At 43.2% G+C, this 72089-nt stretch overlaps 2 protein-coding genes and 1 non-coding gene across 6 annotated transcripts; 1 reads left to right on the forward strand and 2 right to left on the reverse strand.

Moving 5' to 3' along the window:
- Window positions 1-1687: 1687 nt before the first annotated feature.
- On the reverse strand, window positions 1688-15372 carry LOC118395012 (uncharacterized). Of its 2 annotated transcripts, none has more exons than XM_052464173.1 (14): window positions 15021-15372; window positions 6499-6633; window positions 6272-6400; window positions 6049-6201; window positions 5781-5966; window positions 5222-5378; window positions 4401-4508; window positions 3842-4051; window positions 3539-3673; window positions 3292-3435; window positions 2592-3138; window positions 2240-2383; window positions 2002-2139; window positions 1688-1835 (listed from the first exon to the last, which is right to left on the reverse strand). In XM_052464173.1, exons 1-13 carry the CDS (start codon window positions 15231-15233, stop codon window positions 2133-2135), a joined length of 2268 nt encoding a protein of 755 aa, XP_052320133.1. In that variant the 5' UTR covers window positions 15234-15372; the 3' UTR covers window positions 1688-1835; window positions 2002-2132. The 2 variants fall into 2 exon arrangements, with proteins under 2 accessions (XP_052320133.1, XP_052320134.1); XM_052464174.1 differs by having other exon boundaries at window positions 15008-15148.
- Window positions 15373-19794: 4422 nt separating this feature from the next.
- On the reverse strand, window positions 19795-22627 carry zgc:153935 (uncharacterized protein LOC777611 homolog). Of its 3 annotated transcripts, XM_035788765.2 has the most exons (7): window positions 22259-22430; window positions 21986-22050; window positions 21558-21692; window positions 21303-21425; window positions 21077-21226; window positions 20840-20992; window positions 19795-20752 (listed from the first exon to the last, which is right to left on the reverse strand). In XM_035788765.2, the coding sequence occupies exons 1-7, from the start codon at window positions 22290-22292 to the stop codon at window positions 20624-20626; spliced, it is 789 nt and encodes a 262-aa protein (XP_035644658.1). In that variant the 5' UTR covers window positions 22293-22430; the 3' UTR covers window positions 19795-20623. The 3 variants fall into 3 exon arrangements, with proteins under 3 accessions (XP_035644658.1, XP_035644657.1, XP_035644659.1); XM_035788764.2 differs by lacking the exon at window positions 21986-22050 and having other exon boundaries at window positions 22259-22627; XM_035788766.2 differs by lacking the exon at window positions 21986-22050 and having other exon boundaries at window positions 21558-21664.
- Window positions 22628-22966: 339 nt separating this feature from the next.
- On the forward strand, window positions 22967-23079 carry trnal-caa (transfer RNA leucine (anticodon CAA)). Its single transcript has 2 exons — window positions 22967-23004; window positions 23034-23079. It is a non-coding gene; the product is annotated as a tRNA-Leu (tRNA).
- The last annotated feature ends 49010 nt before the right edge of the window (window positions 23080-72089 follow it).

The following is a 72089-nucleotide window of genomic DNA, read 5'->3' on the forward strand; positions in this document are numbered from 1 at the left end:
AGAGCTGAACAGGGTCTGGTTCCGGAAGGCGTGGCGGTCTAGTCGGACCTCCACCATCCACTTACACAACTGCTCCACAGACACATCCTCACACACCACACACGGGGGCTGCAGACTCCACAGTGCCAGACACCGCCGGATTTCTGAAACACACACACACACACACGCGCTAAGTAAAAGCTACTGAGTAAAAGGTTACTGCTAATTGACTGATATTGAGGCTTAGAATCATTCAGAAAGAGGGTAGGTCCAGGGGTAGGAACCTAAGTTATTTTCCAATCGTTTCATTTTGAACGACCATTTCTTTTGTTCCGTCCCACTTTTCCGACCAGATAAATACAGCTCTGAACTGGTTCGGACCCCAAAAAAAGTACTGGCTAATATCGTTCCTTTCGGTTCCTTTTTAAATCTACATTTTTTTTTACATTTAGCTCGACATTAAATGACTTCACCAATCATGCGGATAAAGCAGCTTGCTATGGGGCGGGCAAGCTATAGTACAGCGAGTTGTTTACGTGTGTGATGGAAAGACAAGTCTAGGGCCGTGAGATGCAATTGACATTTTCCGAGTGGGGAGAGAGCGGGTGAGGGTGGAGGAGGAAGCTTGCCTTGAAGCGCCGGGCATCTTGGTATAACATGCATTATCTGAATTAGGCCCGCGGTATTACACCTACGGAGAAGTGGCTTCTATGGAGGTACTTTGAATGTCCTTTAAGTTCAGAGTTGGCTTTAACGTTGGACCGGAGATAGCTAGCTGACATGCTTGTGTGTGCAGACCGTCACCAGAATTGTAAAAAAATAAGGTATTTTTGTAGTTAATAAATACAATGTGAAATGTGATAACTGTAGTATCCCCAAGAAGTGAATCCATTCTTCTCTAATTCAAAATCTCTCTCTCCATCTTCTGAATCATGCTTGTAACGTCAGTAGGCTACAGCTATTCTTCGGAGGGGGAAGGGCAGGTAGCCTACACACACACACACACACACACACACACACACACACACACACACACACACACACACAAAGATGTTCAGCTGGCAGGCAGACACTGGAAGAAGTTTCTGAATGACAGAGGGAGTGCTTTGCGTAGGTGCTTTGTTGCTTTCTTTGTGAGACTGAACATTTTTTGGTCTGGAATATAAAAGAACGCTATTAAAATAACGGTTCTGTTCCGGAACAGTATAGACTAGTTTCGTTCCCGGTTCTGATTCTTTTCCTTGAAAATGGACATTTTCCGGTTCTTTGAGCAGAGTAACAAAGAGAGGACAGTCACCTTCCATCTCTCCCCCTGCAGATCTCTTAGACGGAGGCGGGCCGGAATCGTCAGGTGTTGTCTCCGTGGTAATTGACAACTTGTCACCCTGTAGAGTAGTGCCAACAGCAGTAGTTTCCCCGGTCATCTGACTTGCAGCTGTGGGGAGAGAGAGCATGAGATAGAAGTCAGGAGAGAGAGAGAGCGCGACAGACAGACATAGAGAAAGATACAGAGAGAAGATAATGTATTAATAATGGAATAAGTGCTGTGTTAGTTTTTAGCCTCTGACCAGAGCAGAGCCAGCAGCAGCAGTTTCCCATCACCTGACCTGCAGCTATGGGGAGATAGAAAGAGGTCCAGACTAACCGGCTCCTGTTCTGATCTTGTTAGCCTCAGTATTTTTGTACTCTGGCTTGGCTCCTCCTCCATGCTTGACCAGCAACTCCTGGAGTTTACCCTTGTAGTTTGGACCCGCTCTGCCGATGTCTCCGTCCAAAACCCCACTCAGGACCCCATTCAGACGCCTCAGGGCCTCCTTAGCTGCACAATGCTCTGCCTGCTGCTTTTTGGGGGCCGCCTCTTAGAGAGAGAGAGAGAGAGAGAGAGAGGTGAGGGGGTTACAGGTGATTGTGAGACATCGATCATTTCATGTCCTGGCAAAACTGCAATTACCCTTTATAACCAATGTTTACCTCTCATCAAATGTGCCATTGTGATGACATTTGTGTATAAAAAAAAGTTACCTGTGCTGTGGAAGGTGAGCTCGCCTACGATTCTTAGAGTGCATCTGTGCTTTCCCTCCATTGTTGTTACACAGTCCTCCACTGGGGGAACACACTTGGCCCGTCTGAAGAACTCCAGCACACTCTGCTTCTCACCACCTGCAAGGACAGCACTGAATTCAGGCTGAGTCACAACAGCACCCACTAACCAATTAAGTAGGATGAAGTTGTCCCCCCATATCTAAAGTGTGTAGTGTACCTGCTGTCGGCGGCGGACCCAGGGACAGGCCCTGGAGCAGACTGCAGTAGGCTGCCTGTAGCGCCTCCTCTCGAGAGGAGGCCTCGTGTGGGTCGAGGTCCTTCTGCACACGTACCGCCACACACATAACGAACCCCAGGCCATCTGAAAAATGGAGGACAGATAAAAGGACCTCACCTTTTTCATACGTTCTCGTTTTCATTGACTTCAATTTCACACTTCTTTTAAAGTGTGTTCTTTTAACAGTGTTGACTGTTGTCTTATTTTTTGTTCTTGTTTCTTCTAGGTACAATGTTGTCTGTTTATATGAACTGGACAATGAAGCTGTGAGTTTTAATGCGATTCTGTGTACCTGAAGTGACGCTGCTCTCCTCTGGAAGGGTGGGCGTGGCTTGGTGGGGGTCTGACTCTGAGGCCCCTCCCCTGGGTCTCCATGGTAATTGTGGTATTTATGGGGGCTGCGGTATGCATGGCAACCATGGTGACTGTGGTAGCCATGGGGTCCATAGTAACCAAGGTTTCCATGCGTGACACTGGGACCACCTGACTCTCGGGGGGCTGCACGCTATGTATCATGGGAGCTGGTGGGAGGTGAGGGCAGCCCTCACCTTCGCTTGACCCCACTCCTTTCTCCTTCTTGCCTATCCCCTCCCCACTTGTCACCCCTCCACGTTCCTCCACTCCCCCCCCCCTCTCAGTGACCTCCCCCGCTCCCCTTCCTCTGTCTGTGACATCATACGCAGGCTTGTCCAGTTGTGGGGTCTGAGCCTCCAGCAGCTCTTTCAGGGTGCTCACGTAGTTCCCTCCCACCACTTCCTTACTGCCGAGGACTCCGGACAGCCGCTGGAGGGCCACTTTAGCTGCCTGCTGACATGCATGTTTCTTTTTGCTGGAACCCTCTGGAGTGAACCAGAAAACATATTTTAAACATTATATAATACTTACAGTATATATCTATATACATTTGACATACACAAAATATATTTACATTCAATACACCATGAAACATAACATTGTAAAGTATCTATACGGCCTACTGAATGTGGTGTTACCTGGGACATAGAAGGTGATTGGTCCAGTGAATCGAAGAGTGCATTGGTAGGTCTTCTCCTCTGCATCAGATTGGACAGCCTCCTCTGGGGGTGGGACATCCCGCGTATGACAGTGCTCCAGGACCACATCCTTATAGGAGGAAGCTGAGGTACAAGAGAAGAGTTTCCATGACCACAAGCATTTTGATGGACATAAGTGAAAACAGTAAAGGTAGATGTACATTACTGTACTGTAGGGGTCTTTAACCTGATTCTGGTAGATCCAACAGGAGAGCTAGTTTCTTGTAGGCAGACTGAACAGCCTCTGTCATTCCAGAATGCCCCTCTCCAGAGGTGATGTCAGTTTTAAGGACCACAGTGACACTACCGAAGAACACGGGGCCTAAAGACAGAGTTACATGGTAGAGGTTAAGCAATCAGACACTGATACCAATTTAGGACTATTGGTCATTCGAGAAACAAAACATGGTGATATTATGTTTTAACAGATACTATTGACACAATATTTTTTACTCATACCATACATTTGATTGGCTGAGGAATACAGCACCTGTGCATGAGAGGCTTTGTGGTTGGTCCGTCTGGCTACTGGATGCCTCTCCCTCCTCTGTGTCATTGGCTAGCTCACTCAGGCTAGCACTGTCCTTGGCAAGCTGGCTCAGGGCCAGTTTAGCCACTTCCTGGTGCGCTGTCTTCGACTTTGGGCACACCTGAACACCTTCAAATGTCTGACCTCTCACCCGCACACGACCCCTGTAACCTGGACAAACCCATTTTGAGAGAAGCCAGAGGGTCAAGTCTTCACAGAGACACAGCTGCATGCATCTCCAACGTTTTCACATAATAATAAATCATTTATTTATACAGTCAACACATATTTATAGAGCTGTTTCCTGATATTATAAAGCTATTACATATAATATCATTAAACAACCCAGCACAAGCCACCATAAGACATCTTCTTTACACCACAGAATTGGATAAGGGCCAGGAGTTTTTCCTGACCATGTAACGTAGTCAGGACAGTCTGGATGACCGTTATGGGCGACATTTTGGGCATGTTAAGGAAGAACTCCAGGCCCAAAGCTAGGAATAAGGTTCTGACCTACCGAGGGCTTCCTTTATCTCTGAGAAGACAGGCTCAGGCCACCCTTGCCTCCTGGCCTCCTCATACAGATGGTTCTTATATTTGAGGATGTCAGCACTGAACTCAGGATCTGAAAAACACACAGCTGCCATAGGTCAATATTTTTCCTCTGTTCATGGTAAAGTCTGTCTGTGTGAAAGTTGTACACTAGATTAATTTGTCGTCTAAGGCACTGCATCTCAGTGCTAGAGGCGCCACTACAGACCCTGGTTCGATTCCAGGCTGTATCACAACCGGCGGCACACAATTGCCCAGCGTCGTCGGGTTAGGGTTTGGCCGGGGAAGGCCATCATTGTAAATAAAAATTTGTTGTTAACTGCCTAGTTAAATAAAGGTTAAATAAAAATTTGAATCTTTTAAGTAATTTTAACCCTCAAGTCTCTCTCTCCGAGTAGGGCTGGATTCCTCAGTAACTCCATTATCAGTCTCTCTACTATCTCTCTCGGTCTCACTCTCTACCTGGGGTGTATTCATTAGTTGTATTCTGTTGCAAAACGTTTAGTCTGTTAAAAAACTTTTTGCAATGGAAACAGTTTACTCCAAATGAAAAATGAGCGTTTCTATTGGACAAATTAAGGTAGATCCCTTCCCGTTTGGTTCCTTTTACTCTGTTTGCTTGTTTGTTTCTTAGTGTAAACGTTTAAGTTAAATCTTTTTGCAACAGACAAAACGTTTTGCAATGGAATTTGACTAATGAATACAGCTCTGCTCTCTCTCTGGAAAACAAATGCTCTGAGTGGGGTTGAATCCATCTCTCTCTCTATGTTCCTCTTCCTCACTCACCGTGTGTGCGTGTGTTCCTCTCCAGTGTGTCCACTCTGACGGTGAGTGTGTCCACTCTTTCCTGCACCTCTGTCAGTCTCTCCCACTGTGGCGCCAGGCTCTCCTGCAGGTCATTGTTCCCCTCCAGAAACACCCTCACACACTGCAACTCCTCCAGCTGGGGGTACACACACACACAAACATTTGAGGTGCCTTACAGTGAGGATGTCTGTGTGTGTGTGTGTGTGTGTGTGTGTGTGTGTGTGTGTGTGTGTGTGTGTGTGTGTGTGTGTGTGTGTGTGTGTGTTGGTTCTTCTATCCTTGTGAGGACCTAAAAGTCCTCACTAGGATAGTAAAACAATTCTCCCTCGTGGGGACATTTCCCAGGTCCCCATGAGGACACAGGCTATTTTAAGCTTAGGGTTACAATTAGAGTTAGAATTAGGTTTAGAGTTATAAGTTAGGTTTAGGGTTACGGGTTAAAGTTAGGGGGGGGGAAAGGATTTTAAATGGAAATACATTGTAGGTCCCCACGAGGATAGAATAACATGACGTGTGTGTGTGTTTGTGTGTGTCTTACAGTAAGGGCTGTCTCTCTGTCCTCTTCATAGCGTTGGGACAGACACTCCAACTTTTCCTTCAGTATCTGTTGTTCCAGACTCAGAAAGTTCTGGAGTTTCAGCATGCTCTCCGGGACCTTATCTGCCGCAAGTGCAATCTTCTTCCCAACACAGCTCATGATAAAACTGAAGTCTGTATTCTGGAGCTGGGACAAAGATACCGGTCAGGTTCCCAATGTAAAAGTGAGGTATGGACTTAATAGCACACGCACACACACACACACACACCTGTTCGATCTCCTCTGTCAGCTCACTGAATTTGGGGTAGTGTGTTTTCAGAGCCTGGCCCAGGTCTTTGATTCGCCCTAGGTAAGATTCTAACTCCCCCTTCTCCACCCGGAAGTCAGCCGAGTGCATCACCTGGTTCCTCACGTTGGTCACCTGCACACATACACACCGTCATACTTATACACAGGTAAATGTGCACATTTGTGAGTGTGAGAAAGTTTACCTGTGTGATAAGAGTTTTGGACTTCACAAACTTGGCAAAGTAGCTGCATTGGGTCATGAGATTGAGGAAGGCCGAGATGTCAAATTGGTCCACAGTGGTGTGGTCCATATTTCCACGGGGCATGTAGACCTAAACACACACACAATGACATACCAACTACCAAGGCAGGATGTAACACACTTATGATAAATACAGGAAGAGCATTAGTCCAGATGTCGGTACTTTACCTTGGCTACCTCCCATTTTTTCGTAGGCCACAGGTACGGCTTGGAGTTACTCCAGTAGACCTGTCCGCCTTTAAATGAATGGTTGGCCCAGATCTCATCTCTCCATGGCTCGCACACTTCACACACTTGAGGAACCTTACACAGGAACAACCATAGAAGTACTTTTGAATTCGAGAACAATTTTTTTTATTGCAAACAACAAATAATAATATTGAACGCAAACATTAACCCAAAAGTATTGAGAGCAATATAAATAGTATTGCAAGAAAATCATTTTGAAAAGGTAAAAACAAATAGTAAATTAATTTTAAAAAATATATATATAATCGCAATTGCGATTAAACACCTCTGACTGCATTTTTTTTACTCTATTTGGTTACATTATCCGGCCCTTTGCTTCACTGCCTTGTTTTGGGTTTGCAAAGTTTTGGCAAGTTCATTCCGGGTAGGCGGGGTTTGGGAGGGAGGAGCTATATGATGCGTCTCTACTGGTCAACTGGTTTTGGAGAGACAGTTCATCCTCATTTAAAAGAAAATTATGGCCTGTACAGCTCACTGAGGTATGTTAATGCTGGCAATGCTGAGAGGCAACAGTGTCTTCTGATAACTAGCCAGCTAGTGTATGAAAAAAGGTTGATTGATTATTTATTTAACTTTTCCATAAAAAGGCTCAGTGGCTATTATCTAGCTAGTTAGCCCAATGGGCCTGACTAGTATAACTAGATAACGTCAGCTTTACAACAAGGAAGACATAGGGAATCACCCTTTGGTAAGTGTCTTTTACATTTAGAAGATGTATTGAAACAATTAGCTAGCATGGTTATATCATTTCAATCCCAGCCAACAAGCAAGATATGGTGCACTGAAGTAACTCTGAAGTTACTCTCGTGGTAGGTGGCTAGTCAAGAACAAAGGCACTACAAGCCCTTCTCATGAACCCCAGTGCTGTATAGCCCTGGGTTCCCGAGAGCAAGGGCAGCTTTTCACTACAGTCTGATTGTACTATAGACAATTTTGTTTAGCATTTGGTTCTTTTTTTGTGTGGCCTGGCTCACTGGCTGTGTGTGTGTGTGTCTATCTGTCTGCCCAATAAGCGATGTCTCAGTGCAGAATTAGACATGTATCCAAGTTGCTCAAAAAGTCCCATTTGAAAGTGTATATTTATTTTAATTACATTTCTTTTTACACCCCGAGTTGCTCCTGCTGCTCCGTATCATTCAAATCAAATCACATTTTATTTGTAACATGCGGCGAATACAACCTTACCTTGAAATGTTTACTTACAAGCCCTTAACTCTATTTCTCGAACTGCATTGTTGGTTAAGAACATTTACTAAATAAACTAAAGTAAAACAATTGTATAAATAAGTAACACAAAACAACAATAACGGGGCTATATACAGGGGGTACTGGTACCGAGTCAATGTGCGGGGGTACAGGTTAGTCGAGGTCATTTGTACATGTAGGAAGGGGTAAAGTAACTATGTATAGATAATAAACAGTGAGTAGCAGCAGTCTATGACTTGGGTGACTGGAGTCTGACCATTTTTTGGGCCTTCCCCAAATCTTTTCAGTCTCCTGAGGGAGTTCAATCCTACCACCGTCAGCAAACTAAATGATGGTGTTGGAGTCGTGCTTGGTCATGCAGTCGTGAGTGAACAGGGAGTTCAGAAAGGGGACTAAGCATTCACCCCTGAGGGGCCCCGTGTTCAGGATCAGCGTGGTAGAGGTGTTGTCCACCCTTACCACCTGGGGGCGGTGTTTCATCCCAGGGTTCTTTGCTTAGTGATGAGCTTTGTGGGCACTATGGTGTTGAACACTGAGCTGCATTCCATTTCTCTAAACGTCAAGTTTAGAAGTTAAGGGTTAAGTTTAGCTACTGACTCTGAATGGTTAAGGTATGGGATAGGGTAAAAAAAAAAATCTAAATCAGTGTCCACCACTGGGATCAAACACGCAATCTTCTGATCCAGAGTCATGGAATTATACCCATCCACTATCCCCGTCCACAACATGTGCCCACTACTCAGTAAAGATGCGCTCCACTGTTGCCCCTAGTGCTTTCCAACTAATCCATTTTGTGTTCCAACCCTTAGGAAAGTATGAGAAGGGAGAGGTTCAGCTGGCTAAAGTCATTGCTGTGTGCAGGCAAACCCAGCAGCTCCTCCAGCAGACGGCCCCCTCCTGTCTTCCAGATGCTGCTGACCAAGCTGCCCTTCTAAGCTGCAAGGTCAGGATGCTCTCCCATGGGGAGCAAGGGCTGTAGTGGCACCGACGTGGCTGAAAAATTACTTGGTGCCCTAAACCCCCTTCTTCAAATGGTATTTACTTGTTAACTCCCTTTCATGGATTTAAGGCAATGGATTGCTACAACCATGGTTGAGTGGAGTTCCATCATATTCCTTACACCGCCAGTTCATTCCTTTAACCCCTTACACTCATGGGAATTGGCCTACATAGATAGGGCTAAATTTAAATGTTTATTACATGAGAAATAAGGTAAGCAAAAGCATTACCATGGTAGCAATTCAAAGGGAACCGTTTGGAGATCATGGGGAAATGATTAGACTAAAAGGTGAGGACATGACGCTTCACCTGACAAGACTGAATCCAAGACTTTACGTGCATTTTACACTTACTGTACTTTTTTTTTTTTGGTATCAAAATCTAAAAATACTCTAAATACATTCAGTGACGTGACAAGAATATTGTTGGAAAATGTGGGATTCTATTGCCAACATGACTTGCTAAAAAGGCCTTATAGTGTTAGGCTTTCACTAGGAAATTCAGAGAAGCAGATGGTAATTTTGGTGCGCATGGAATGAAGTCATGAGTGCACTCTGATGTGTGGTCCACTGTACATTTTCTTCACAACACAGCAAGCATAGGCTCATTGTGTTCAGGACAGCCCCAGGGTATGACGTCATGTCATCTTGTAACTGTACATCAAGCATAGGCTCATTGTGTTCAGGACAGCCCCAGGGTATGACGTCATCTTGTAACTGTACATCAAGCATAGGCTCATTGTGTTCAGGACAGCCCCAGGGTATGACGTCATGTCATCTTGTAACTGTACATCAAGCATAGTGATGATAAACACTGACACTGTATATGACATGAGGTTTATGATGTGGAAATGTGAAGTGTACATTTGGATTCACCGGTGTTTGACTTGCTCGTATGACATCAAAAAGTGGTATTTATTATAAATACTCAACGTCACATCTTTCAAAATACATAGAGTACTTGTAACTTAAGGCATTTCCCTCACTCAGACACAAAATCATTTGCAAAAGTTGGCCAATTAGCGGGAGGAATGGGGCAACTTTTTTTGGGGCTGTGCGTGCTGCTCAAGTTCCTAACGGCTGTCAGTCAAAACCCAATACAGCGCTATGAAGTGGAGGCCCTTGAGCTCTGACGTCTTGTGTAGCATGTTACTGTACAGCCACTTGCGTTCCAATTTACGTGCTTATCAATGTCCATATCTGCCATTTTCAACCCGTATACGGGTACGAGTGTAAAGGGCTTCGGCCAAGAGGGAGATTGTATGAATGCGTACTTCGGCTTAAGGGGAGAGGGTCGGCTTGTGTCCTGATTCTTCACCCTTTCTACAAAAGTGTGCACGAGTTCAAAGTTCCTCATTCCTAGCCCTGAAGGGCAGCAGTGTTTAAATAGTTCCTTTTCCACAGCTAGTTTGGCTGATGATCTGCCTCCGTAGCTGAGAGAAGCCGAAGAGGAACATCACTTCGTTCCCAACAATATACGACAAACACTTCTAACTGTACAGACGAGAATGAGTAGGGCAGACTTATCGCTGAACTGTGTTTAGTCCAGTTTACAGTACCAATTTGTGACCAGCCACATGTTCAATAAGGTATCCTGCAAATACAATTACAATGCAGAGATGTTCTTGCTCTTTAGTTAAGTTCTGACAATCATATGTTGGAAACCATTATCAAGGAAAACGAGTTGAACACTTTGTGGAAATTGTACATTTCTTGAACATTCTTCAAAGGGCAATGTGTCTGTCACAGGTCTAAATGTACAGTAAGGGGTATGTCCTTAATAAAATCATTTGTTATGGTTAATTGTGCAGACTGATTGACTGATCAACTACTGTAATTAAACTCTGTGGTAATGCCCGTGTCTTGCAGCTTTAACAGTATTGAGTCAAGTAACAGCTTTGTCAACTGTCTCGCCAAGGACTAACTCAAGGATTATGGTAACGAGTGCGCTGAGTCGGGAAGCAAGCACAGGGAGTGTGTGTTTCAATAAGTAAACAAAACAATAACCGCGAACCACAAAACGCGCCGACGTGAAAACAGAGTCGATAACACCCGAGGAGAGAACCAAGGGGAGTGACAGATATAGGGAAGCTAATCAAGGAGGTGATGGAGTCCAGGTGAGTGTCATGAGGCGCGGGTGCGCTTGACGACGGTGACAGGATAATCAGCAGCCTGATGACCTAGAGGCCGGAGAGGGAGTATACGTGACAATTATGTTTATTACTATGGCTCTTCAAATTTGATAAGTACATAAGGAGCTATCGTCACTGGCCATATACGTGTAGATTGAGGTGTTTAGAAAAAGTTGGTTTTGACTTTGGTCTTGTTGCACTGCAGCTACCTACAAATGACCACAGTCATGTGTGAATCAACTTGCTAGCTAGCTTCTTAACCTGTTAGCTACCTGACATAGTTAGGGACTGAAGATAATTTAGATGTATATTGTATCCCCTGAATTCTGGAATTAGCAATCAAGCTACTTTATAGAGTAACAAACAAGTATCTAGCAAATTATCTGGGTTGCATGGTAGCTATATCTAACATACCGAGGTCTACATAGCCTTGGATGTAAACAAACTGGATCACTGGGTGAGGCTGACCTTTTCCCTCAAGTTTTCATGTACTGAATAAAAATATAAAGTTCAGTGTGTTTCCATTGTATTTTCTACTCTACCCATAGTTCTTCACAAAAATTAAATAGCACATGTGCTCTAGCCAACAGCTGGCAGATACAGGGTGAGTAGGCTATGAGTAGGATAGGCTCAGGGTTGCCAGGTCAAGTTCAAATTTCTATCCCAATGACACCTCAACCCACTTACCAGGCCTGACAACTAGCCCAAAAATGTTTCTTTTTTTTCGCAGCAGAAGAACAGTTGCCACATTTATACAATAAATTAATTAAGAAGGAATATCTGCGGAATTTGTAACGATGTAAGCTAAGAAGCAAACTTCAGTTTTCCATCAAAATAATAACTACTGTGAGTTTAAGAATATGTCGCAAGAGAAAGGCTAATTCGCCCTTATTAAATTTGCCAGATCATTTTCCATCAATGGATGTTGATTTAACTTGTTTTGACTGCTATGATTAAGCAATAAGGCCCGAGGAGGTGAGGCACATTGCCAATATTTCTGTTCTTAGGACACAGCCCTTAGCCGTAGTATAATGGCCATTTACCACAAACTCCTGAAGTGCCTTATTGCTATTATAAACTGGTTAAACATATTTAGAACAGCATAAAAATTTTTTTGTCATACTGTGGTACACGGTCTGATATACGACAGCTTTCAACCAATCAGCATTCAGTTTATAAATTGTAATTAAATCCCTTTTGCACAAAACTTGATAAATCCGACAGGAGAGTTAGAGGGATGAAAGTTGGACAGAGGATCTCAAAATCTCTGAAAAAAGAAACACTTGAACGAACTTCAAAAAAAGAATGCTAGGCTATTTTCTGGCAATTGTGCCATTGTGTTAGATGTATAAAACAGCCTGTTTGTGAGATTGACTCGTTATTTCAATAGGTATAGGCTACTGACTCAAATCTGTGTTTATAATTGCAATTCAACTTTGCCATGGTTTGCTGAGCTAGATGCAGGTGGCCTATAGGCCCTGATAGGCCAACATCCACAATGAAACTGACATTAAATGTGGAGAATGATACATTTGCGATAGAGCTGTCACCATGATAACAATTGATAGGATAATTCAATTAGAAATTATCCTAACACGGCCATTAAGAATTGCCTAATAACACAAGGCTACAAATAAAAAATTGAAGTTATAGGCCATTTATTCAAATCTGTTTGTCAGCTCCAGGTAGACTACACAAGTGGCACAAATTGATTTGCAATGACTTCAGTGATATCGCGTTGAACATCTCATTCCAAAATCATGGGCATCAATATGGAGTTTGTGCCCCCATTGCTGCTATAACAGCCTCCACTCTTCCGGAAATACATTCCATTAGATGTTGGAACATTGCTGCGGGGACTTGCTTCCATTCAGCCACAAGAACATGTGTGAGGTCGGGCACTGATGTTGGGCGATTAGGCCTGGCTGGCATTCGGCGCTCCAATTTATCACAAAGTTGTTCCATGGGGTTGAGGTTAGAGCTCTGAAGGCCAGTCAAGTTCTTCCACACAGATCGACGAACCATTTCAGTATGGACCTCGCTTTGTGCACAGGGGCATTGTCATGCTGAAACAGGAAAGGACCTTCCCCAAACTGTTGCCACAAAGTTGGAAGTACAGAATTGTCTAGAATGTCAATTTATGCTTTAGTGTTAAGATTTCCCTTCACTGGAACTAAGAGGCTCAGCCCGAACCATGAAAACAGCCCCACAACATTATTCCTCATCCACAAAACTTTACAGTTGGCACTATGCAGTCAGACAGGTATGGTTCTCCTGGCTTACGCCAAACCCTGATTTTTATTGTGGGACTGCCAGATGGTGAAGCATGATTCATCACTCCAGAGAACACGTTTCCACTGCCCCTGAGTCCAATGGCAGCGAGCTTTACACCACTCCAGCAAAAGCTTAGCTTGCGCATGGTGATCGTAGGCTTGTGTGAGGCTGCTCAGCCATGGAAACCCACTTCATGAAGCTCCCGACTAACAGTTATTGTGCTGATGTTGTTTCCAGAGGCAGTTTGGAACTCTGTAGTAAGTGTTGCAACTGAGGACTGACCATTTTTATGTGCTACGCGCTCCCAACACCGTTGTTGCTCCTAGATGTTTCCACTTCACAATAACAGCACTTACAGTTGCCCGGGGCAGCTCTAGCAGGGCAGAAATGTGACAAACTGACTTGTTGGAAAGGTGGCATCCTATGACAGTGCCACATTGGAAGTCACTGAGCTCTTCAGTAAGGCCATTATACTGCCAATGTTTGTCTTTGGAGAATGCATGGCTGTGTGCTCGATTTTATACACCTGTCAGCAACGGGTGTGGCTGAAATAGCCAAATCCACTCATTTGAAGGGGTGTCCGCATACTATAAATACTTTTACGTGTATAGTGTATCAAACGGTAAGCTACAGTAGCCTACAATTGCATATAAATTAATAGACTACATGACAGCCAACAAATGCAAATGTATCATTCTCCAAATTTAATGTCAGGTTTATTGTGGACTTATTCCCGTAACAGAAGCATCTATAAATTCCATTTCAAGTGCTCGAGACCCAAGAACTAAGCATGCGTAAAACCCTTAAGAAAAGTCGAAAAAAAAGTCACGACGTGTGCGTGCTGCAGTCTCAATGACTCAGCAGCAGCGCTCTCAACCAGTGCTCTAAATCACACACACACACCCTTCCAGCCATCCCCACCACTCACTCAGTAACAGTCTGCTCACTGCCTGATAATCTGCAGCAACAGGTTACAACAATTTACAGAAAGCCGCAGACATGGCAACCCCGGGTAGACTAGTCTACAGGGGGTTAGGGATCAGGGGTCATGGGTTGATCAGTGAGATTATTATGGATAAACCCGAGAATATGTTTTTGTCAAAAGGCAGTCAAGCATCGATCGTCAAGTCACCAGAATCGAACCCTCAATATATATTTGAAATACGCATCACGATCACCGAGCACTTTCACCACCCTGTGAAGATCATTACATTTCCATCTGTAGCCTAATAAACTGTCGTTTCCCCGAGTCGTAGTGGAAGGACCACACGACAGATCATCACGTGACTCCACGTTTACTTCAGTAGGATGGCTATTATTTCAACATTTACGCATAAAGGAGTTTCCACCGCCATTTCTCGCATTTCATTTTACCAACAGAGATCCCACCATGTCGAACAAACACGTTCTCTGTCGTCATTTATAAAATCGTACCGAAATTTCCTGTTTCTATCACAACTGTGCGATTTATTTTATACGGTATGACTTCACTCCATACAAACTGTGGATGGAAACGTGCTTACTGAAGAAGAAAACAATACATTCATTTACAAGTCACTTGTTCTTGCCTTTAAAAAAATATTTTCTTGAAATATTATTTATTTTTCCTCTCAATACTTTTGGGTTAATGCTTTGCCCTCAATATGATTATTTTGGTTTGCAATAATAAGAATTTGATTCTCGAATTCAAACGGTTTGTTTTATATTACAATCACAAAAGTCATTCCATAAAACAGTTGTAGCCTATGACATCCGTGCATGGGCAGAACATATTAGGGACGGAAACTCAGATATCATGCGAGTTACATTTTAACTCACATATTTTAATCACCTGCTTTGCCCTGGGCATCCATTTCTTTAGGTTACATTGTGTTGTACATAGATCGCCTTTGTTTGCGTTCACTTTGTTTCGGAGGTGATCGTGGTAGGTTTCGGTTTCGTGTTCCAGGAATCCTCCTAGTCTCGTTTTAAGACAATTCAGACCCATGGTCGTTTTAATCCAGTTTTTATAGTCGTCATCCTGAAACCGTCTGAATGAGTCCATGGTGAAACAAATGCTGTATCGTTGTGCTGGATAATAATTCCTTCGGTACCGCCCGATTCGATCAGTCCCGTAACCTTTGAGCCTACATTACCTATGCGCTGGGTTTGACAGGCTGTCTGCAGCCGAACTGTCAGGCGCACAGGGTCCCGGTTCAACCAATGAGCAGCGTTCTCGCCACCGTCATAACGTGTACGTAGATCGATTCCTGTACATGTATTTTGGGGAAAGTTCTCTAACCTCTAAGATACATATTTAACCCGTTTATACCATATACTTTGTTTCCATGTATTACCACAGCAAAACAAACCTTCCAATGTACGGCATTGCATTCAAACAAATAATGATAGAAACGCAGGACATTTTAGTGATTGTGCATTTATGTATGTTTTTTTCAGTACGTGTTCTTGCTCTTACAGTTCTGGTCACTATTCAATCACAAAGTGTCTCAATGTGATCTACAGCATAGACATACCTACATCTCAATATAACGTATTTAACAAATAAAACAAAGTATGGTCATGTTGGAGAGTTGTTTTTTGGGGACAATCAATTTCCCCTTCTGGTCCTGCATGATTTTAAAACGGAACAGTTAGGGTCTGTTCAATCAAAGTGTGGCTGGATTTACAGAGTAAACATACAACTTTCTGTACATGCACACTCATTTAGTCGGTCAACAACAGCAAGTTCATATCGATAAAAACATGCTTGCAAGCAAAATCTGAAACCTTTTCAAGACTTTGAATAGTTCCCTGGGTTCTACTGTCCCGTCCTCTGGTAGATCACTGATCAACCCATTAACCTTGACCCCTCTTCTGGCATAAAGGCATGATTGGTCAGTACAGTCCATAGACTTAAATTAAATAAAGGTTCAATTTTAAAAAGTCTGTTCCCCAACTGGCTTCCCACAGGTGGTTTTATCCCCATTGTAATTCTTTTGTTGTTGCATTTTCATTGTTGGACATACATTTTTTATTTAAAAAATTAACATTGGGAAATCAACTCCACGCGATTTTAAACTAGGAAATATGTTCACACGTATTTCCACGCATAATAGCGAGACACGTGATCATAAACAAACGTAAGCAAGGTTTGAAATTATTAGGTTTGGTTAGGTGTGGACTTCTTGCGGTCAATTTGCTGTCTACAAATGATTTGGAATCATGTTCGGGCTCCCCGACCATCCACTCAATAAAAAAATAGAAAGAAATGGGCCGCGTCTGAATCTAGTTGATGATCCCTTACTTAAGACATTGCATCATTGTATCTGTCCCATTATAGACCTATGAGCGCATGGGCAATGCCATTGAGGCCATCTCCATTGTCTTCTTCGAGTTGGCAAGCAAACTGAGTGCATACGGTCACCTGTAGTCTGGCCGGTATACCGTATTTTACTATATACCAGTATTGATGCACGGACCGGTATGGGTTTTTACTTTACCTTCTATAACGGTATTTTGAAGGTTTTGCTTGTTAAATGTGATACGCATTGTGTGATGTTAATTTGTATAGTTTACTCCGATAATTGAAACATCTTTCTCCCCTCACTATGCCGCTTTCCACACAGACCTAGTCCCACCCCTTCACTCAAGGAGCGTATTTGTTGTCTCGAACATGAGACACTCGGTCAATGCAGCACATGCAACAATGAGAACGACTATGATGCCGTTTCCACTTTCCTTCCTAATTAGAAAAAAATAATATGCTTATTATTTTCCAATAAAAATTTAAAAAAACATTCAAAAAAAGACAGCAATACAAACATTGACATTCATTGTACTGTTGAATGGGATGGCCAATTTTAGAGGACAAAACAAAACTTAACTCACACATACACAACATAAAACTAAATCCTATTAGGTGGTACATGTATAAGAAGACAGCATATAGTCATTACACGCAGTGTAGTTAAGCCCAAAATAAATATTGAGTGGAGTACAGCACAGAGTAGCAGCAGATCGTCAACCCAGTTACGAAGCGGGACTTGACCATTTATCCAGTATCGGCTGCCATATTTGGTAAAACAATGGACTTCTATTGGAGGTATTGTATCGTATCTTTCCCATATGTATTACATTCCCTAAATCCCGTAACCACATTTCAAAAAGGTAGGTACAGTCTCCAATTTCCTTTTGGCTAATAGAGTACAAAGAGAGACAGCCTTCCCCTCCTGGTTATTCCCATCACCTGTAGCAAACAGAGCGATCAATGGGTCTGGGGCTAGAACTCTATCGAAGGCTTTAGATAAGTAATCAAAAATGAGAGCCCAGTAAGCATGTAACATTGGACATGTCCAGAATAAGTGGGTCAACGTCCCCTCATCCAGTTTGCACCTCTCACACAGTGGTGAGGTGTCTGGGAATAGTTTATGCAGTTTCACTACTGAGTAATGTAACCTGCGTATCACCTTAAACTGTACACGGTGTGTGAAACCCCATTCAAAAGGGTCGGTCTCTAGACTGTATGATGTGCTACAGGCCCACATAGAGGTATCCACAGACACTATTAAAAAGGGCTTGGGAACAAGAACTTGGTTCATAAAATCTCAGATGAGGACTGGGTAGAAGCTCCCAGGAATATAAACCACAGTTCTTGTTCCCAAGCCATTTTAATAGTGTCTGTGGATACCTCTATGTGGGCCTGTAGCACATCATACCGTCTAGAGACCGACCCTTTTGAATGGGGTTTTACAAGGATCAGGCTATCTAATGTAGGACTATTTTGCTTAATGCCATACTGTGGCATACGTGTCCTTAAGAAATTCCTGATTTGGAGGTATCTGAAAAATGTGTTGTTGGCATGTTGAACTTTCCCTGTAATTGTTGAAATGAAGCTAACTGACCATCTATGTATAAATGACCAATTGTTGTGAGCCCCTTCTCCCTCCACTGTGAAAACACCACATCATCCAATGCGGGGTGGAAAGCATGATTCAGGCAAATAGGGCTGTCAATGTATACAGTGGGTATGTTAAGAAAATACCTCATCTGTTTCCAGATGCTAAGAGTATGACAAAGTGGCTTTCTTCACATATAATGGACAATTAACAAGTGCACTGCTCAATCAAAAGCCATATCATTCTGTCACATCCCAGGTAAACTTTCCCTCCAGAAAGCACAATGTTCAGATTAGCAGCCCAATAATACAGTTTAAAGTGAGGAAGGCCAAAGCCCCCTCTTATCTTGTACTTGCATAAATGCTTCTTTGAAACTGTCCCAGAGAAGGAGCAGAATGTATTTACCAAGTTAAGGGCGGAATAGAAGTTTTAGGCTTGGATAAAAACAAAATAACATCATCTGCATATAGGGACATTTTGTGGTGAGTGTCTTATTTTAACAGAAGCTATATGCCCGAATCAAGGGATTCCATGGCTATAGTGAAGAGAGCAGGTGAAATAGGGCACCCCTGTCGGCAGCCCTTGAACAGGTAGAATGACTGCGACATTGCCTGATTGGTTACCACGGACGCCATTGCGTGTGCATAAATAATTATCCAATTAATAAATTCCTTTCCAAACCCGAAGTGCTCCAGAACCGACATCATATACTTCCACTCAAGCCGATCAAACGCCTTCTCTGCATCAAGAGCTATTACCACTGCCTCAACCTTCTCTGCATCAAGAGCTATTACCACTGCCTAAACCTTCTCTGCATCAAGAGCTATTACCACTGCCTCAACCTTCTCTGCATCAAGAGCTATTACCACTGCCTAAACCTTCTCTGCATCAGCTATTACCACTGCCTTAACCTTCTCTGCATCAAGAGCTATTACCACTGCCTCAACCTTCTCTGCATCAGCTATTATCACGGCCTCAACCTTATGATCGTGATACATTACGTTGAAAAGGTGTCTCAAATTGTAATATATGTCGGCCCGGGATAAAACCTGTCTGGTCAGGGTGTATGATGTCAGAAATATATGTTTTCAATCGGTTTGCCAATATCTTTGTCAACACCTTATTTCCTATAGGGAGTAACGACACGGGGCGATAAGACGACATCTCCATGGAATCTATCATATTTTTTCAAGATCAGTGCCATTGTAGCCTCATACAGTGTTTGCAGGAGTTTGGCATTTTCTTTGGATTGTTTAAAACATTCGCAACATAAGTGGAGATGTAGAATTCTATAAGAAGTACTGCGCCAGTCTATGACATATCCATCGAGCCCAGGGGCCTTGCCGTTTGTAAATTGTGCCGTCGCTGTGTTAATTTCCTCTAAAGTTATCCCTGCATCGAGTGCAGCAGCTGCCCCCCTGTCTAGTTTAGGAAGTTCACATTCCACTTTACTTCTTAATATAAATCCACAAGCATTCTATAATTACACTATTAGTGTGTGTTTCTTACATCTGTAAACAGCTAGTTTCTTTTCTTAGCAAATTGTGGCTAAGTCGTGTTAGCCGCTAATGCTAATCGCTAGTCAGCTGGCTAGCCAATAAATGTACTGAGTCAGAGTAAATGTAGCTGGCAATACAGCCTGATTACCAGTGATGGTGGAGGCCTAAATCAGCATGTTGTTTGTGCAACAGTATCTTCTAAATCAAAGAGGAATAGGCAAAGCATGAATATGTTCGCTACATGAAGAAAACATTTAATGTAGCCAAAGATTATAGAGTCCCGTAGGAAACACTGACCAACACTTTGGTTCCTACCCCGTCACAATAACTCCTCCCTGGCATTTTCATGTCAAACACTGTATTCAAAGTGTCCACTCTTATATTCTAACTATAGAATTATGATAATTATGTTTCCATGATTCCATCAGTCAAATCAAAATTGCAACATTTGGTAAAAAATAAAATAAGCCTACATTTTTGGCCAATATCGTGCAGCACTACATGGCAATATGGAAATGATCTCAAATGAGTGCAGGACATTTATGAAAACTATTTTGGGTGAATGTTTTATACTGTTATATTAAACTATCAGAACAGAGAACCCATTGAAATCAATTAGAATGTATGTGTTGTCACCCTAGGGTCACACACTACTCAAAGCAAATTCAGAACATTTATTACTCAAACCATTAAATACCGTGACATATTTTTGCCATATAGCCCAGCCCTACTGTAGTGAATGTTTTGAACAGGTACAATGCCAAGGTTGCCGATTTAATGCCACCTGCAGTTATGGAATGTTTGCTCACTAGTATAATTCATTGGCTGATCCCTCCTGATGACCCAAATGGAATCATGTGATCCTTCCTTAACCAATAGGAAGTCCCACCCTGTTGATTACTTCAAAATGGTAAAAGTCCTCAATGGTGCTGCCCATGCTAAAACTGGCACTTGGGCACTAGAGTCATCCATCTCTTCTGGTTTAGTCCTCACCTCTGCTCTCTTCCCCTGCCCTCTGATGAGTTAGTAGGTTAACTGGTTACGCAGGTGTCTCCACTTCATTCCCTCCCCCTTCTCCTCATCTGTGTCTCCATTGATGTGATGGTCTGGAGTTCAGAGGAGAACTGGTCACTCAAGTCTCTGTTGGCCAGGAGGAAATCCCTCAGTCTCAGCAACTCCTCAGTGTCCTACAGAATACAGCAGGCGGTCAGACATTAGTCAGACAGAGTCAATCAGTCAGACAACTAATGGTTAGAAATTGTAGTTAGAAGTACCTGTGTGTCTGTGTCAGTAAGCAGCTCCTGCAGCCTCTCTCTCAGCAAGTCCGCTTCCCATTGGCTGATAGACTCAGGCTCCACCCCCTCCGACAAGGAACCGTCCACTCGGTCCACACCAGGAACTAACACTGACAAATCAACAGCCAGCATCTGGACACAAACACACACAGCATTTACGCTCCATAGATCAGAGGTGATACAATACACAGATCTGAGAGCTGGTATCACACACACCTCTAGTATCTGTTGTCCGGCTGCTGCCACTTCTGGTAGGTGTGTGAATTGCTGTAGGAGCTGCTGTATGCTGACCTGGTAGCGCCTCATCCACTGGTCACACACTCGCATCTCACAGGAGTGCATCAACTCGTTCCTACACCTGATAACCTAAGACAAGACGCACACACATTCAAAACACACAAACAGAGGTGACATGTGTTTATACTGTGTGCATTTGTGTTACCTCTCTGACACAGTGCTGGTCCACGTAGTTGAAGTGGGAGCAGAAGTTGAGGAGGTTGAGCAGTGCGGACGCATCACACAGCTCCGCCCCCTTAACCCCAGCTTGACCCCGCGGCATGTAGGCCTGAGGGAGACAAAGGAAGAAAGAAGGAGAGAAGAGGTCAATTATCTAATATAACATGGGTGTAAGCGGAGTACAATTTCAATAACAGAACCAATAATTCAGTAATATTTAGTTTGCACACACACACACTACCTTGGCCAGTTCCCAGTGGTCCTGGTTCCAGAGTGGGGGTCTGCAATTCCCCCAATTCACCATCCCCCTGGGGTTTGTGTGGTGCCTCAGGATCACGTTCCTCCACTCTGTACACACCACACACACAGAGTACAGCTGTGGGACACATACGAGAAAGAATCATTCAAACAAACGTCATCATGACAGGTCTCTACTGGTGTAGTCTCTCGTTTGCGAAATGGTATTACTCCTTTGCGGAAATGGTTTTACATTTTTTTTCTTCAGTTCATTACCAGTACGGTTGGTGCCAGCATGTTTGCACATTAAATTAGTGCGAACACCATTATAGCAGAAAAGAGTACGCGAGAGCCAGGGGCGTATTCATTACGCCGATTCTTTAACAAAACGTTTCTTACGGATGCAAACGGAACGAAACGGAAGGGACCTACCTGAATTTGCTTTATCTTGGCCAGGTCGCAATTGTAAATGATAATTTTTTTCTCAACTTGCCTACCTGGTTAAATAAAAGTGAAATAAAATAAGTGTTTTCCGCTTGCAACTGTTCGAACTAATAAATACACTCTTAACGTCCAGGATACTACTGGAGTAAATTGACACATGATTAAGCTAGCCCATAATAATTTTCTTAAAATGATTCAGGTTATTTGGGGAGGGGTTCAACTCAACTGACATTATGCCAGCAGACAACTTTTGACTCTCACCTGATTCCCTTTGGGTCTGCACCCACTCCGACATGGCCGCCGCAGACTCGGGTTCCTAGTGACTAGATTTCCGTGGAAGGATCTCATCTCAGTATCGGTGAAAGGGTGCAACCCCTCCCGCAGTTTGAGGAGACAGTACCCCGCTTTGAGCCAGTTCTTATACCCCCCATCGTTCAGACGAGCGCTCAACTCTTCGTGTACCATGTTCAAATTAAAACAAACACCAACATAAAGCAGAGCTAGATCTTAAAACAAACTGAAGAGTATGCCGACTTTATCTCTGGAACGCTACACAAGAAAAGGTCAACAAAGAAACAAAAGTGCGTGTCATCCGCGATGTCAAGTTTCCGCTTTTGTCTCGACTCGAACTCCGCCCATTCTCTGTCAGTGCAGTATGGGGATTGTAGTAAAACTAGCTAGACTTTTCCAACTGCCGTCTGTCTGTCCTGAAACAGCGAAACTGTCTGTATAGCCTGAATATGATTTATTAAAGTGATAACGACAATACAGGTAAAATAATTGAAATGATTCATTATCAAATCTAAAGATTTATCTATAACTATAGGCTTAGGCCATACATTATCAGTACTCTAACTGTCTTGCCTACATAAATCCAACCTGTAGTGTACCTACACAGCAGTACTCACCTATACAGGACTTTAGGTTATAGAATACTAAAAGCTATAAGAAACGTATGAAGGTACAGTTGTCAGGATGGCCGAGCGGTCTAAGGCGCCAGACTCAAGGTGAAAATCCTTCCTGGGTAAAAGGGGTATTCTGGTCTCCGAATGGAGGCGCGGGTTCGAATCCCGCTTCTGACAATGTTTTTCCTTAACAAAATCAGATTGATAGAGTCTACTCAGTGGATTCCCTCAAGTGGTGGAAAGAAAACACATGATCATTTTACGTTTTGCCATTGCCTATTTATACATGCTCAACTGGGCTATTTTCGAGTGATCCAGACAGAGCAGCGAAATTTCAGGTAGGAGGAAAAGAGTGTTTTCGTGTTTTCGTCCATGAGGTGGCGCCATCATCATTCCAAACGCCAGAGGCAGCCCTGCATGGACGAGTTTTACTGCTGGCTGAAAGGAGAAGTTTTACTGGTCACCCTCCTAGAGATTTATTTACAGGGTATCCACATAACCAAGGTGTGGTTGTGTGTGTGTGTGTGTGTGTGTGTGTGTGTGTGTGTTAGAAATATATACCAAGATGTGCATTATAAGAAACGTGTGGCCTAACCCTGCAACAGTAAAGCGTGCATATTTTGTTTCTGTAATTAGAGGACAGAAAACAACCCACACACCTCATTTAAGGACCAGTGGTATTCTCTGATACAGTGAATCACTTACTTAGAATTATAGGACCCAACTTCAAACAGATTTATACAACAAAGAGCAATTATGAAAATGAAAATACATTTTGTGTTGTATCAAATAATGTCATCTTTACATGAACATTTAATTAGTCTTTTAGGATGCTCACCGAAAAACAAATATCCCTCTATCTTTGTAATTGGATCTCTACGGATTCGATTAAAGCTAAAGTAGATTAGACACCCTGGAGTGTGTGTATGTGTGTGTGCACGCACTTGCGTCCGTACTTCCCTGCGAGTGTAAGTGCATAAATGTGGCCTGCTTAGTGAATTGAGAGGGACACAACAATGGTGTGCGTGTGATCCCAGCAGGGGGTTGTTTTAAGCAGAGGGAGATCAAAGAGACATTAGTATTCTGAAATAAATCATACGCCCAGGTCTCACTGTGAGAGTCCCCAAACCCCCTACACACACACACACAGGCCATCACGCACACAAACAGGCAAGTCCGCGCACACATACACACACACACACACACACACACACACATGAAGCACATACACAAGCACACACAAGGATACATGCACACAAGCCTGCATGCTTTTACATACACACGCACACACATCCACATATTCTCTCGCTCCACTCGGCTCAACCCACTGTCTCTCTCTTCAAAAGTCTGCCCTCCCTTACCCCGATGGGGCTTCATAACAATCTGCTCACTGGCTCTGTTTCCTTTGTTACCCTCTCAATGTTTCTCACTTTTGCACAAAATACAGTTTCCACCCACTTTCTGCAAATATGCAGTGCAGAAAAACGCTTTGTCAGAGAAAATTGTTGTTCATTTCTCAGAGAGAGAGTCAGAAACGCCAACCACATGGTTTGACATGTTTATCCTCAGGGAAGCCACACCGTCTTTCGCTCTCTTTCTCTCGCTGTCTCTGTTTTTCAGTCTGCTACCTCTGGATGGGATGGTTAAATTATATGTCATTGTCCTTTTACCTCGTGGTTTTACTGAAACGTTAGTGTTTTACTTTCTAAGGACGTACTGAGTTTCATGTTGTTAGTTTTATTAAATAGTCATTCCAGGGATGGGTAATATTATTCATCGAAGACTGTCACCTGGAGATCGAAAAGAAGGAGAGAAAAAGGGAAAGGGGAGATAGAGAGAGAGACAGAGAGGGAAGAAAGACACTGCAATCAATTTCAAATCAAATCCCATTTGTCACATAGAACAGATCAAATCCCATTTGTCACATACAACAGATCAAATACAATTTGCCCAAATACAACAGGTGTAGTATACCTTACCGTGACATGCTTACTTACAAGCCCTTAACCATGAAATGCAGTTCAAGAAATAGACTTAAGAAAAGACATAACAATAACGAGGCTTTATACAGGGGGTACCGGTACTGAGCCAATGTGAGGGGGTACAGGTTAGTCGAGGTTTGTAAAGTGACTATGCATAGATAATAAACAGGAAGTAGCGGCAGTGTCAAAACAAATGGGGAGATCAATGTAAATAGTCCGGGTGGATTCATTGTTCAGCAGTCATATGGCTTGTGGGTAGAAGCTGTTAAGGAGCCTTTTGGTGCCAGACTTGGCGCTCCAGTACCACTTACCGTGCGGGTGACTGTAGTCTTCCTCTGACACCGCCTAGTATATAAGTCTTGGATGTCATGAAGCTTGGCCCCAGTGATGTACTGGGCCATATGCGCTACCCTCTGTAGCACCTTACGGCCAGATACCGAGCGAGCAAACTGGTCAGGATGCTCTCGATGGTGCAGCTGTAGAACTTTTTGAGAATCTAGTGACCCATGCCAAATCTTTTCAGTCTCCTCAGGGGGAAAAGGTGTTGTCATAAGGAACTTGAAACCCTCTACCCGCTCCACTTCAGTCCCGTCAATGTTAATGGGGGCCTGTTCGGCCCTTGTCTTACTATAGTCCAGGATCAGGTCCTTTGTCTTGCTCACATTGAGGGAGAGAGTGTTGTCCTGGCACTACACTGCCTTGTCTCTGACCTCCTCCGTATAGGCTGTCTCATTGTTGTCGGTGATCAGGCCTACCACTGTTGTGTCGTCAGCAAACTTAATGATGGTGTTGGAGTCGTGCTTGGAAATGCAGTCGTGGGTGAACAGGGAGTACAGAAGTGGACTAAGCATGCATCCCTGAGGGGCCCCAGTGTTGACGATCAGCGTGGCAGATGTGTTGTTACAACCTGGGGGAAGCCCATATGGAAGTCCAGGTTCAAGTTGCAGAGGGAGGTGTTTAGTCCCAGGGTCCTTATCTTAGTGATGAGCTTTGTGGGCACTATGGTTTTGAATGCTGAGCTGTAGTCAATGAACAGCATTCTCACAACTGTATTCCTTTTGTCCAGGTGGGAAAGGGTAGTGTGGAGTGCAATAGAGATTGCGTCATCTGTGGATCTGTTGGGGCGTTATGCGAATTGGAGGGGGACTAGGGTTTCCGGAATGATGGTGTTGATGTGAGCCATGACCAGCCTTTCAAAGCATTTCAAGACTAGTGACGTGAGTGCTACGGGGCGATAATCATTTAGGCAGGTTACCTTCGCTTTCTTGGGCACAGAGACTATGGTGGTCTGCTGGAAACATGTAGGTATTACAGACTCGGTCAGGGAGAGGTTGAAAACGTCAGTGAAGACACTTGCCAGTTGGTCCACGCATGCTTTGAGTATGTGTCCTGGTAATCCGTTTGGCCCCACATCTTTGTGAATGTTGACCTGTTTAAAGGTCTTGCTCACATCGGCCACAGAGGGTGTGATCACACAAAAAGGCATTTAGCTCGTCTGGGAGTCTTTGTAGTCCGTAATAGTTTTCAAGCCCTGCCACGTCCGACGAGCGTCAGAATCGGTGTAGTGGGATTCAATTCTTTGTTCTTTCATATGTAGAATTAGAATGAGTAAAATGTTGTTTTATGACTTGAGCGTGTGTGTGGGACTGAGGAGACTTAGGGTCAGAATAGTTCTTAAGTGACGCTGGTGACACAGAGCAAACAGCATATGCCCCAGTGTCTACAGGAACAGTAGCAAGCAGTTGTCAATACAGTTATCATCACTCCCACAAAGGATATCGTGACACATACATAGGCACACGTCTGAAGGCATCCAGTGTTATAGAAAAACTATCAGATCCACGAAAGGTGAACACTCTGCTCCTGGCAGTAACTCAAACATGTGATCACGAGGTCGTGTGCATGTGTGCGATTGTGTAATTGTATGTGAGTGTCTGTGTTCCCACACGTGTATCTGCATATGTGTGTGTGTACTTTGATAGCCACCCACATGAATATGCAGATGTATTTCAGGGAGCGTATGTGCTCGGCATTAAGCCCACTCTCCACTGCTGACCCAATTTCACACCGCATATTTTGTGTGTGTGTGTGTGTGTGTGTGTGTGTGTGTGTGTGTATGCTTCTATGACTGTTATTGCATTTCACCACCCTAAAGCAGTGAGTGATGGAGACTCAACCAGACAGGCATGCATGTGTGTGTGTGTGTGTGTGTGTGTGTGTGTGTGTGTGTGTGTGTGTGTGTGTGTGTGTGTGTGTGTGTGTGTGTGTGTGTGTGTGTGTGTGTGTGTGTGTGTGTGTGTGTGTGTGCGTGCGTGCGTGCGTGCGTGCGTGCGTGTGTGTGTGTGTGTGTGTTACCTCTCCTCTGTGTGAGTTCATATAAAACAAACAGGTCATTAATGTAGTTTTCTCCCCACCCAGAGTGTCACAGTGGGAAACATGTTACATTACTCATATGTGATGCCCGGAGGTTTAATACTGACCTGGGATTCAATCATCACACACTCTGTCTGCACCCTGAGAAGCATCACACACACACACATATAAACAAACACGCGAGCACACACACACGCACACACACTGAGAGAGAGGTTAGTCAGTGACCCGTGAGGTGAGAACACGTTTTGAACTGAAGGTGAGACATTTGGCGAGAGTAATTTTTTAGTGGCGGACCAAAGATTCTGACATTTGGAACTGTGGTGTGTGTGTGTGAGAGAGATATATAGTGCATTCGGAAATGCGTCAGACCCCTTGACTTTTTCTATGTTTTGTTACGTTACAGCCTTATTCTAAAATGTATGAAATAGTATTTTTCCCTCATCAATCTACACACAATACCCCATAATGACAAAGTGAAAAAAAATTGGACATTTTGCTCATTTATTAAAAATAAAAAACAGAAATACCATATTTACATAAGTATTCAGACCCTTTGCTATGAGACTCGAAATTGAGCTCAGATACATCCTGTTTCCATTGATCATCCTTGAGATGTTTCTACAACTTGATTGGAGTCCACCTGTGGTAAATTCAATTGATTGGACATGATTTGGAAAGGTACACAACTGTCTATATACGGTCCCACAGTTGACAGTGGCCTCCATCATGTCATACAGTGAAAGGTTAAATCCTTCTTTTCTTTACAGGATTGTGTCAAGAAACAGATCTGAGGAAGGGTAGCAAAAAATGCCTGCAGCATTTAAGATCCCCAAGAACACAGTGGCCTTCATCATTATTAAATGGAAGAAGTTTGGAACCACCAACACTTCCTAGATCTGGCCGCCTGGCCAAATTGAGCAATCGGGGGGGAAAGGTCTCTGTCAGTGAGTTGACCAAGAACCAGATGGTCACTCTGACAGAGCTCCAGACTTCCTCTGTGGAGGTGGGAGAACCTTCCAGAAGGACAACCATCTCTGCAGCACTCCACCAATCAGGCCTTTATGGTACAGTGGCCAGAAGGAAGCCACTTTTCAGTAAAAGGCATATGACTGCCCCGCTTGGAGTTTGCAAAAAGGCACCTAAAGGACTCAGACCATGAGAAACAAGATTCTCTGGTCTGATGAAACCAAGATTGAACTCTTTGTCCTGAATGCCAATCGCCATGTCTAGAGGAAACCTGGCACCATCTTTCCAGTGAAGCAATGGTGGTGGCAGGATCATGCTGTGGGGATGTTTTTCGGTGGCAGGGACTGGGAGACTAGTCAGGATCGAGGAAAAGATGACCGGAGCAAAGTACAGAGAGATCCTTGATAAAAATCTGCTCCAGAGCGCTCAGGACCTCAGACTGGGGTGAAGATTCACCTTCCAACAGGACAACGACCCTAAGCACACAGTCAAGACAACACAGGAGTGGCATCGGGTCAAGTCTCTGAATGTCCTTGAGTGGCCCAGCCAGAGCCCGGACTTGACCCCGATCAAACATCTCTGGAGAGACCTGAAACATTTCTAAAAACCTGTTTTTGTTTCGTCATTATGGGGTATTGTGTGTAGATTAATGAGGGGAAAAAAACAATGGAATCCATTTTAGAATAAGGCTGTAACGTAACAAAATGTGGAAAAGGTCAAGGGGTCTGAATACTTTCCTAATGCACTGTATATATAGAGAGTTTTTCTGTCTGATATTATTTTCTTCCCCAGTGCATTTCCATAGAATTTTCATAAATAATATTTTCATGAAATACATTTTTTGTGATTAAGCTTTCTCCCAGTGATGATACAGGTGACATACTTCAAAGGGAGCAGCTCATTGGATAAACACTAGATGGCGATAACGAGACTGCATGGCAGGGTAGGGAAAGGATTTGTTCATTGTTTTAACCAGGGTTGGGGAGTACCAGATTACATGTAATCCCTTGCATGTAAGGGATTACGAAAAAACGGTAATTGTAATCCGTTACATTACCAGCAGAAACAATGCAATCAGATTACAGATACTTCTGAAAAACTAGATGATTACTTCGAGGATTACTTTTAAATTCAGAAAGGATGTTTGAGGAAAAAAATATTTGACACTTCTCAGTTTTTTTTCAATGACATTCAGATCAGCATTGAAAACAGGGGCAAGTTTAAGTATGTTCCACCTGAGCAAGTCAGAGACCAATATGACGACACACCAAATGGGTTTGATGGATCGTGGGAAAAGAACAGGAATAGGCTTTTGTAGGCTACAGTCCAAGCTATGTCTTCCAATGGTGCGACTGCTGTCGGCATCCTAAGATTATCCAACTTGAATGAACGCTTGGAGGTAAGGATGACAGCAGTGGTGTAGTCTACGGCGATATGGATATCACTTATTAATGATATTTACAAAGTGCATTGATGTGAATCACACTGCTGCCCTCTCATTTAGCCATTTACACTTTACAGATTGTGGTTGTTTTGGATGGCTGTTCACAATTCTAAATGTGTATTTGAACCCAATAATGGTTGAACTCAAGAAGTTTAAGCTGCTTATAAATCATTGTTTTTGAAACCAGTGGACAACCAGTGAAAAATGTGCTCTTGCAACAGCTGCATAGTGCCGATCCCAGTTTATGGAATAAAAGTGGGGCTTTAATTCATGCTGATAAAACATTTTCCATAGACCTAATGGACACATGCTCAAACTCGCACACTTTTAGACTTAAAGTGGCAATATATATACAGTATGAGTCAAATGTTTGGACACACCTACTCATTCCAGGGTTGTTCTTTATTTTTACTATTTTCTACATTATAGAATAATAGCGAAGACATCAAAACTATGAAATAACACATGGAATCATGTAGTAACCAACAAAGTGTTAAACTTATGTTTTATTTGAGATTATTCAAAGTAGTCACCCTTTGCCTTGATGACAGCTTTGCACACTCTTGGCCTTCTCTCAACCAGCTTCATGCGGTAGTCACCTGGAATACATTTCAATTAACAGGTGAGCCTTGTTACAAGACCAAGTCCATATTATGGCAAGAACAGCTCAAATAAGCAAAGAGAAATGGCAGTCAGTCATTACTTTAAGACATGAAGGTCACTCAATCCGGAAAATGACAAGAAATTGTTAAGTTTCTTCAAGTGCAGTCGCAAAAACCATCAAGCGCTGTGATGAAACTGGCTCTCATGAGGACCACCACAGGAAGACCCAGAGTTACCTCTGCTGCAGAGGATAAGTTCATTAGACAGTTACCAGCCTCAGAAATTGCAACCCAAATAAATGCTTTACAGAGTTCAAGTAACAGACACATCTCAGCATCAACTGTTCAGAGGAGACTGCGTGAATCAGGCATCATGGTCGAATTGCTGCAAAGAAACCACTACTGATGGACACCAAAAAGAAGACGAGACTTTCTTGGGCCAAGAAACATGAGCAATGGACGTTAGACCAAATTTGAGATTTGTGGTTCCAACTGCTGTGTCTTTGTGAGACGCAGAGAAGGTGAATGGATTATATCCACACGTGTGGTTCCCACAGTGAAGCATGGAGGTGGAGGTGCGATGGTGTGGGGGTTCTTTGCTGGTGACACTGTCTGTGAATTATTTAGAATTCAAGGCACACTTAACCAGCATGACTACCACAGAATTCTGCAGCGATACGCCATCCCATCTGGATTGCGCTTAGTGGGACTATCATTTGTTTTTCAACAGGACAATGACCCAAAACACACCTCCAGGCTGTGTAAGGGCTATTTGACCTAACACTTTTTTGGTTACTACATGATTCCATATGGGTTATTACATAGTTTTGATGTCTTCACTACTGTTCTACAATGTAGAAAATAGTATAAAATAAAGAATAACCCTGGAATGAGCAAGTGTTGTCCAAACTTCTGACTGGCACTGTATACCCATTGATTCTTGATTAATATAATTTATAAATGCCTCATGAGCTTAGTTCAACTGTCACACTCCATGAGGTCCCAAAATATAAACTTGTTTTTCTCCAATGTTTGTAAACATTGTAAATGTCAACAACCGCTGTGTAGCCTCATAACATGGATAAAACAATACATGTTGATATCATGGATGGTCAGTCCTTGCATCCATAGCTCTGTCTATTCCATCTGAGAGTTGTTACATTTCTCCAGGCCGATCCCTCAGCATTTTACCAAAACAGAGGCTGGGCGGCCATTTTGTTATTGTTTAATCTGTGGATTAAACAATCAACCGATTGCAAATGCAGCATACGGCATTCATTTTTCACAAGTAAATAACACTTTTCAGTAGTGCTCAAAACATGCCATTCCATGAGCGCAGCATTTATTTTTCAAATCAACGAGCCCAATCAGTCCTCCATGACAACAATATCATAAAAAACAGAGTAGGGGGTCAGTTTTGGGGTCATGCTCAGGTAAAACAATTTGGCTAATCTATACTTCCATATTTCCAAGTCCTATTTTTGAAGATCAATGGGTTTAATATTTATTGGAATGACTGGAATTCTGATAGACTTTGGTTAGGTCGGGGTGTGATTTGGGTGGGCATTCTAGTTTCTATTTCTTTGTTGGCTGGGTAGGGTTCCCAATCAGAGGCAGCTGTCTATTGTTGTCTCTGATTGGGGATCATACTTAGGCAGTGTAACGGTTTTCTTCTGGTGAAAGAGAGGCGGACCAAAATGCAGCGTGGTTAGTTTTGTACATCTTTAATAAAGATGAAAATACAACAATCTATAAAACAAGAAACGTGAAAAAACCAAAACATTCCTATCTGATGCCACAAAGACAGGAACAATCACCCACAAGAGACCTAAAGAATATGGCTGCCTAAATATGGTTCCCAATCAGAGACAACGATAAACACCTGCCTCTGATTGAGAACCCCTCTAGGCAACCATAGACTTACCTAGACTACTACTCTAACCACAATCCCATAACTACAAACAACCCCAGACAAAACAAACCACATAAATCCCCATGTCACACCCTGGCCTAGCCAAAATAATACCGAAAACACAGAATACTAAGGCCAGGGCGTGACAGGCAGCCCTTTTTCCCACCTTAGATTGTGGGATCTTGTTTTTCCATAGTTGCTGCAGAACTTTACGTTTGGTTTTAATTGTTGTTGTTTGGTCGGAGTTCAGTATTAAGAATCATGAACACTTTCCACGCTGCGCTTTGGTCTCATTCATCTAATGACGGACGTACCAGCAATAGGTTAGAAGAAGCCTACATAACCAACCCATAAAGTAAAATGTAACATCCGTATATGGCCAACTATGTAAACCTTAACATTGATTTATTCTGCAATAGATGTTGTTCAATTGGCAACATACATTTTTTGTCTTCTTCTAATGCCTCTTTAGGGGAAAGTCATCTAAAAGTAACGGAATGTAATCAGATTACGTCACTGAGTTTTGGGTAATCCAAAAGTTACGTTACTGATAAAAATAATTGGACAGGTAACTGAAACAGATTACATTTATAAAGTAACCTACCAAACCCTGGTTTTAACCATTGGTTTTAACATATTGTTCTGTCTCTGGTGTCCGTACATGTATTTCATGTGGATTCTCCAGCTCGGTCTTTCTCTAAATCCCTCTGACTTTCTTCCCCCCCTCCCCCCCCAGGGCCCTCTCTCTCTCTGTAGCTCTGCCAGTTGATTGGTGTAGGAGCCTCAGGTGACCCTCTACATGCCCAGACCCATGCCCAGGCCAGAATCCACACACACACACACACACGGTCCCATGGATGTTTCAGGGTCCTAGTTCGGGGGATTAGAGAAGCAGAGACAATGCCAATCTGCTAGCCAGCGTGTTTACAAGGAGCCTCAGTGAGTGGGCCTCTCTTCCTCTCGCTGTTCTCTCTATTCTCCTTTGATCTCAGTGACGAGTGTTGCTCTGCTCCTCTGCTACATCAGACCTGCATCCATCTCAGCCCGTCTGTGTACACAGATAATAATGTAATAACAATGTTCGGAATGGAGTGAATGGAATGGTGTCAAACATGGATGTGGTTGATACCATTCCATTTACTCCATTCCAGCCATTATTATGATCCGTCCTCCCCTCAGCAGCCTCCACTGGTGTGCACTCAGAGACCTTACCCCACATGTCACATTAGATCCAGCAGAACACCTCTGTCCCGGCCCCCTCTCTCAAGAGCACCTCTCTACTCTCTCTCTCTCTCTCTCTCTCTCTCTCTCTCTCTCTCTCTCTCTCTCTCTCTCTCTCTCTCTCTCTCTCTCCCCCTCTCTCTATCTTTGTCCGCCTTCCTTTCTCTCTGACAGTACAGCGTGGTGGAGATGAACACTGACATTCAGTACAGTAAAAGGGTTTCAGTGCAGGAAAGTATGTGTGCGTATGTGTCTGCATGTGTGTGCCTGTGTCTGTGCATGCTTCTGTACACTGAGTATACCAAACGTTAGGAACACCTCCCTAATATTGAGTTGCACCCCCCCACCCCCACCCCGCCGTTGCCCTCACAACAGCCTCAATTCGTTGGAGCATGGACTCTACAAGGTGTTGAAAGCATTCCACAGGGATGTTGACCCCAATGCTTCCCACAGTTGTGTCAAGTTGGCTGGATGTCCATTGGGTGGTGGACCATTCTTGATACACACAGGAAACTGTTGAGAGTGAAACACACAGCAGAGTTGCAGTTCTTGACACAAACCGGTGCAACTGGCACCTACTACCAAACCCTGTTCAAAGGCACTTCAATCTTTTGTCTTGCCCGTTCACCCTCTGAATGATGGCACACATACACAATCCATCTCTTAAAAATCCTTCTTTAGCCTGCCCCCCTCATCTACACTGATTGAAGGGGATTTAACAAGCAACATCAATAAGGGATCATAGCTTTCACCTGGATTCACCTGGTCAGCCTATGTCATGGAAAGAGCAGGTGTTCTTAATGTTTTGTACACTCACTCAGTGTATGTCATCATGGCTTTGTCCTATTGTCTGGGCCCATGATTCCGAACAGCATTTTGATGGTCAGGTACTCTCATTCTTTATAATTATGATAATTGGATAATCATTTAATAATCTGTTAATCAGTCCTAAATGACTATTTGGGTTAAATTTGATAAACCGCTTTAGTGGCCACTCATCTATCCAGATTAAACCTGGATTATTAAAAACCTCAGGACAATAACAGAACTAAATGGACCGGATTAGTAACAGGGATTACAGAGAGAAAGTCCAGTTTTCGTGTGTGTGTGTGTGTGTGTGTGTGTGTGTGTGTGTGTGTGTGTGTGTGTGTGTGTGTGTGTGTGTGTGTGTGTGTGTGTGTGTGTGTGTGTGTGTGTGTGTGTGTGTGTGTGTGTGTGTGTGTGTGTGTGTGTGTGTGTGTGTGTGTGTGTGTGTGTGTGTGTGTGTGAGTCTGTGTTGAGTCGAAGCACAGGACCAGCAGGGTTAAACTGACCCTCTCTAATACCTCTCACTTTTCTTCTCTTTGGCTGGCCCAGTGTTCCTTTATCTCTGTATTCCTCATTGGAGTGTTCTCTCTGTTCTGGTTCTTTCCACAGAGCTCTTCTGCTAAACTAAACCCTCTCTTCAATTCACTTCAAGGGCCTCTGCTTTAGAAAACCTCCCTCTCCCTCCTCTCCCCCCTCCTCCCTCCACCCTCCCTCCCTCTATTCTTTAGCCCAGGGTGGGTAGTGAGTTTAATGAATTCTCTTTTCTCTCTCAAGCGAGGCACTGAAAGCTGATTTCTGATTACAAGAGGTGAGAGAGGGGGTTATTTTTGGGGTTGATGTTTCAACATCAACCTGGGTGGTTAGGACTGGGGTCACTGTTGTGATGAGCCCACAGGAATAGGATGAAGTTGGCGTAGACACTGACCCTAGGTCAGTTTTGCGTTTTCACTCTCTAATAAGGTTGGGATTTGGGGAGGTGGGGGGGGGAATCTGATCCTGGAGCTGTGCCTACCCATAACTACTGAAGCAGACCCACAGGTACACAGCTGTTAGACACCCCATCACAGTAGATAGACCGGTGATGGATCAGCTCTGAGCCCTTGTGAAAACCTGTTTCTCCTTAGTTCTGATTGGATATGGAAATGCATTATCTGGTTTATGAGGGGGAATTGTTTCATCAAATAATAGTGTTAGTGGGTAAAAAAAAAAACACATTCCATAATGCGTTGTCTCCCATCAGGGCGTGATTATCTGCTTCCTGATTACAGCGGGCACTACTCTGGGACACCTATTAAATAATTACACAGATGTTGTGGTGACGAGGGGACAATGTTCCCGAGGTGTGTAAGATGAAGACACACCCACACACACAAACTCTGACCCCTGTGTTTTTCCCCCTATGTGGTATGGTAAAGAGCTGCTAATCTCTCCAGTTGACCTCAGGAGTGGTGTGTGTATGTGTATGTGTGTGCGTGTGCGTGTGCGTGTGCGTGTGTGTGTGTGTGTGTGTGTGTGTGTGTGTGTGTGTGTGTGTGTGTGTGTGTGTGTGTGTGTGTGTGTGTGTGCGTGCGTGTGTGCGTGCGTGCGTGCGTGTGTGTGTGTGTGGAAAAGCCAGAGGAGTTCTCTCAGGCCCTCGGTGTCCTTATAGGGGCACAGTCTGTCAACACATTACACAGCAGTGAGTGTGTGTGTGTGTGTGTGTGTGTGTGTGTGTGTGTGTGTGTGTGTGTGTGTGTGTGTGTGTGTGTGTGTGTGTGTGTGTGTGTGTGTGTGTGTGTGTGTGTGTGTGTGTGTGTGTGTGTGTGTGTGTGTGTGTGTGTGTGTGTGTGTGTGTGTTTACGTGGAGAAGTCTTTTTGACCCGACGGAGATCCGTTTCGGCTCGAAACGTTGTCAATAAAGCAGTGAATTGGGAGCTTTAACAGGGTGCGGAGGACATTGGCATTGACTGAATGTATGCGCCACTGTATGTGTGTAACGGCCGTCGTCGGTGGAAGAAGAAGAGGACCAAGGTGCAGCGTGCCCATATCTTTTAATAAAGAACTTGAACACAGAACAAAAACAATAAACCGACAACAGAAAACAGTTCTGGCTGATGCAGACACACAACAGAAAACAGTTCTGGCTGATGCAGACACACAACAGAAAACAGTTCTGGCAGATGCAGACACACAACAGAAAACAGTTCTGGCTGATGCAGACACACAACCGAAAACAGTTCTGGCTGATGCAGACACACAACAGAAAACAGTTCTGGCTGATGCAGACACACAACAGAAAACAGTTCTGGCTGATGCAGACACACAACAGAAAACAGTTCTGGCTGATGCAGATACACAACAGAAAACAGTTCTGGCTGATGCAGACACACAACAGAAAACAGTTCTGGCTGATGCAGACACACAACAGAAAACAGAAAACAATCACCCACGAAACACAATAGAAAACAGGCTCCCTAAATATGGTTCTCAATCAGGGACAAAGATTGACAGCTGCCTCTGATTGAGAACCATACCAGGCCAAACACAGAAATAGCAAATCATAGAAAAACTAACATCGACAACCCACCCAACTCACGCCCTGACCATACAAAGACATAACAAAAGAACTAAGGTCAGAACGTGACAATGTGGCTGTATGTTTTGTGTTGTGTGTGTGTGTGTTTATGTATTTTCTCCACCTTATTTATTATGTTGAAGTCACATGGACTAATTAGTCTCTAACCCCTCTCTCACCCCTCTGTCTGAATTTGGAAGTGGAACCGGCTGCTGTCTGAACCACACACACGTTATTTATCTTTTACATGTGTTGGGCAGGTGAGAAAAATACCCACACTGCATACAGGAACCACTTCCATGAGTCTGTATTGTGTGTGTGTGTGTGTGTGTGTGTGTGTGTGTGTGTGTGTGTGTGTGTGTGTGTGTGTGTGTGTGTGTGTGTGTGTGTGTGTGTGTGTGTGTGTGTGTGTGTGTGTGTGTGTGTGTGTGTGTGTGTGTGTGTGTGTGTGTGTGTGCTTATGCAGTCCTTTGTGTGTTAGAATGCTGTGTTACCCAGAGTAGTTTAATATTTCAACTTGCCCTCTAAAGTTAGGATACCCCAGGCTACCTCCTGTCAGACAGAAAAAACACACAAGTACGCGCACACACACATGCGCATGGACAGACACACACACACACACACGTGTGCATACGCGTACACACACATACGCACGAAGCCTTAAGGACCCGCGACCTGTCAGAAATCACAATCTAGATGTCAAGGGCAGAGTGTGTTAGTGAGTGTGACAGAGAGAGACGAAGGGGAGAGAGACAGAGATAGATGGAGGGAGAGAGAGAGGGTGAGAGAGAGAGAGAGAGAGAGAGAGAGAGAGAGAGAGAGAGAGAGAGAGAGAGAGAGAGAGAGAGAGAGAGAGAGAGAGATATGGAGAGAACATGAAGGGACAGAGGGAGGATGGCTTTTTACTTTAATGGGCATATCAAATGTTGTCCTAGTGATGTGTTTGGACAACACACAACATTAAAGTATCCCAAACCCTGATCTCAGCTGACACTCCAATAGGTCTGTCCCAACTGACCTATGCTGTCTCTGCCACATTTCCGTTCCAGAGTTTAATTCACATGTGAACCAGTGTGTGTGTGTGTGTATGCATGTGTTTGTGGTGTGAGCGCGTACATGTATTTTATAGAGAGAGCCTACCAAAACACCTCACAGATTTATACAGTACTTTTCCTTAAAGCCCTTTGGTTCCTCGTACTTAGACAAGTTTGGGAGAGGTAAGAGTAAATGAGGCCAGGAAAAGAGAGGAGGGGAGGAGAAGTGGAGGAGAGATGAACAGACTGGAAAGGAGGAGTGGATAGAGGGTCTTCCTGTGCCATATGGCTGGGGTTCAGACAGATACAATGTTGCCTAGCATTCACAATGCTTAACAACACACGAATGAATCTTTAACACACACACACATACACACCCACACAATGGTTAACATGTGAATAAAACTCTGACACATCCATCTACACAGTGACTTATAAATGTTAAGGGCCTGTCCCTGCCTGTGTGTGTGTGTGTGTGTGTGTGTGTGTGTGTGTGTGTGTGTGTGTGTGTGTGTGTGTGTGTGTGTGTGTGTGTGTGTGTGTGTGTGTGTGTGTGTGTGTGTGTGTGTGTGTGTGTGTGTGTGTGTGTGTGTGTGTGTGTGTGTGTGTGTGTGTGCGTGCGTGTGTGTGTGTGTGTGCGTGTCCGTGAGAGGTTAAGGAGTGTGTGCACGAGGGTGTGCATCACCAGTCACTCCCCACTTCCCTTCCACCTGACTGCCTGTCTTTGTGTGTGTGAGTGTTTGTGCCTGTGTGTGTCTATGTGAGTGTGTGAGTGTAGGCCTGTCTTTGTGTGTGAATGGGGGCTTTGTCCCGCAATCTGTGACTCTCTACCCCGCCAGATTTCTAATGATTTTCCAATGGTGATTTAGGTGTGTGTGTGTGTGTGTGTGTGTGTGTGTGTGTGTGTGTGTGTGTGTGTGTGTGTGTGTGTGTGTGTGTGTGTGTGTGTGTGTGTGTGTGTGTATGCGTGCATTCAGCCACCTCTTCTTTCTCCTGCTCATCCATTCTTCATGCTGGCAGTTTTGTGTTCTCTTCCTGAGAATGTCTCCATCTGACCTTTACCCAAGCTTTGTGGGCATGTGTGCGTGTGTGTAATTATGTGTGCAAATGTGTGTCTTTGAATTGTTTTACTGTTGGCAGGTGTGTAACGCGTGTCGTCGGAAGGAGGATGAGACCAAGGCGCAGCGTTCCTTGAGTTCCACATCATCTTTATTACCGAAGTGAAACCTTAGACAAAACAAAAACAATAAAGAAACCAACGACCGAACAGCTTCCTTCTGCAAAACTCCCTGCACACAAAACGAAGAACAAGATCCCACACAGAAGGAGGGGAAAAAGCTACCTAAGAATGATTCACAATCAGAGACAACGATAGACAGCTGTCCCTGATTGAGAACCATACCTGGCCAAACACAAAGAAATAGAAAACATAGAAACATGAACATAGAATGCCCACCCAAATCACACCCTGGCCAAACCAAAAATAGAGACATAAAAAGCTCTCTACGGTCAGGGCGCGACAGTGAGAAAATGGTATAAGTGTGTTTGTGAATGTTTGCGATTAAGTATGTGTGTGTGTCGGTGTGTGTGCGTCACAGGGACTCCCACCTCTTGTGACCCAGGCCCCCTGATCTCTGTGTCTCTCCATAAATATTTCCATTGTCATTCCAGACAGGAATTTACACACTTCAAATCATTGACCTACATACAGACACGTCTATATTTCTGCTAGCTGTATAATACTGCCATAATATACTGCTATATTACCAACAGTACTGTCACCTGTATAATACTGCCATAATATACTGCTATATTACCAACAGTACTGTCACCTGTATAATACAGCCATAATATACTGCTATATTACCAACAGTACTGTCACCTGTATAATACTGCCATAATATACTGCTATATTACCAACAGTACTGTCACCTGTATAATACTGCCATAATATACTGCTATATTACCAGTACTGTCACAGCCATAATATACTATATTACCAACAGTCACCTGTATAATACTGCCATAATATACTGCTATATTACCAACAGTACTGTCACCTGTATAATACTGCCATAATATACTGCTATATTACCAACAGTACTGTCACCTGTATAATACTGCCATAATATACTGCTATATTACCAACAGTACTGTCACCTGTATAATACTGCCATAATATACTGCTATATTACCAACAGTACTGTCACCTGTATAATACTGCCATAATATACTGCTATATTACCAACAGTACTGTCACCTGTATAATACTGCCATAATATACTGCTATATTACCAACAGTACTGTCACCTGTATAATACTGCCATAATATACTGCTATATTACCAACAGTACTGTCACCTGTATAATACTGCCATAATATACTGCTATATTACCAACAGTACTGTCACCTGTATAATACTGCCATAATATACTGCTATATTACCAACAGTACTGTCACCTGTATAATACTGCCATAATATACTGCTATATTACCAACAGTACTGTCACCTGTATAATACTGCCATAATATACTGCTATATTACCAACAGTACTGTCACCTGTATAATACTGCCATAATATACTGCTATATTACCAACAGTACTGTCACCTGTATAATACTGCCATAATATACTGCTATATTACCAACAGTACTGTCACCTGTATAATACTGCCATAATATACTGCTATATTACCAACAGTACTGTCACCTGTATAATACTGCCATAATATACTGCTATATTACCAACAGTACTGTCACCTGTATAATACTGCCATAATAATACTGCTATATTACCAACAGTACTGTCACCTGTATAATACTGCCATAATATACTGCTATATTACCAACAGTACTGTCACCTGTATAATACTGCCATAATATACTGTTATATTACCAACAGTACTGTCACCTGTATAATACTGCCATAATATACTGCTATATTACCAACAGCACTGTCTGTATAATACTGCCATAATATACTGCTATATTAATACTGTATAATACTGCCATAATATACTGCTATATTACCAACAGTACTGTCACCTGTATAATACTGCCATAATATACTGCTATATTACCAACAGTACTGTCACCTGTATAATACTGCCATAATATACTGCTATATTACCAACAGTACTGTCACCTGTATAATACTGCCATAATATACTGCTATATTACCAACAGTACTGTCACCTGTATAATACTGCCATAATATACTGCTATATTACCAACAGTACTGTCACCTGTATAATACTGCCATAATATACTGCTATATTACCAACAACTGTCACCTGTATAATGCCATAATATACTGCTATATTACCAACAGTACTGTCACCTGTATAATACTGCCATAATATACTGCTATATTACCAACAGTACTGTCACCTGTATAATACTGCCATAATATACTGCTATATTACCAACAGTACTGTCACCTGTATAATACTGCCATAATATACTGCTATATTACCAACAGTACTGTCACCTGTATAATACTGCCATAATATACTGCTATATTACCAACAGTACTGTCACCTGTATAATACTGCCATAATAGCTATATTACTGTCACCTGTATAATACTGCCATAATATACTGCTATATTACCAACACTGTCACAGCCATAATATACTGCTATATTACCAACAGTACTGTCACCTGTATAATACTGCCATAATATACTGCTATATATGTCACCTGTATAATACATAATATAGCTATATTACTGTCACCTGTATAATACTGCCATAATATACTGCTATATTACCAACAGTACTGTCACCTGTATAATACTGCCATAATATACTGCTATATTACCAACAGTACTGTCACCTGTATAATACTGCCATAATATACTGCTATATTACCAACAGTACTGTACCTGTATAATACTGCCATAATATACTGCTATATTAACAGTACTGTCACCTGTATATATACTGTTATATTACCAACCACTGTCACCTGTATATACTGCTATATTACCAACAGTACTGTCACCTGTATAATACTGCCATAATATACTGCTATATTACCAACAGTACTGTCACCTGTATAATACTGCCATAATATACTGCTATATTACCAACAGTACTGTCACCTGTATAATACTGCCATAATATACTGCTATATTACCAACAGTACTGTCACCTGTATAATACTGCCATAATATACTGCTATATTACCAACAGTACTGTCACCTGTATAATACTGCCATAATATACTGCTATATTACCAACAGTACTGTCACCTGTATAATACTGCCATAATATACTGCTATATTACCACTGTCACAGCCATAATATACTGCTATATTCAGTACTGTATAATACTGCCATAATATACTGCTATATTACCAACAGTACTGTCACCTGTATAATACTGCCATAATATACTGCTATATTACCAACAGTACTGTCACCTGTATAATACTGCCATAATATACTGCTATATTACCAACAGTACTGTCACCTGTATAATACTGCCATAATATACTGCTATATTACCAACAGTACTGTCACCTGTATAATACTGCCATAATATACCTGTATACCAACATACTGTCACCATAATAATATACTGCTATATTACCAACAGTACTGTCACCTGTATAATACTGCCATAATATACTGCTATATTACCAACAGTACTGTCACCTGTATAATACTGCCATAATATACTGCTATATTACCAACAGTACTGTCACCTGTATAATACTGCCTGTATAATATACTGTATAATACTGCCATAATGCTATATTACCAACAGTACTGTCACCTGTATAATACTGCCATAATATACTGCTATATTACCAACAGTACTGTCACCTGTATAATACTGCCATAATATACTGCTATATTACCAACAGTACTGTCACCTGTATAATACTGCCATAATATACTGTTATATTACCAACAGTACTGTCACCTGTATAATACTGCCATAATATACTGCTATATTACCAACAGTACTGTCACCTGTATAATACTATATTACCAACATACTGTCACCTGTATAATACTGCCATAATATACTGCTATATTACCAACAGTACTGTCACCTGTATAATACTGCCATAATATACTGCTATATTACCAACAGTACTGTCACCTGTATAATACTGCCATAATATACTGCTATATTACCAACAGTACTGTCACCTGTATAATACTGCCATAATATACTGCTATATTACCAACAGTACTGTCACCTGTATAATACTGCCATAATATACTGCTATATTACCAACAGTACTGTCACCTGTATAATACTGCCATAATATACTGCTATATTACCAACAGTACTGTCACCTGTATAATACTGCCATAATATACTGCTATATTACCAACAGTACTGTCACTGTCACCTGTATAATACTGCCATAATAATATACTGCTATATATTACCAACTATATTACCAACAGTACTGTCACCTGTATAATACTGCCATAATATACTGCTATATTACCAACAGCACTGTCACCTGTATAATACTGCCATAATATACTGTTATATTACCAACAGTACTGTCACCTGTATAATACTGCCATAATATACTGCTATATTACCAACAGTACTGTCACCTGTATAATACTGCCATAATATACTGCTATATTACCAACAGTACTGTCACCTGTATAATACTGCCATAATATACTGTTATATTACCAACAGTACTGTCACCTGTATAATACTGCCATAATATACTGCTATATTACCAACAGCACTGTCACCTGTATAATACTGCCATAATATACTGCTATATTACCAACAGTACTGTCACCTGTATAATACTGCCATAATATACTGCCATAATATATTACCAACAGTCACCTGTCACATAATATACTGCTATATAATACTGTCACCATAATAATATACTGCTATATTACCAACAGTACTGTCACCTGTATAATACTGCCATAATATACTGCTATATTACCAACAGTACTGTCACCTGTATAATACTGCCATAATAATATACTGCTATATTACCAACAGTACTGTCACCTGTATAATACTGCCATAATATACATATATTACCAACATACTGTCACCTGCCATAATATACCTATATTACCAGTACTGTCACCTGTATAATACTGCCATAATATACTGCTATATTACCAACAGTACTGTCACCTGTATAATACTGCCATAATATACCTGTATAATGTTATATTACCAACAGTACTGTCACCTGTATAATACTGCCATAATATACTGCTATATTACCAACAGTACTGTCACCTGTATAATACTGCCATAATATACTGCTATATTACCAACAGTACTGTCACCTGTATAATACTGCCATAATATACTGCTATATTACCAACAGCACTGTCACCTGTATAATACTGCCATAATATACTGTTATATTACCAACAGTACTGTCACCTGTATAATACTGCCATAATATACTGCTATATTACCAACAGCACTGTCACCTGTATAATACTATAATATACTGCTATATTACCAACCACTGTCACCTGTAATACTGCCATAATATACTATATTACCAACAGTACTGTCATATTATACAGTACTGTCACCTGTATAATACTGCCATAATATACTGCTATATTACCAACAGTACTGTCACCTGTATAATACTGCCATAATATACTGTTATATTACCAACAGTACTGTCACCTGTATAATACTGCCATAATATACTGCTATATTACCAACAGTACTGTCACCTGTATAATACTGCCATAATATACTGCTATATTACCAACAGTACTGTCACCTGTATAATACTGCCATAATATACTGCTATATTACCAACAGTACTGTCACCTGTATAATACTGCCATAATATACTGCTATATTACCAACAGTACTGTCACCTGTATAATACTGCCATAATATACTGCTATATTACCAACAGTACTGTCACCTGTATAATACTGCCATAATATACTGTTATATTACCAACAGTACTGTCACCTGTATAATACTGCCATAATATACTGCTATATTACCAACATATTACCTGTATAACATAATAGCTATATTACCAACACTGTCACCTGTATAATACTGCCATAATATACTGCTATATTATATTACCAACAGTCACCTGTATAATACTGTCACCTGTATAATACTGCCATAATATACTGCTATATTACCAACAGTACTGTCACCTGTATAATACTGCCATAATATACTGTTATATTACCAACAGTACTGTCACCTGTATAATACTGCCATAATATACTGCTATATTACCAACAGTACTGTCACCTGTATAATACTGCCATAATATACTGTTATATACCAATCTGTCCCACTTCTGGTCAGAACCTCCGTTCACAACTTCCGGACTTGTCTCCATGCTGATGTGCTGTTTGTTGTTACTTTGATGCTACTTGGCTACCTGCCAACCGTACGGTTTTTACTTTTTACAACCGTTTAATCAAAATAGTAAATTGACACATTTTTTAATTGACACAGTTTTTTTTTTACCCTGGATGCTTTACCTGGACATGGTTCTACAGGACCTCCACTGGCCGAAGCTAAGTAGTAACTATGCCATCTAACTGCAGCCGCTGTACTCATAATATACAGGATAGCCGTGCTGCAAGCCCAACTTCAGATGCGATCCTTAGGCAAGGGTAATCTAAGTGTAGGAAAGGACGAAACAGCATCTGTGTCATCAGTAAGTACAGATAGTAGTATAAATCCCCTCGCACAGTCCCCGCAGCCGGACCATTTTCTCAAGGCTTCTGGAAGGAAATACTGTAGGCATGCTCAACCGGTGTCACGCTCATTCAGCCGGTTCTCCCCATTGAGCAATGAGAAGGTCAACCCTTCTCTGGTCTCTCCTCCACCCGTTACGTGGTCTGTGCCGCTGAAGCCTCCCACAATTAGCTATGACAAATTGAAAACATTAGTCATTGTTGACTCCGTTACCTGCAATATTAGACTTAAAAATAATAATTCAGCGATCATACAGTGTTTACCAGGGGGCAGGGCTACCGACGCATAGGCTAATCTGAAGATGGTGCTGGCTAGGCTAAAGCTGGCGAGTGTAGAGAGTATAGGGGTATTGTTATCCACTTCGGCACCAACGATGTTAGGATGAAACAGTCAGAGGTCACCAAGCGCAACATAGCTTCAGCGTGTAAATCAGTTAGAAAGATGTGTCGGCATCGAGTAATTGTCTCTGACCCCCTCCCAGTTAGGGGAGGTGATGAGCTCTACAGCAGAGTCTCACAACTCAATCGCTGGTTGAAAACTGTTTTCTGCCCCTCTCAAAAGATACAATTTTGAGATAATTGACCCTCTTTCTGGGGCTCATCCACAAACAGGACCAAGCCTGGCCTGCTGAGGAGTGACGGACTCCATCCTAGCTGGAGGGGTGCTCTCATCTTATCTATCAACATAGACAGGGCTCTAACTCCTTCACAATGAGATAGGGTGCAGGCCAGGCAGCAGGCTGGCCTATGCTAGTGGGGTCTGCCTAGGGAAGGTACCTAAGAGTGCCAGATAAAGGGGAGGTAATGGAGCCCAGGTGTGCTTAATGATGATGCGCAGGTACGCGTAATGATGAAAGCCAGGTGCGTGTAATGATGTTTCCCAGAACCAGTGGTTAATAAACCAGTGACGTCAAATGCCGGAGGGGAGGAGCGGGAGTAGACGTGACACTACTGTTTACAGGCCTCCTGGTTTGTATACAGCATTCCTCATTCCTCACTGAGTTCCCTGAATTCCTATCGGACGTTGTTATCATGGCAGATAATATTCACATTTTTTGGTGACTTTAATATTCACATGGAAAAGTACACAGACCCACTCCAAAAGGCTTTTGGAGCCATTATCGACTCAGTGGGTTTTGTCCAACATGTCTCCGGACCTACTCACTGCCACAGTCACACCCTGGACTTAGTTTTGTCCCGTGGAATAAATATTGTGGATCTAAACGTTTTTCCTCATAATCCTGGACTATCGGACCAACATCTTATTATGTTTTCAATTGCAGCAAAGAATCTGCTTAAACCCCAACCAAGAATTCCAAAATATTACTATATGCCTTTCCAGACTCCCTCTACCTACCCAAGGACTTCGAAGTACAAAAATCGGTTAACCACCTAACTGAGGAATTAAATGTAATCTTGCGTAATATGCTAGATGCAGTCGCACCCCTAAAAACAAAACACATTTGTCACAAGAAACTAGCTCCCTGATATACAGAAAATACCCAAGCCCTGAAGCAAGCTTCCAGAAAATTGGAACGGAAATGGCGATATACCAAACTGGAAGTCTTCCGACTAGCTTGGAAAGACAGTATCGTGCAATATCAAAGAGCCCTCACTGCTGCTCAATCATCCCATTCTTCCAACCCAATTGAGGAGAATAAGAACAATCCTACATTTATTTTTGAAACTATCACAAAGCTAACTAAAAAGCAGCATTCCCCAAGAGAGGATGGCTTTCACTTCAGCAGTGATGAATTCATGAAATCCATCACTGCTGGAAATTAGGGACTCCTCTTTGAATTTGCGTATTTCTCCAAAGCTCAGTTGTCCTGAGTCTGCACAACACTGCCAGGACCTAGGATCAATGGAGACACTCAAGTTTTTTAATCCTGTATCTCTTGATGCATTCATGAAAATAGAAATGGCCTCTAAACCTTCAAGCTGCATACAGGACCCTATTCCAACTAAACTACTGACAGAGATGCTTCCTGTGCTTGGCTCTGCTATGTTGAACATAATAAATGGCTCACTATCCACCAGATGTGTACCAAACTCACTAAAAGTGGCAGTAATAAAGCCTCTCTTGAAAAAGCCTAAACTTGACCCAGAAAACGCATTCCTCTCAACATTATTTGAAAAAGCTGTTGCACGGCAACTCACTGCCTTCCTGAAGACAAATAAAGTATATGAAATGCTTCAGTCTGGTTTTAGACCCCATCATAGCACTGAGACTGCACTCGTGAAGGTGGTATATTACCTTTTAATGGCGTCAGACCAAGGCTCTGCATCTGTCCTCGTGCTCCTAGAACTTAGTGCTGCTTTTGACACCATTGATCATCACATTCTTTTGGAGAAATTGGAAACCCTAATTGATCTGCAGGGACAAGTTCTTGCCTGGTTTAGATCTTGTCTGTCAGAAAGATATCAGTTTGTCTCTGTGGATGGTTTGTCCACTGACAAATCAATTGTAAGTTTCAGTGTTCTTAAAGGTTCCGTTTTAGGACCACTGTTGTTTTCACTATATATTTTACCTCCATTCGGAAACATAATGTTAACTTTCACTGCTATGTGAAAGATACACAGCTGTAAAAAAAAAAAAAAAAATGTTTTTTTGTTGAATTTTTACCCCTTTTTCTCCCCAATTTCGTGGTATCCAATTGTTAGTAGCTACTATCTTGTCTCATCGCTATAACTCACGTACGGGCTCGGGAGAGACGAAGGTTGAAAGTCATGCGTCCTCCGATACACAACCCAACCACACCGCACTGCTTCTTAACACAGCGCGCATCCAACCCAGAAGCCAGCCGCACCAATGTGTCGGAGGAAACACTGTGCACCTGGCAACCTTGGTTAGCGCGCACTGCGCCCGGCCCCCCACGGGAGTTGCTGGTGCGCGATGAGACAAGGATATCCCTACCGGCCAAGCCCTCCCTAACCTGGACGACGCTAGGCCAATTTTGCGTTGCCCCACGGACCTCCCGGTCACGGCCGGTTACAACAGAGCCTGGGCGCAAACCCAGAGTCTCTGGTGGCAAAGCTGGCACTGCAGTACAGCGCCCTTAACCACTGCGCCATCCGGGAGGCCCTCAGCTATATATTTTGATGAAACATGGTGAAGCCCCAAAATTGCCCATCCTGAAAGCCTGTGTTTCAGAAATAAGGAAGTGGATAGCGGAACATTTTTTACTTTTAAACTCGGACAAAACTGAGATCTTCTGTTGGATCTGACAATTAATCTTGATGGTTGTACAGTCGTCTCAAATAAAACTGTGAAGGAGCTCTGCGTTACTCTGGACCCTGATCTCTCTTTTGATGAACATATCAAGAATATTTCAAGGACAGTTTTTTCCATCTTCATAACATTGCAAAAATCCTAAACATTTTGTCCAAAAATGATGCAGAAAAGCTAATCCATGCTTTTGTCACTTCTAGATTAGACTACTGCAATGTTCTACTTTCCAGCTACCCGAATACACTAAATAAACTTCAGTTAGTGCTAAACACGACTACTAGAATCTTGACTAGAACCAAAAAATTTGATCATATTACTCCAGTGCTAGCCTCTCTACACTGGCTTCCTGTTAAGACTAAGGCTGGTTTCAAGGTGGGCGCAATTTGCAGGTTTTCCTATTTACAAAGCATGTAGAGCGCTTACTGCTAACCTACAAAGCATTATATGGGCTTGATCCTACCTATCTCTCCGAATACCTACAGTGGGGAAACAAGTAATACACTGCCAGAATTTTGCAATTTACAAAGCATGTAGAGGTCTGTAAGCCCTTTTTTATCATAGGTACACTTCAACTGTGAGACAGAATCTAAACAAAAAATCCAGAAAATCACATTGTATGATTTTTTAAGTAATTCATTTTTTTATTGCATGACTTAAGTATTTGATCACCTACCAACCAGTAAGAATTCCGGCTCTCACAGACCTGTTAGTTTTTCTTTAAGAAGCCCTCCTGTTCTCCACTCATTACCTGTATTAACTGCACCTGTTTGAACTCGTTACCTGTATAAAAGACACCTGTCCACACACTCAATCAAACAGACTCCAACCTCTCCACAATGGCCAAGACCAGAGAGCTGTGTAAGGACATCAGGGTTAAATTGTAGACCTGCACAAGGCTGGGATGGGCTACAGGACAATAGGCAAGCAGCTTGGTGAGAAGGCACCAACTGTTGGTGCAATTATTAGAAAATGGAAGAAGTTCAAGATGACGGTCAATCACCCTCAGTCTGGGGCTCCATGCAAGATCTCACCTGGTGGGGCATCAATGATCATGAGGAAGGTGAGGGATCAGCCCAGAACTACACGGCAGGACCTGGTCAATGACCTGAAGAGAGCTGGGACCACAGTCTCAAAGAAAACCATTAGTAACACACTACGCCGTCATGGATTAAAATCCTGCAGCGCACGCAAGGTCCCCCTGCTCAAGCCAGCGCATGTCCAGGCCTGTCTGAAGTTTGCCAATGACCATCTGGATGATCCAGGGGAGGAATGGGAGAAGGTCATGTGGTCTGATGAGACAAAAATAGAGCTTTTTGGTCTAAACTCCACTCGCCGTGTTTGGAGGAAGAAGAAGGATGAGTACAACCCCAAGAACACCATCCCAACGGGGAGGAGATGTGTGCTACCCTCACCACCTGGGCGGCCCGTCAGGAAGTCCAGTACCCAGTTGCACAGGGGGGCCGAGACCCAGGGTCTCGAGGATACAGCTTGGAGGGTACTATGGTGTTGAATGCCGAGCTGTAGTCGATGAACAGCATTCTCACATAGGTATTCCTCTTGTCCAGGTGGGTTAGGGCGTGCCCCAGGTGGAGTCTCTCAAAGCACTTCATGATGACGGAAGTGAGTGCTACGGGCGGTAGTCGTTTAGCTCAGTTACCTTAGCTTTCTTGGGAACAGGAACAATGGTGGCCCCTCTTGGTGAACAGCATGGAGGTGAAAACATCATTCTTTGGGGGTGCTTTTCTGCAAAGGGGACAAGACGTCTGCACCATATTGAGGGGGAGGATGGATGGGGCCACGTATCGCGAGACCTTGGCCAACAACCTCCTTCCCTCAGTAAGAGCATTGAAGATGGGTGGAGGTGGCTGGGTCTTCCAGCATGACAACGACCCTTTGAGATCAAACACACAGCCAGGGCAACTAAGTAGTGGCTCTGTAAGAAGCATCTCAAGGTCCTGGAGTGGCCTAGCCAGTCTCCAGACCTGAACCCAATAGAAAATCTTTGGAGGGAGCTGAAAGTCCGTATTGCCCAGCGACAGCCCCGAAACCTGAAGGATCTGGAGAATGTCTGTATGGAGGAGTGAGCCAAAATCCCTGTTGCAGTGTGTGCAAACCTGGTCAAGAACTACAGGAAACGTATAATCTCTGTATTTGCAAACACAGGTTTCTGTACCAAATATTAAGTTCTGCTTTTCTGATGTATCAAATACTTATGTCATGTAATAAAAAGCAAATGAATTACTTAAAAATCATACAATGTGATTTTCTGGATTTTTGTTTTAGATTCCGTCTCTCACAGTTGAAGTTTACCTATGATAAAAATTACAGACCTCTACATGCTTTGTAAGTGGGAAGACCTGCAAAATCGGCAATGTATCAAATACTTGTTCTCCTCACTGTACATACACACTATGATCACAAGACGCAGGCCTCCTTATTGTCCCTAGAATTTCTAAGCAAACAGCTGGAGGCAGGGCTTTCTCTTATAGAGCTAAATTTTTATCCATATGATAGACGCAGACTCGGTCTCGACCTTTAAGTCTTTACTGAAGACTCATCTCTTCAGTAGGTCCTCTAATTCTCTCTCCCCTCCCGGAGGACCTGAGTCCTAGGACCATGCCTCAAGACTACCTGGCCTTATGACTCCTTGCTGTCCCCAGTTCACCTGGTCGTGCTGCTGCTCCAGTTTCAACTGTTCTGCCTGCGGCTATGGAACCCTGACCTGTTCACCGGACGTGCGACCTTGTCCCAGACCTGCCTTTTTCTACCTGCTGTCTCGAACTCTGAATGTTCGGCTATGAAAAGCCAACTGACATTTATTCCTGAGATGCTGACCTTTTGCACCCTCTGACCCTGCTCGTCATCTATAAACATTTCAACATCTTGGTCATGTACTGTTATAATCTCCACCCGGCACAGCCAGAAGAGGACTGGCCACCCCTCAGAGTCTGATTCCTCTCTAGGTTTCTTCCTAGGTTCCTGCCTTTCTAGGGAGTTTTTCCTAGCCACCGTGCTTCTACATCTGCATTGCTTGCAATTTGGGGTTTTAGGCTGGGTTTCTGTATAGCTCTTTGTGACATCTTCTTATATAGAAAGGGCTTTATAAGTAAATGTGATTGATTGATTAGTACTGTTGCCTGTATAATACTGCCATATTATACTGCTATATTACCATCAGTACTGCTACTTGTAATATACTGCTACTGTATATTACTGCCATATTTCTCCTACTGTACAATAGCCCCAAATGTATATTACTGCAATATTACCACCACATTATTGTATGTAGCATGTAAATAGCAGCACCTCTCAACACAGAAATACACAAATGCACCCACACACGCGCACGCATGCACATAAACACACAAACACGCACAAACACACAGACACAGGTGGAGGCAGAGTTATAGTCAGAAGGGGATCTCTCCTTTAGTCCTCATTAAGATAGGATGATGAGGGAGAACATGATTCACTCTGCCACGAAACAATAACGTTAATGTTTTATAACCATATATTTATAGAGCCGTCAGGTGTATCTGTGGGAGTGTTTAGAGAAGAGAGCGAGAGAAAGTCAATTCTCTCTCTCTCTCTGAGTGTGTGTGTGTGTGTGTGTGTGTGTGTGTGTGTGTGTGTGTGTGTGTGTGTGTGTGTGTGTGTGTGTGTGTGTGTGTGTGTGTGTGTGTGTGTGTGTGTGTTTTAATGTTTCATGACCATACGTTTAAGGGAGGTTTTGGGAGGTTGTTTCTGCCTGATTGACTCTTATGGGCTTTCTGTGTTTTGGCACGTGAGGGGAACTCAAGAGTATGATGTGTGAGTTCAACGTGTTGTTCATCTGTGTGTGGTGTGTGTGTGTGTGTGGGGGGGGGGGGCATAAAAGATTTAAGGACATGCCTGCTCTGTTGTGGCGATAACTAAAACTTTCCGTGTTTGTGCATAATTACTCCAAGGACTGAGAACGGATCTGGAGTGTGTGTGATTGTGTGAACCCTGTGTCATCTTTAGTTTGGAAATATATGGAACAAGATTACTCAAGATTGACTTCGAAATTGGATGGACGTCAATGTCCTGAGGACGTCGGGAAATACCTTCAAAACTGGCCACTAGGGGCACACCAGTGAGCACACTTACCATCAAGTGGGCTTGGGTTTCGCTAGGGTGTTGTGGACATGGGTGGTTGATTGACGTAATCCCAGGAATCTGGATATGAAGGTCAAGTGTTCAATCCCAGCGGTAGACACTTTGATTTGTTGTTTTTTTTATCCCGGGAATGAATGCTTGAACTTTAAGTGGCACCTCTTTTCACCTCAGTTAGCACCTGATTTACTTAACAAAAGGCACATCTAAATAGGTGGTCCAGGTAAATCATAACATAGCACCAGTGGGTGTGGGTGGAGCTTTACTGTTACCTTCTCTATTGTTCTTCAGGCAAGGGGGGAGGCCAATGATCACAGATTCCCATCAGACCACCTCCTTGAATTCCCTACCCTACTCCTTAAATTCCCTACCCTACTCCTTAAATGCCCTACCCTACTCCTTGAATGCCCTACCCTACTCCCTAAATGCCCTACCCTACTCCTTGAATGCCCTACCCTACTCCCTAAATGCCCTACCCTACTCCTTGAATGCCCTACCCTACTCCTTGAATGCCCTACCCTACTCCTTAAATGCCCTACCCTACTCCTTGAATGCCCTACCCTACTCCTTGAATGCCCTACCCTACTCCTTGAATGCCCTACCCTACTCCTTAAATGCCCTACCCTACTCCTTGAATGCCCTACCCTACTCCCTAAATGCCCTACCCTACTCCTTGAATGCCCTACCCTACTCCTTGAATGCCCTACCCTGCTCCTTGAATGCCCTACCCTACTCCTTAAATGCCCTACCCTACTCCTTGAATGCCCTACCCTACTCCCTAAATGCCCTACCCTACTCCTTAAATGCCCTACCCTACTCCTTGAATGCCCTATGCCCTAAATGCCCTACACTACTCCCTAAATGCCCTACCCTACTCCTTCAATGCCCTACCCTACTCCTTAAATGCCCTACCCTACTCCTTAAATGCCCTACCCTACTCCTTAAATGCCCTACCCTACTCCTTAAATGCCCTACCCTACTCCTTAAATGCCCTACCCTACTCCTTAAATGCCCTACCCTACTCCCTAAATGCCCTACCCTACTCCCTAAATGCCCTACCCTACTCCCTAAATGCCCTACCCGACTCCTTAAATGCCCTACCCTACTCCCTAAATGCCCTACCCTACTCCTTAAATGCCTTAGTCTGCAATTGTGACTAAAAAGCTATATTTTCCTCAAAACTTTTTTTTTTTTACACTTCAGTGTGTGTACATTACAATATTTATACCTGGGGTATCGCTTATCAACAGTAAAAGTTACAAAAATCACTGGAGGACATCTTTAATGTCTTAACCCTATCCAAAAACTCTTTGGAGCAACTTCAAAGTCTGAGAGAGAGAGAGAGAGAGAGAGAGAGAGAGAGAGAGAGAGAGAGAGAGAGAGAGAGAGAGAGAGAGAGAGAGAGAGAGAGAGAGAGAGAGAGAGAGAGAGAGAGAGAGAGAGAGATAGACCTCTTGGGTGTCGAAGATGCGGTTGGATTTGATTGGTGATATGCTAGGTGTACTTGGAAAAGGAGCCATTGGGCAGATCATCATTCCTCACAAATGCTGACAACAAGAAAAAGATAAAAGAACAAATCATTTTTACCATGTAACTTAACCTAAAAGTTGTGGTTGCAATAGGGTTAGGGTTGTGGTTTGTGTCTGGGTTGTGTTAAGGTTTACCTGTAGTTGTGTTAGGGTTAGTCTCGTGAGGCCAAATCTCAAATATTAGAAGTTTGGAGAACTTCAGTATTTTGTGTTTGAAAGGATGTGCTGGCTGTTAATGCTCGCATTTGATTGGCTCTGAGTAGAAATTTCCTTTCTCCCTCAGGAGAAGGATTTCTTATTCTAGCAGCATACCACCCTGCATCCCACTGCTGGCTTGCTTCTGAAGCTAAGCAGGGTTGTTCCCTGTATAGGAGACAAGATTCTGCTGGAAGTGGTGTTGGGGGGCCAGCAGGAGACACCCTTTCCTCTGATCTAAATAATATCCCAGGGCAGTGATTGGGGACATTGCCCTGTGTAGGGGGATGTCTTTCAGATGGGATGTTAAATGGGTGTCCTGACTCTCTGTGGTCACTAAAGATCCCAGATACACTTATTGTAAGAGTAGGGGTGTTAACCCTGGTATCCTGGCTAAATCCCCAATCTGGCCCCCATACCATCATGGTCACCTAAACATCCCCAGTTTACAATTGGCTCATTCATCTCCCCTGTAACTATTCCCCAGATTGTTGCTGTAAATGAGAATGTGTTCTCATTTAACTTACCTGGTAAAATACATTTCCTTGTTTGTTTCTCTTCATGTGTGTATCCTTATACGATTGTGCCTTCATTGCACGTGTGTACACCTGTGTTTCTGTGTTTGTCTGTCCTTTCGTTGAAAGCAGTTGGAGATTTTAATTCTAAAAGATATCATATTTCCACTAAAATGATGCGAGTTGACTGGGCCTTTAACTGTAGCATACTGAATAGAATAGATTCTAGAGGCGAACAGTCAAAACCTCACTGAAAGGGTTAACATCTAGCAGTTCCCTGAGCTACAGTCTAACCCACTGTCAGATCATAGCGCTGTACATAATGCAGGGTGCATAACTCCCTATACACACACACACACACACACACACACACACACACACACACACACACACACACACACACACACACACACACACACACACACACACACACACACACACACACACACACACACTGCTCCATAATGTAGGAGACCTAACGCTCTCCGAGTCGTGATCAAAAACATGAAACTATACGAACAGTAGGAGAACAGTTAAATGTTCAACCTCACAGAGAGGAGAAAGGGCTTACTGACAAAATGCCTAAATATGAGAAACTGTTTCTTCACTAGTTCAAAGGCCTTTGTCATAGAGAGACAGAAAGAGTGTGCGTGTGAGTGCGTGTGTGTGAGGGGATAAACCCCTGAACGCATAAAACCAAGAACCAAGGGCCCCTAATCAGCCCCCCCTCGGCACTCCCACATAAACTCTCTCTCTTCCTCTATTTCTCTCTCCCTCGACCTCTTTCCCTCCCTCCAGCATATACCAAGGACTCCTTCCCTCCCGTTATTCTTCTGTCTCTCTCTGCCTCCCACACAAAACTGTATTCTGCTCTCCTTCCTCTCTAACCCTCTCCCCTTCCTAGTTTCCCCCTTGTCTTTCCCTCTCCCCCCCCAACCCCCCCAACCCCTCTCCCTAGCAGGCTAGATCTCTATTGTGCCTCTGCAGCTCCTTTCTCTTCCCATAGACAGACCATTCAGCCCTGGGAAACGGGAGGGAGTGCGCGCGCACACACACACACACACACACACACACACACACACACACACACACACACACACACACACACACACACACACACACACACACACACACACACACACACACACACACACACACACACACACACACACACACACACACACACACACACTGGAATGCTATCCTCCATGCCTGCAGATCAGCTGCTACATTCTAACTGACACTACGGTGACACTCTCTGACACGCACACGCACACTGTGACATACACTTTCATGCTGTAAGAGCCTCAGCTAACAAGACACAGGACAGGTGGGCCCTGTGGGCAAAAAGGACAGAGACGACTAAGCACAGATCTCGGGTCAGTTTAGCCTTTCTTTCCAGATGGCTATGGTTAGGATTAGGGGAAGCATAAGCTGGTCGTAGATCATAGATCAGTGTCAAAGACAGGGCTGCTGGCGACCCCATGACTCTGAAATATTAAGGCTAATGGGATCTGGACCGTTTTTGTTTTTCTCTCTCTGTGTGTGTGTGTGTGTGTGTGTGTGTGTGTGTGTGTGTGTGTGTGTGTGTGTGTGTGTGTGTGTGTGTGTGTGTGTGTGTGTGTGTGTGTGTGTGTGTGTGTGTGTGTGTGTGTGTGTAGTACCAGTCAAAAGTTTGGACACACCTACTCATTCAAAGCCTTTTCTTTATTTTTACTATTTTCTACATTGTAGATTCTGCTTTTATATTCAGTTGCTCCCTTCCATCACTCAGTTCCCCTTTAAATCAATGATGAACATGTGAACGTGATTTGAGTGACAGCTATTTGAAGAGGCTTGTACAAAGTGGAGGGGAGATTGCTGGGAATGGTTAGGGAGAGTCTACAGAGAACACTCTATAGGTGGATGAGAGGAGAGGGGCGGGGGATGGAAAGATTTGACCACGGTTCAACTGTAAATATCACAGATAGAAGGAGCTTAGTTTCCAGTATCTTTGTTAATATAGCGTGTTAAAAAAAAGGAGGAGAGCAGAGAAGAGGAGGAGAGGAGGATGGAGAGGAGAAGAGCAGAGAAGAGGAGGAGAGGGGGATGTAGAGGAGAAGAGAGAAGAGGAAGAGAGGGGGGTGGAGAGGAGGAGAAGAGCGAAGAGGATGAGAGGGGGATGGAGAGGAGGAGAGGAGATAGAAATGTTGAGATTATCAGTCAGACTGGAATCCCTTAGAAGCCAATCAATATAAACACACAGAAACTTCAAGCCAACACTCACACACTCAGCGGCTTCAAACCATCACACGTATCGCCCCAAGCACCACACAGCTCACTAGCGCTACATGCCCACAATGAGTCCTCTCTCCCTGAAATAACTGGCAGTATCATTATTTCCAAATGACTAAACTGCAGATATAACCATAACATCGTACCACACAGAACATATATATAATATATGTGGCGAGAACAACAGGAGCTCATATACAACCGAACTTTATGTTTGATGAGGAAAAACATGCAGTTATGAATAGAATGGAATCACTTGTATGTGCGTATGTGTGTGTGTGTGTGTGTGTGTGTGTGTGTGTGTGTGTGTGTGTGTGTGTGTGTGTGTGTGTGTGTGTGTGTGTGTGTGTGTGTGTGTGTGTGTGTGTGTGTGTGTGTGTGTGTGTGTGTGTGTGTGTGTGTGTGTGTGTGTGTGTGTGTGTGTGCGTGCGTGCGTGTGTGTATAGGGAGTTATGCACCCTGCATTATGTACAGCGCTGTGATCTGACAGTGGGTTAGACTGTAGCTCAGGGAACTGCTTGATGTTAACCCTTTCAGTGAGGTTTTGACTGTGTGTATGTGCGTGCCTACGCTTGTGTATGTGTGTGATCTTTCATTAGAGCGTTAGTGTGTGTGTGTAATCTTTGATTAGAGAGAGTGCGAGTGTGTGTGAGTGTGTGTGTGTGTGTGTGTTAGTGAAACACCCACAGCCATGCGTTGGAGATGAAAATGCATGTGTTTGAATCACTGCGCCTCCTAACTGCTTGTGGGCATTCGGTTAAATTATGAATTTCATTTATTTTTTACTCAAACAGTCAACTCTCTTCCCACTCCTCTTTCCATGTCCCTCTCCCTCCAACTCCCCCTCTCTTTCTCCTTTTCGAACCCCTCTCTTCAGCCACCGCCCACCACCCCCACTCTCTCTCACCATTTCTCCCTCTCAATTTAGAAAGTGGGTGTATCAGTATAATTGCTGGTAGATATAGACAGAGTGGGTTTTATCGCCAGGGCTGCTTGTTAATTAAAATCAGACAGGCGTTAGCACGAAATCACTTCAACTCATATATATATATTCTCAATAAGAGCAGAAAGTAGGCCAATCTTTGTGTTCCAGTCACTTTTCCGCCATCCTTGCACTAGAGCGACTTAAATGTGAATCCAAGGGAGAAGATGAGAGGAAAGCGGAAAGAAAGGAAGAGAGGAGAGGATATTAGAGAAGGGAAGAGGACACGTAATTGTCATCAGACCATGCTAGAGAGGACATGAGCCTTACTTAACCTCACCTTATACTTAACTCTACCTGCACTCCTACATGATGTAAAAATAGCTTGTTGTGTGTCAGCTGGCATTGGTTGAGTAAGAGAGATATAAATAATGGTCACAAGTTCTGATGGAACAGATTGCACTCATGTGGTCGCGCAAGCACGAAGGTGGTACATTAAACTCTGCGTGAGACACTGTCACCTTCCTTGAGTCTGCCACACAAGCTCATTTGCATAATCTCCTGTCTCCTTTTCAAGATGGGTACACAGTACACTACACACACACACACATACGCACGCACACACACACGCACACACACGCACACACGCACGCACACGCACGCACGCACGCACGCACGCACGCACACACACACACACACACACACACACACACACACACACACACACACACACACACACACACACACACACACACACATACACACACACAATGTTAACAGCACACTCCTTAGCGTGCCTCGGATGTGCACACTCATTCCAATTAGAATAATGTAGCCAATTAACACACGTTAACCCCTGTGGTGTGTGACAGACCCAGAGGTGAGAGCCGGCTCTTATCCCATCTGGTCCTGTAGGGCATTTCCATTTCCACATCACATTTGGTGTCAAATGAAAGCTAAGAGTCTATATTTCTTTTTAAATTGAGGCATACGTACATACTGTATGTAATATATATATATATACAGTACCAAAGTTTGGACACACCTACTCATTCGAGGTATTTGTTCTTTACTATGACTATTTTCTACATGGTAGAATAGTAGTGAAGACATCAAAACTATGAAACAACACATATGGAATCATGTAGTAACCAAAAAAGCTTTCCACACTCTTCACATTCTTTCAACCAGCTTCAAATCAAATCCAATTGTATTTGTCACATGCGCTGAATACAGTTAAATGCTTGCTTACAAGCCCTTAATCAACAGAGTCAATGTGCGGAGGCAGGTTAGTTGAGGTAATAGAAGTAATATGTACATGTAGGTAGAGTTAAAGTGACTATGCATAGATAATAAACAGAGAGTAGCAGCAGTGTAAAAGAGGGGGTGGGGGGGGGGACAAAGCAAATAGTCTGGGTAGCCATTTGACTAGATGTTCAGCAGTCTCATGGCTTGGGGGTAGACGCTGTTCAGAAGTCTCTTGGACCTAGACTTGGCGCTCCGGTACCGCCTGCCGTGTGGTAGCAGAGAGAACAGTCTATGACTAGGGTGTCTGGAGTCTTTGACAATATTGGTTAAGTGTTCCTTGAATTCTAAATAAAGCAAAGTAACCCCACACCATCACACCTCCTCCTCCATGCTTCACGTTGGGAACCACGCATGTGGAGATCATCTGTTCACCTACTCTGTGTCTCACAAAGACATGACGGTTAAAACCAAAAATCTCACATTTGGATTCATCAGACCAAAGGACAGATTTCCACCAGTCTAATGTCCACTGCTCGTGTTTTTGGCCCAAGCAAGTCTCTTCTTATTATTGGTGTCCTTTAGTAGTGGTTTCTTTGCAGAAATTAGACCATGAAGGCCTGATTACTTGCTTGAACTCTGTGAAGCATTTATTTGGGCTGCAATTTCTGAGTCTGTTAACGCTAATGAACGTATCCTCTGCGGCAGAGGTAACTCTGGGTCTTCCTTTCCTGTGGCGGTTCTCATGAGAGCCAGTTTCATCATAGCGCTTGATGGTTTTTGCGACTGCACTTGAAGAAACTTTCAAAGTTCTTGACAATTTCCAGATTGACTGACCTTCATGTCTTAAAGTAGGGATGGACTGTCATTTCTCTTTACTTATTTGAGCTGTTCTTGCCGTAATATGGACTTGGTCTTTTACCAAATAGGGCTATTGTAGCGGTTTTCTTCTGGTGAAAGAGAGGCGGACCAAAATGCAGTGTGGTGGTTATTCATGTTTAATTTATAAAGACACTGTACATGAATAAAAGAACAAAAACAAGAAACGTGCGAAAACCTAAACAGTCCTATCTGGTGCAAACACAGAGACAGGAACAATCACCCACCAACACACAGTGAAACCCAGGCTACCTAAGTATGATTCTCAATCAGAGACAACTAATGACACCTGCCTCTGATTGAGAACCACACTAGGCCAAAACATAGAAATACCCAAAACCTAGAAAAACAAACATAGACTGCCCACCCAACTCACGCCCTGACCATACTAAATAAATACAAAACAAAGGAAATAAAGGTCAGAACGTGACAGCTATCTTCTGTATACCACACCACTGATTGGGTCAAACACATTAAAAACTCAGCAAATTAACTTTTAACAAACCACAACTGTTAATTGAAATGCATTCCAGTTGATTACCTCCTGAAGCTGGTTGAGAGAATGCCAAGTGTGCAAAGCTGTCATCAAAGCAAAGGGTGGCTACTCTGAAATCTAAAATATATTTTGATTTGTTTAACACTCTTTTGGTGTTATTTCGTAGTTTTGATGTCTTCAAAATTATTCTACAATGTAGAACCATTGAATGAGTAGGTGTGCCCAAACGTTTGACTGGTACTGTATATATTTATGTTCCATCCTAAACATTTGGAATAAGAAAATGGTTTTATTTCTGGTAAAACAGATGGAAAATGGGTCCTAGAAAACATCTTGCATAAAAAGTCAAATGTATTAGAAATACATCAAAACACAATAATGTTGAGATAAGGACCCTGCTGCCTAATATCAACATTTATATTTCGTTTTGCAGAAATGATTTCCCATCTGTATGTTTAAGAAATATTCCTTAACGTCTTGACATTCTGTTACCGAAAACTCACATATCTTTTAAGATATTTTCACATTTCTCTCCCTCATGAGGAGGGAGGATAATGAAAGTTCACAGAAGTAACAAGTAAAGGTAGATCTACCAATTAGGACACAGTGTTTTTACTGATAACAATTTGGCTGATGATTTATTAAGTGGTTAAAACACGTAATTCTCTTATCAAATCGGTAACAGAATGACTGCAACTGAATTGGCTCCAATGGGAATTTATAGCAGAGTCACAATCCACAGTTGGGTCACCTGCTACTTGTCCTCTCTTCCACTGGCATACTGTTATGTTCAGCTCATAACTGTTTTCTTTCTCTTTCTGTTAACAGTCTGGAGTCTGGACAACCCCTCCCCTCTCTCTCTCCCCGTCTCTCTCTCTCTCTCTCTCTCTCTCTCTCTCTCTCTCTCAGCCCCCTCTCTTTCCATTTACTGTAACCAGCCTTCTAACCCGCTGAGCACCGGCCGACACCAGACGTCCTACGTTGAAAAGCAGTTGAAATTTTGGTCAGTCCAAATCTGAACCAGACATAGACGTCTGTTTCACAAGTTTGAACAGCACTCTGTAGTAGAGCACAGTGCAGTACAATACAGGAAAGACAAGTAGAGTATCGGTCAGTACAATACAGTACAGCAGTGGTACTCAACGAGTATTAGCGCAGGTCCAGTGACACAAATTTCACAGGCGGCAAAGGTCCGGATGGATATCGTCCTTTATCGGCGCTGTGGTACAGCCGCAGCAACAAACATAGTCGCCTACGACTTAGGAAACATGTTGCCATACAAAAATGTTTGTTAAATGAGACTACAATTGGAATTGATTACACATTCTTCAGAACGCAAACATGCGCAACGTTGCGTCAACATCGCTGATGAACAAAAGTGGTTGCATAATTGTCTATGCAAAGAGTGCACTTTGAACCATTGTACACTGGCCTTGAGTTATTCTGACTTGTTTTCAACAAAACACAGTGCATGTTTTCTGGAGAAGGAAGCAGAGTTGAACCAAAAGAATCCTCTGAACACACATGACGTCACTGTGGGTCATACAATGTTCATGTATAAGTCACTCGGGGCCTTGCCCTGTATTAATGAAAGAAATGACACTTTCTGTCTCTTGCCAAAGCTTTGAACTTTGGCACAAATGGTGCGAGAGCAACTCAGAGACACATTGACGAGCCTGGTGCGGTATTTGTTTGTAATAAAGTTAATTGTGGAGAAGGCTGATTCACAGCAGTATGTGGAGCCAAACATGGTCAGGATGTATAGTGCCAGTTTCTTGAGAAAAGAGACTTCAGCTGCAGGCACCATCTTTCCCTAGAAAGTGACAGGGTCATTTCCTCGCAGCTCAATCAACTCCATTTGCAGTGATGCAACTTCTACCGATCTGAAGATCTGTGTTGCTTTTTCTGACAACTTTTGTCAGTTTGTGACCAAGATGGGGTTCTGGATGAGCAGCAGCAGTTCTCTTCCAACAGTGAAGTCATCAAATCCTTCAACTTCAGTATGAAATCAACATGGTTGGGAACATCTTTGTCTCCCTGCGTTTGCACCAGAAGATTGGGGAGGTGGACAAGTTCTCCCTGTGTTTGCACCACAAGATTGGGGAGGTGGATAAAGTTCTCCCTGGGGATCCTTTTTGAAAAGCTCCAATTTCTTCAGGAAAGCCCGGACTGCTGTTATCATATCACACAGTGTGCTGCCCCGTCCCTGAAGCTTACCATTCAGTGGATTAAGGTGTGATGTAATGTCTGTCAAAAATGCAACTGTTTCCATCTTCTCCTCATCTTTCAAAAACTCAGAAACTGAGTGGCCTTGTCACTCTTTGGCTCTGATAAGAAAGCTTTGATTTCCTCCTGAATGGCCCAAAAGTGTTCCAAAACCCTGCCTTTGATGAGCCATCTGACATTGTTGTGCTGTAGTAAGTAATCAGAATTGCCATTGGCCTCTGTCAGAATGCCTTTGTAGCAGGCGGTGTTGTAGGGATGATGTTGCTCTTAAAAAGTTTATCGGTTTCATCATTGTTGCAACCCAAGCCGGATGGTCGTCCAATGCTATTGGTTCGGTTGCCAGATACAGTCTTTTTCTTCTGTATCTACTGTATGTTGTGCAGTAGTAAGTCATCAAAATGGCCACTGGCCTCTGTCAGAATGCCTTGTAGCAGGCGGTGTTGTGGGGATGATATTACTTTTTAAAGGTTGATCATGACCTCAGAATAATATTTTCCCAGACTGGCACACAGGACAGATTGATGGATGATGCAGTGATATGATGTCAGGTCAGGGTGGTCGTCTTTCAAGCGTGCAAGCAGTCTCCTCATGGCTGAACCTCCATCTGTAGTGATGGAGACCAGTGACGTCCGGTGTATCCCCTAAAGCCCAACCGCTCCTCAAATCAATTCTTTCTTTGTTTCGTTATAAAATCTGACAAACACCAGAAGCTGGGCATTATCAGTGTTATCTGTCGATTCATCCACAGCTAATGAAATGCACGGTGCATTCTGAATGGCCTCATCTGAGTTGTGAAGTTAAGTCTTCAGTTAATACTTGAGTTCTCCTCATTGCTGTGGAATCTGACTTTAGGATCTGTTTGACCTTTTCTCTGAGCTCATCTTTTAGTTCACCTTCGAGCAAGGTGTCAGCAACTTCACACGTGCATTCTTTTACCATCTCAGCATTTTTTTGTGTGTTTTTCCAAAACCGGAGCTATCCTCAGTGAACAAGTGACTCAGTGAACAACCCATTGCCATTGCACGTTGTTGGACTGTAAGGGAATATACAAGGACTTTGGTGGAACTCTCAAATTGGGATTTGAGTTGGTTAATCTGGTTTGTTCTCACCTCTTGTTCAGGGGATACGTCTGACCGAATTTACTATGCCTGGTGTCATAATGGCGCTTAACATTGGCACTTTTTACAAGAGCGACGGACTCACTGCATTTCAGGCACATTAGTTTCGTGCTAGTTGCGAGGAGAATGAATGAATAAACGCTGTTCCGTCCACGTCTTTGAAAATATGTTGTTTTTTTTAACACGCTATATTAACAAAGATACTGGAAACTAAGCTCCTTCTATCTGTGATATTTACAGTTGAACCGTGGTCAAATCTTTCTGTTTCTTTCTGCCTGCTTGTCCCAAGGTTCCGCAGAGGATATTTGGATGAATGTGATTGGGTAAAACGCGGTCTCTTGTATTTAAACCATAATGCCAGAGAAACCGGTGTTTGGAGATTATATTGGCACGGGAGGGCATTATCACTTTTATACAATGGGTTAACAACATATTAAAATAACGATTGGCATATTTTCATTAAAAACATTATTTGACTTTTTCATCCTTCCACAACATATTAGTCCAGACACAAATCTAGAGTTGCTACCCAAGCCGGATGGTCGTTCGTTCTATTGGTTTGGTTGCCAGAGAAGCGACGCAGTCCTTCAGTCTTTTTGTTCTGTATCTATGGATGCGACCCAGTCGTTCGTTCTAAATGTTCCATTGCCATACTGGCTGGCAACGTTCTTATCCCTTGCTTGCTAGCTAGCCAACTACGGCTAACTTACAGTCACGTCAAAAAGTAAAACCAGAATAACAGCAAAGTAGCTTCATTTGCATTCGTTTAAGCTGGTTGCATTTATTTGGTCACATCCATAACAATGAGCTAATGAGTCCCTCCATTTGTTTTGTACACTGCTGTTACTCGCTGTTTATTATCTATATATAGTCACTTCACCCCTACCTACATGTACAAATGACCTCAACTAACCTGTACCCCTGCACACTCACTCGGCACCGGTACCCCCTGTATATAGCCTCGTTATTGTTATGTTATTGTGTTACTTTTTATAATTTTTATTTTTTACTTTAGTTTCTTTGGTAAATATTTTCTTAACTCTTCTTGAACCGCACTGTTTGTTAAGGGCTTGTAAAATGAGCATTTCACGGTAAGGTCAACACTTGTTGTATTCGGCGAATGTGACAAATAAAGTTTGATTTGAACTATACTCTACTGTATTTGACTCTACTTAACTCTACTCAAGACAGTGCTGTAATGTACTGTACTGTACTGTACTGTACTGTACTGTACTGTACTCTACTCTACTCTACTCTACTCTGCTTGCTCTACTGTACTGTAGTGTAATCTAGTGTGCTCTACTGCGTGATGTCCAAACTTGTGAAACATAGACATCGATGATAGGTGTAGATTTGGTGCAGTGTGAACCAACCAAATGTGGTCTTGTTTGGGAGCGGAGTACATTAGAATAATAGACCTTGTGTAGAATAATACCTAATGAGGATATGACATATTTCTACCTTTGTGTACCTATTCAGGATACATCACCATGAAGAGAATGACATCCATCATTATGCATTTCTGTATAGTACAGATCAGGGAACCATGATGTCATTCTGTTACCATCACTCTGTTACCATCACTCTGTTACCATCACTCTGTTACCATCACTCTGTTACCATCACTCTGTTACCATCACTCTGTTACCATCACTCTGTTACCAGCACTCTGTTACCATCACTCTGTTACCATCACTCTGTTACCGGGTGTTAACACACCTCACTTACTGTAGTTCAATAATCAAAAGAGATTTTTTTCAAACTCAAGGTGTCATATCATCGTTGACACACCCCATTCTTTCTGCAGACATCTTTGAATCTTAAATCAGCGTAGATATTTAACCGTTTTTGGAAAACGAGGTCGCATAATTCTGTTTTTCAAGATGTACATCTGCACTGTTCTTTGAGTAAGTGTGTTTTTGTCAAATGTTCCGTGGAAATTGTTGAAAGTAGTCCTTCTCTCAGAGCACTATCCTTACGACTGACGGGACACATTCACACGGAGTGTTACAAATGGAATGGTCCCCCTGTTTCTTCCCAGGCTACGCTAGAATTGACCCTTGTATACACAGATCATCTTTCACCACTTGGCCAATCTGAGAGGATAGGAGTTCCATTCAGTGGGTCTCTCTCATCCAGTCATTGCATGAAGCTGAGTCCCTGAACCACTTGAAACGAAAATGTGCAATGCACTGCATGTAACCCCTCAAAAAGTGCTATAGAAATGTCTATCCGATACGTGTTGGCTGCTGCAGGCCTATTTTACCTACCACTGCTGGTCTATCCTGTTTGTCTCTAATCTATGGGAGTCCAGTGTCTGAAAGCACACGCCTGGTAGCAGGTTCGTGGCACCCACACTCTTTGTTGTATGTTCTACAGAATATTAATGCAATCTGTTATATTCTATACGGGTCTTGTTTACCATATATAGATAGCCACTCGCCTCTGTTGGTTAAACAGTAGCAGTTGCTATCAACAGGGGTTTGGAGCTACAATATAACTCCCGCCGCGTGCGCCCATTCACTACCGTTTAGCGGGGGAAACACTTTTGTCTAGTAAGGACTAACTAAACTAGGAGAATGGCGCGCTGCACGGAGCGCCTTTTGATGGATTTAGACGCGCCTCATTAACAGTTTAAAATGTACACCTGTCTCACGGGTTCCAGTCCTCGCCGGGGAGAAGAGGGACCCCGCGGTGTTCTAAATGGCCCTTCTGACGTGCGACGACAATGACGTCCTGTCTAAAAAGAACCCTTTCCTTCGGACCAAGTGAGATGCATTTACACCGTAGTTATAAAGCCGTTGATTTGTGATAGGGTATTTGAATGACTATGAAGTTGTGTAGTTTAAATTCATCATGGCTATTTCTGGAGAGGTTATTGACGGTGGGGGTTCCCCTAATGACATTATGCATGCAATAGGCCTTCGCTTCATTACACTGAGCTGGCTAATATAGCATTGAGTTGATCGACTGTATAAATAATGTATTTGAGAAGAGAACATGAAGCAGCCTATAACGCAACCAAACAACCCCTCTCCCGTGCGTAACAAAAATATAGGGTTAGGCCTATAGAAAAATAACATTAGGCCTGGATATTATAGCTTTCTAGATTACTCTTAGAGACAGATTTTAATTCGTAGAGGAATCTGGACCAACTTAAATTGTGTTCCTTTACTGATTCATTAAAAAAATCAAACGGAAATATTCTAAAACATCGATTGCAGGAATATACGCCAACCTCGTGGTCTTCATTTGCAATCGTGTCTCTTTGATGGCTCACTTAAACTCTATAATATATGTATGACCACCAGATTCCCGTGAATTGAGTCTCCATCGGTCAACCAGGCCTGCACATATTTCACGCAGTAACGAGGGCTGAAGCGCAGCGAGAGTTCGCCACCCAAACGCGTTTAATTGTCCTCGTTATTGACAATTCGGTTCCGGTTTATTACCGATTTTCCGCTACTTCTTGGAGGCTTTGGTTTGTTCGGGCCATCTGCAGGGGGTCACGAGAGAGGGTAACCCCCAGAGTTCTGTCCATCTGCCCCACAAACACACGTTTCTCCATCATGCATGGGCTCTCAGATCAAATGCATTGGTAGGCCTAACTGTTTTATAATGTACTATAATGCGGTCAAATTGGTCACCGCAGAGCAAGACTTGTCATAGGCATGAACCACTTTATGTGTTTATCATCTCATAATGATCCGCTGTTGTATCGGACATTGACACCATTGGAAGCTTACCACACATAGCCTAAGACATACCATGACACGAGTTGATGATTTAAAGCTGAATATGCAGATTTGAGGTTTTACCACAATTCGCCCGACCAATGGATGGGAAAAGAGACAGCCATGCACGGCACCATATGAATAGATGAACAGACACCAAGACATGATAGCTGTGTTTTCTGACCGCAGGTTCTACCCTGAAAGGTACCGTTATGTGTGTATAATATTGGGTCCAATAGCCAGGCCTACTGTTCTAAACAGCTTGAGGCTATGGATCTGAGCGAGTCTATTGAGATGGGGTCTTTGAATGAATGGACATCGCCTAGGGCTCTGGCCTGAAAGCTATAGCTTGTAGGCTCGGCATAACAGTAGTCACCAAGTGGGGAGCGCTACAGGGTGTGTATACGCTTTCCTTCCAAGCCCAGCACAACACGCTAGATTCAACTAATCAAGGTGATTGTCATTCTTTGATTAGCAGAAAGTGTGTTTGTGCTGGGACAGAACAAAAGCCTGCAACCTCCAGTACCAGGGTTGATGACCCATGCACTGCTAGAGCTCACAGCAGGGATGGGCAATCCACCCCCAGAAGACCGAGCTGGTGTGGGCGAAGGCTTTAACTCCAGCCAACAAATCTGAATCAACTAATTATAATATTCAATCAAGGCTTTGACGAGAAGCCTTGAATTAGGTGTGTTAGGCCTACTGTTTGGCTAAAGCAAAAGCCTGCATCCACATGGGCCCTTACAGCGTAAGATTCCTAACCACTCCTTCAGGTTTATAGACTCATTTAGAACACTGTGTAGCAGAGGAGGCTGGTTGGAGGAGATATAGGAAGACGGGCACATTGTAATTGCTCGTATGTTTGATACGTTGCATTTATTCCATCCCAGCCATTACCATGAGCCCGTCCTCCTATTGCTCCTTCCACCAGCCTCCTCTGCTGTATATACTACCCTGGGCCCCAGAAGCACTTGCCCTGGGGTAACGAACTCATTTTAATCCAGTCACTGCCTCTCTATTGGACCGCAGAGACCTTGAATATAGAGCAGGCATTCTTTCTAATGAGGCAGAACTTCATGGTTCCGCTTTAATAAAACTTTGTCTGGCTCCACTCCTTCAGCAACAAAGCCCACATTTTAAAAAGTTTTCCCAGTTTTTTTTGGTGTGTTTTTTTTGTTGCTGTGACACACAAACGATTCAGATGAATCGAACGCTGCCTCCTTCTCCCCCTCATGCTGATACAGTGACGCCAGCATGTGTGACTGCGTTCCAGAGATGCTCATCCAGAGAAATAGGCCGCTTTGGCGGGAAACGCGAGCATCAGAACAGCGGCTCCTCGGGGGAAAGCTTTGATGGTGCCGGTTTGTAGTTAAATAATCTACATTTCAATTTGTGTCTAGAAGTCTGTTAGGAATTGAGGTTAAGGATTTTTTCATTCCTTTTTGTATGTTTAATTATTCTTCCCAGCCCCTATCCTAATTTAGCTTGTTTATTATATGCAAGGCTGGGGGGGTAACTGTGTGTGTGTGTGTGTGTGTGTGTGTGTGTGTGTGTGTGTGTGTGTGTGTGTGTGTGTGTGTGTGTGTGTGTGTGTGTGTGTGTGTGTGTGTGCGTGTGCGTGTGCGTGTGCGTGTGTGTGTGTGTGTGTGTGTGTGAGAGAGAGGGAGAGAGAGAGAGAGAGAGTGAGAGAGAGAAAGAAAGAGAGGCCTACAGGTTGACTGGCCCCTAGCCAAAGAAGGCTAATCACAGCTACATTGTATTAGCTTATTCAAATGGTTTGTTTTCCTCCCTCAATAGATAGGGGTTAAGAAAAGATGGGTAATGGGTGGTCTATCTGCATGCCTCTGGAGTGGAGGTGGCTCATTGAACCACAAGATATCAAAACGTGTGTTCGCCCCCACAAATGCCAAGGCTTTAGCTCAGTGGGCTAACACAGTATTGAGTCTAGTGCACAACCTGTGGCCAGATGTCCAGTTGACCCATAGTTGACCCATACCAGTCGGTCACACCTCTCACATTTAGAGACAAACGACTTCATGAATGACATTCATCCTCTCTGAGTCCAACCATCGAACATTCCCAGAATTTCACACAGTGTGGAATCTGGAAGTTTCAGTCCAATCACAATCACTCCTGGGAGGAAAGTGTGTCTTTGGGCGGGATCTAAAGAGTTAGAACAAGTATATTTTGTTTTTCAAAGAGTTAAACAGAGTATACTTTGGTAAGTGCCAAGAACCCAGCCTCGGCTCATTACTGTCTCAGGGCCCTCTTGAACAAGAACAATCAAGGCGGAGTGTTGAAATATTAATTAGAGAATATTGTGCTCGGTGTTGTTTCAGAGTTCTCGTGTGAGGCTTTGCTGCATATGTAAGTGATCTTTAAAAAAAAAAAAATTAAACAGCGGTTGTTTTCTCCCTCAGGAAACCGGGGCCCTTTCTTCAAACTCTCCCTGGCGCACGCGGAGGGAGGACAGTGTATGCGACGCGTTGATCATGCGCTACCGCGCGCGTGTGTGCTGTCCCCTGAAAATAGCTTTTTTAAGAAGTGTGTGTTCTAACATCTAAAGGGAATTCTATATGAAGGATTTGCATGTGACCCCTAAACATGGGCCTTTCCTGTGTGCTCTGCGGGTGCCAATTTCCTCTCCAATGACACACCTTCTGATGATAGGCTTAGCGTGTTTGCCACATCAACAGCCCACCAGGAAACTGCCCACAGTCAAAGGTTCCATAACCAGACCGATACAACAGCAGCCTAATCCAAATAACTTGAACTAAACAAGGAATGTTGTCATTCTTCCTAACATGATCCAAATGTCAACATGTGACCAAAGAAGCATGAGGTCACATCATCAACAGATATGACATAGGGATTTGGCACACATTCTCATTAGTTCATTTGTAGGTATTTTTGAACTGAAATTCCTCTCTCTTTCTCTCTCTCTCTCCTTCCCCCCACCCCACCCTCTCTCTCTGGACCTCTCTCCCTCCACTCTCTCTTCTGTCTCTCTTTCCCTCCACTCTCCCTCTTTCTCCTCTCCCTCTCTCTTCATTCTCCCATCTCGCCATTCTCTCGCCCACCCCCCTTGCTCTCTCGCCCCCTTTACTCTCTCTCCGTTCTACCTCACTATCTCTCTCTCAAGTGTGGGCAGGTATCAGCTTTACATACTGATCCACTGATCCTGCTGTGGGCTGATGAGACCACCATAGTCATTGGCTAATTAATTACAAATGCATGCAGACAGAGAAGGAGCGATAGAGAGGGGGAGCGGGCTGGTGGGGCGGGGCGGGGGTAGCGATGCGACAGAGAAAGGGGGAGAGGGAAGGGGTGGTGAGAGTGATGGGGGGAATGTGAAAGGGAGAGAGAGCGGGAGCGGGAGAGTGGGAGAAAGATGAGAGAGGAATTGTGACGTGAGTGGTGGGAGGAAAGGAGAAGATTTCTGTATCGTTGTTTACTTTAAAGACCCGTTTCCACCTCGGCCATTAATGCAGTCAGTAATTCTTGCGTGTGACTCATCGGCTCTTTATAAAGTAGGTCAGTAGGTTTTTTTTGCTCAAAGTTCTAATAAGACTTGCAGAGTTCTAAAAGCCCCCGAGTGCTCTAGGGGGGTGTCACACAGAGATTTAAGGCTCCCACGCTCACCTCTACAGTATCATGCCAAAAATTGTGGAATAGATCATTCTACCCAAAACATGTCTTACTAGATGTCAATGGTTATGATTTTCATTCTATTGTAGTAACTTGTCCTACATTGTATATATGCCTAAAATGATCCCATGTCTGTCTCAAGGCAGGAAGCCTTGTGGTTAAAGAATTGGGCCAGTAACCGAAAGGTGAAAAAATCTGTCGAAGTGCCACTTAACCCTAAATGCTCCTGTATGTCGCTCTGGATAAGAGCGTCTGCTAATCGACTAAACTGTTAAAACATTTAAATGGAAGACATTGATTCTGGCCCTTAGAACGAGTCAGGATCCGCTTTGGCCTAACCTCTTCCCGTAATATTTATGGGGTGAATTTCAATTCTGATTTATGGTCAGTGTTGGCAACAGCATGTTAGAAGGGACAACAGCAG

The sequence above is a fragment of the Oncorhynchus keta genome, chromosome 15, assembly GCF_023373465.1.
Source record: "Oncorhynchus keta strain PuntledgeMale-10-30-2019 chromosome 15, Oket_V2, whole genome shotgun sequence".
NCBI lineage: Eukaryota > Metazoa > Chordata > Actinopteri > Salmoniformes > Salmonidae > Oncorhynchus > Oncorhynchus keta.

Excerpts from the sequence above, each read along its gene's own strand:
- LOC118395012 (XM_052464173.1), bottom strand. The coding sequence starts at position 15,233 with ATGGACTCATTCAGACGGTTTCAGGATGACGACTATAAAAACTGGATT. Across the intron at positions 3,139-3,291 it reads AATCACCTTCTATGTCCCAG|AGGGTTCCAGCAAAAAGAAA; the intron begins GTAACACCACAT and ends GGTTCACTCCAG. Across the intron at positions 2,384-2,591 it reads GGAGAGCAGCGTCACTTCAG|ATGGCCTGGGGTTCGTTATG; the intron begins GTACACAGAATC and ends TCCATTTTTCAG.
- zgc:153935 (XM_035788764.2), bottom strand. The coding sequence starts at position 22,462 with ATGGTACACGAAGAGTTGAGCGCTCGTCTGAACGATGGGGGGTATAAG. Across the intron at positions 21,426-21,557 it reads ACCACTGGGAACTGGCCAAG|GCCTACATGCCGCGGGGTCA; the intron begins GTAGTGTGTGTG and ends TGTCTCCCTCAG. Across the intron at positions 20,993-21,076 it reads CCGGACAACAGATACTAGAG|ATGCTGGCTGTTGATTTGTC; the intron begins GTGTGTGTGATA and ends GTTTGTGTCCAG.